Raw genomic sequence first — 51,918 nt, forward strand, 5'->3', positions numbered from 1 at the left:
TTTGTTTTATTTTATATATGCTATTGTTTTTTATTATTGCAGATTAATATATATATATGCATATATTGTGTTGTTTTATTTGATATATACTATTGTATATATATTTGCAGAATATATATATGCATATATTGTGTTGTTCTATATTGTATATATATATTTTATTTTATATAGTTTTTAGGTAATATATATATATATTGCAGAATATATAAAATATATACATTATGTTGTATATTGCAAAATTTTATGTTTCATTTTGTCATATATTCGCATGATGTTTCAATAATGTATAGGATTGAGTATTTGTGAGCTAAATTTTTTTTTTTTTTTTAGGAATATTTATTAATTAATTACTAATTGTACGTTGAAAATATAGATGCATGCAAAATGATAAAGATTCATCATTATATGTTCTTTTTAATTAATTATATGATACACTTTTAAGGCCATATTAATATTCTTTTTAATATGGCCTTAAAAAACTAGTTGAATGCAAGATTCATCTTAATTCATCTTAATGCAAGATTCATATTAATATTCTTTTTAATTTGTTTGCCCGGCTATATAATATGGCCTTAATTAACTGTAAGATTCATCTTAATTTGTTTACCCATATCATTATGTCATTGGCCATATAATTAAGGCCAATGACTTTTTTAAGTAGCTCCATAAATATGACTTTTTAATTTTGTTCGAGATATTTATTTTTCCGAGTTTTGAGAATATAATGGATTTGAGTGGGTGGCTGAAGATGCAAAATTGTAAATAGCAAGTTACATGATTGCTTTTAATTCCAGAAACTAGAAACTAGAAACTAGAAACTAGAGAGCTTTCTTGTGGAACACGTGGCATTGTCTTGCTTGCTTGGTTTGAACTTTCAACTTGAAACTAGCTTCCAACTTTGACTGCGAAGGCTGAGATGGAGACAACTCATATAGGAATGCATCGAGTTGACTTCCTCTTTGGATTTTTATTCAAAATTTTCACACATGAGAATAGCTATTTTTCTATTCTTCATTTAATTTATATATTTTTAAAAATTTTCTACAGATTTTTTTATTCTAAAAAAAATAAATGAATAACAAGTCTCTTTGTACAAAGTCATGACTTTGTTTGTTACACTATTTTTTTATCACACTTTTGTTTTGAGTGTTTTTAACAAGTCTAATCATAATTAAACACATAACGTAAACACTTGCAAAATATATTCAATTCGATTCTTACTTCATTCTATCCCACATATATTATTTTTCAAACAAAAAAAACCATACAAAACGGTCCAAAGTTTTGGTTAATTTGAGGAACTTATAAGCTTTTTCAAGTTGAAATATAACGCATCAAAATTAATATTACCTAACAACTAGTTGGAATTTTGTTACAATTGTGATTAATATGAAAGAAATTAATCTAGTAATTCATGCCAAAGGTTAACGACATTTAAGCTATATTTATTGTATTTAGGGTCCTCGTAACGAACGTAGCTCGGTAGATGTACTAGAACAACCTTATAAGTTATAAGCTAGCTATAATTAATTTGTTTAGGGTCCCCACCAAAGAAAATGCTTAAATTTTGGATCAAGTATGTTTTTTTTTATTTGGTTTTTCTAGATTAATTATAATAGATAAGGGTTATAAATACACCCTTCAGTACGGTTGAATGTAGATACGCATGAATATGTATATATTTTTGGACATAAACAATTTAACCCTATACGAGAATGTATAGGTTTATATTTCTAATGTGGTTCAAATATTTAGGTATCGGTTTATGTTTATATACATGCATGTGCTTGAAAGTATGTATACAATTTGTAAGTCTTATGTATTTATTCCTAACTCATGTACGTAGATAAAAATGGACAAGAGTTGGATGACAAAGTCTAGGGGTACGAGGGAATACAGAGACGGGTGTAGAATGTTTGTGGAGTTTGCAGTTAGTAACTGTAGAACCCTTGATGGATTCATCTATTGCCCTTGTAAGGTTTGTCGAAATAACCGGCGCCACCCGCCGGGTTTCGTATTCGACCACTTGACAGGGGGAAAAGGAATGATGCCGGAATACACACTTTGGTTCTATCACGGTGAGAAGCATGTACAGGATCCTGATACCGGGTCTAATTCCAATCGCCCGGCCTCAGATGCGGGTGCATGTGCAAATCAGGGTGGAGACATGCACAGAATGTTGCGTGATTTATTCGGCATGCACGAAGTAGTTAGGGAAGACAATTGTGAGCCTCAGGCCGTAGTGCAAGGGGGTGAGGAAATTGTGACCGAAGAAGCCGCTGAAGGCGATGCACTAAAGTACTATGCCCTTCTAAAAAAGGCGGAGAAGCCACTTCATACTGGGACAAAACATAGCAAATTAAGTGCCACTGTTCACCTGTACAACTTGAAGTGTGTTGGTGGAGTTAGTAACTCGATTTTCTCGGCTTTCCTAGAGTTCATCAATCAGTTGCTACCCGAGACTAGTGAAACTCTGCCAGTTAATACATATGAGGCGAAAAAGTTTTTGCGAGACATGGGACTAGGCTATGAGAAGATTCCAGCGTGCCGTAATGACTGTATGCTATTCTGGAAGGGCAATAAAGAGTTGGATTCATGTACCGTATGTGGAGAATCTAAATGGACGGAAGCAATCAATTTAGATGAGGACGGTCAACCCATATCATCGGGCAAGAAACGTCCGGTGAAGGTGTTGCGGTGGTTTCCACTCATACCACGACTACAGAGGTTGTTTATGTCAGAACATACAGCACGCTTTATGAGGTGGCATGCAGAAGGCCGCACTAAGGATGGCGTATTGAGGCATCCAGCCGACGGCTTAGCATGGAAGTCATTTGACAATTTACATCAGGAGTTTTCAGCGGACAGCAGGAATGTAAGGCTCGGACTAACCTCTGATGGATTTAATCCATTTGGGAATATGACTACATCGCACAGCACTTGGCCTGTAATGGTTGTACCCTACAACTTGCCTCCTTGGATGTGCATGAAACACACATCTTTTATACTATCATTGATTATCCCGGGCCCAAGTTCACCTGGAATGGATATAGATGTCTACCTTCAACCCTTAATTGAAGAGTTACAAGAACTATGGAATGTAGGGGTTCGCACATATGACGCCTCAAAGAAAAATAATTTTGTTATGCGAGCGCAGTTGATGTGGACAATTAATGACTTCCCAGCATATGCAGATTTGTCTGGATGGTCTACCAAGGGTGAGAAGGCATGTCCGTGTTGTATGAACTCGACATGGTCAAAATGGTTAAAACATGGCCATAAATGGTGTTATATGGGGCACAGGCGATACTTGCCCATGGATCATCCATGGAGACGAAACAAGAGCACATTTGATGGCAACGTAGAACTAGAATGTGCCCCTGATGTGCCAAGTGGAGATGAAGTCATAAGCCAATTAGAAGGGATGGTGTTTGGGGATGAGAACGCCGGTCAGGCAAGGGAGGCTGAGAAAAAAGAAAGAAAAAAGCAGAAGACGAATAATGGCCATGTAGTGTGGAAGAAGAAAAGTATTTTCTTTAGGTTGCCGTATTGGAAAGATAATTTATTGCGGCATAATCTTGATGTTATGCACATAGAGAAAAACGTCATGGACAACATACTTGGTACAATACTGGACATTCCAGGGAAAACGAAGGACAACCACGCCGCCCGCTTAGATTTGCAAGAAATGGGCTTGAGACGTACACTTCATACATTTGTGGACCCGCAGGATGGTAAGACCTATTATCAACAAGCTACCCACACGATGTCCAAGGATGATAAAACACATTTTTTGAAAGTGCTACGAAATGTAAGGGTGCCCGACGGATATGCCTCGAACATTTCTCGTTGTATACGACTTAAGGACCGTACGATATCGGGGTTAAAGAGTCATGACAGTCATGTACTGATGTAGCAGCTTCTACCTATTGCATTGCGTGGTTCACTTCCAAGCAATGTGGTTAGACCTCTTGTTGAGATGTCCACATTCTTCAGGTGCCTATGTTCAACAACATTGACCGAACAGGATATTGACCGACTACAGTGTGACATCTGTATCACGTTGTGCAACATGGAACAGGTTTTCCCCCCCAGCTTCTTTACGAGCATGGTTCATGTGGTCGTGCATCTTATCCGTGAATGCCGACTCGGTGGACCTGTACAGTATAGATGGATGTATCCGGCAGAGAGGTAAAATTTGTTTACGGATATTCTTCTATTTTTTGGTTTCAGGTGCCAATACATGACAAGTACTAACTAAACTGAAAATATGTATTGGTTCATATTTAGGAGCCTTGGAGTATTCAAATCTAATGTGCGCAACAAAGCGGCTCCTGAGGGCTGCATTGCGGAGGGCTACATAGCAACTGAGTTGGTGACGTTTTGTTCGAGATATTTAGAGAATACACCAACCTTTCACAATAGGATACAAAGAAATCTGGATGGTTCAAAGGGAAATGGAACACGAGTCCGACTCGACCGAATCACAATGACACAGATACACCGGTATATTATGTTCAACTTGGACGAGTTTCATCAATTGCGGATGTAAGTAGAGATCTTTTGTTGGTACATTGCATGCTCAATGAACTTGTGACAATATTGCTCGTATTGAATTATAATTAACATAATTTCGAATTGTAGGATGCACATAGATACGCTTAGGCGATCATGCAATAGGGGACGAACAACAGAGGCTCAGTTGGAGACCCAACATTATGACTTGTTCTGCGAGTGGTACCGTGACTACGTAAGAATGATGTGATGTTTACCTTATCACAATTGTCGGAGTTATTTGCGTGCTATTTTTAAAATCAACTAAAGCTAATAACCGTGCGTTTCCATTGTACGTAATATATTCACAGGTCGATCGATTGGACGAGCGATCCAGGAATGAACTTGGTGACAAATTGGTAATGCATTGTAGAGGGCCGAGGGAGGCAGCAGTCAGATACAATAGATATGTGGTTAACGGCAAGTTGTTTCGCACTATTGCATCTGATGCCGGAAAGAGGACTCAGAACAGCGGGGTGTGTGTGCCGACTCTTGATGGCGACACGTACTACGGGAAGTTAACGGAAATAGTTGAGGTTGAGTATTACGACAGGACTAAGTACGTTATGTTTAGGTGTGATTGGGCAGACAACACGAGGGACAAGGGGTACAAGGTGGATGAGTATGGTATAGTACTTGTCAACTTCAAAAACCTTGTCCACACGGGAGAACTGGTTTCTGATGAGCCGTATGTGCTAACTTCACAAGTTGACCAGGTATTTTACGTACAAGATGATAGGTGCCCAGATTGGGCTTGCGCAGTAAGGACCAAGCCTAGAAACATATACGACGTTGGTCAGGTTGAAGGACATCAAGATTCATGTGCCAATTACCACGAGTGTGAGCCTCTTATTTTGCCCAGAAATGTTGATCACGATCTACAAGATCATATCGAATACGTCAGACACGACTTAGATCCAACCGAAGCGTATGTATATTAGTATAATTAATTTTATATTTATGTTTTGATTGGTAGTTGTTCACTACATGCACATTACATCAACACACTTAATTAAGCTGTGCACTATTATTCATGCATACTTAATGTAGTAAATATTTCATACATTGTTTAAGAAATTAATTGGGTTTGTGGTGTTTTTTACAGAGTACCATGAGTACAAAGGGGAAGAGGAAAGCACGCAGGGGCTCGTCCGCAGTGCGGCAGTCTACGTCGCCTGGGTCTCCGGCAGTCCAACTTGATGACAGCGAGCAACAAGACGTTGCTCAGCTTCTTGGGATACAGGAAGGATATCGACCAGTTCTTCCAGGTACGATGGAAGGGGAGACCCCTGTCCATGCTCCATACACTCGGGCAGGCATGGCCCAAACCGGGTTTCGGGTTGATTCGTACCCGTACAGCGAGTTACGACAGAGTTATGAGGGCGATGTCGAGCGGCTTTACACCCAGCATAGCGCAGGTACGCCCGACTGTTTTTTTAAAGATTCAAAAGATTGAAAGTTTCTAACTATATTGGTGCAATATCAATTATATTTAACTACAACTACAATTTCATAGAATTCTAAACATTATTAAAAACTACAAAGCAGGTCTGGAGGACACTGAGACAGAGGCCCAGGAACACATGGCAGGTGGGGCACAGGCCACAGATGCCCCGCAGCCCACCAACCCTGCTCCCGACGCTCGGTTACGCCCTCGGCAGGTCCGGATCATAAGTAAGTGTATATACTTTAATGTCGTTGTTGATTTGGTTTTAATTTACTTGTTACCTAGTATTGAATTCGAAATAACTTACCTAACTAATTTTTAATTTGTTAGGTACTGATTCTGAAGGAAACACCGTTATTGAGGTGTTTACCATTCTTGATTCGCACAGGCGGCCGGGAGTCCCCCCCGGCAAACGGATCATTTTGGAGTACAATGCATCATTCCAGCCCGTTGGATTTAGTGCCGTGCGGTTTAGACGGATGACCGGAGACATAGTTAGGAGCGGAAATTTTGTTCGAATACCGGACGATTGGACGAAGGTACCGGACCGTACCAAGGAGGATATTTGGAACGCCTTGATGGTATGTTTTTTAATAATAAGTTAAACACTAGTAATGTATATATGTATATATACGCTCTAAGTTGCAAATATATATGTGTGTTTAGTAAGTAAATGCATATACACATATATATATATTTTTTTTAATTTATCAATGTTGAACTTGTGCAGGCATACTTTTTCGTTCCACCCGAGTACAACTTGGAAGCAGTAAAAAATGAAGCATTTAAAGATATGGGCTCCAAGCTGCGGACTTGGAGGCACGATCTTAAAAAAATATGTGCCATTACGGAGGAAGATACGCCGGACACTATACGGGCAAGACTGGGGGGACAGACGCTAGGCGAGTACAATGCTGTCGATCTGGATATCTTATTGGAGAGATGGTGTACCCAGGAGAATAGGGTAGGTCATGAGTTAAATTCTTAGTGTTGTGTACTGTCATTTATTGTAATTGTATTGGTATTAACATATTAAAAGTGTTAACTGTGTAGGAGTATGCGGCGAAAATGAAGAGCTTGCGAGCATTAAATGATTCACCACATTGCACCGGATCAATGAGCTATGCCAGGTTGACACATGAGGAGGTACGTGTGTAATTTATCCTATATATATCTAACATTATATCGTATTGATATATTTAAAAATAAATGAATTACCTATTTTAAATGCAGGCCGAACGTTTGGGCCATCAACCCACTCGTGCACACAATTATGTCAAGTCACACACGAAGAAGGGCGGTGGATATCCGAATGAGATTGTGAAGGAGAGATGTGTATGATATTCACTTTTCATATGTTGTTTTGCTTGTATATTTGATAAATTATTTGCGATTAACAGTTGTGCGACCCACTGACTCAATAATTAATGTGACATTCAGGAAAAGATGAATGAGCTTATACCCACCGACCCTGCAGCATCGTCTAGCATCACAGAGGGAACGGTCAGGTGGGCGCCAAACGACGCATTCGCCCAGGCAATGGGAAATAAGCCTGAGTATGCCGGTCGGGTTCGGATGGCCGGACCAAATATTCTGCCTGTGCGAGGGACCATACACTCATACTATACACCGTCACAGGCACGGTCAGGAAACGTCAGGTACTCCACGATATCACAAGACACACTTGATAGAGCGCTTGACGCGGAGAGGGCGAAGCACAAGGAAGAGATGGATGCGTTGTTGGCCGAGAACAATGCGCGGGTAGCCCAGCAAGTGGCGGAGCAGATGGCTGAGAACAATGCGCGGGTAGCGCGACAGGCAGCTGAACAGGAGGCTGAACGTCAGGCAAGGTTTGACGCCCGTTTTCGCCAACTTGAGGAAATGATCCGGTTTCACACCCCACCAGACAATGCTTCCCCACCCTTTGCGATGGTGCGATCGTCGGTCGACAGTGGATCAGGTACTGACTTTTTTTAATAGTCAATTTAGTTTTATAACTGTCCCTATATATATATTTAGAATTTGGATATGTTGTAGTCATTCTAAATAATTAATGATGTTGTAAATCTTGCTTAAATTTGGTTTATATATCATGGTTGGTTTGGTGATGGATGTGGGTTAGAGTTTTGTTGGTTGAGATAATTATTTAGAGTTATTCATGCACGTATAAATGGATATAACTGCATGGCACGAAGCAATACATGCATATCAATATCATCAAGACCAGTTCTTCATAAACTTAATTTTGTAACTCTAAATATAAATAGATATAAATGCACTCAATGCTAGGGAGGGCGCTTTCCCTTTGTGTTTATCATATCTTCCATTGAACCCCCAACATTAATAACCTATATGGAAGTTCTATAATTGCAATGGAAAAAAGAAGAAGATCATATGTCTCACATAATTGCCATGGGAAAAACGAAGTTCATTGTCTCATGTCTATATATTATTGATTGCTCTGTGACCATGCATATATATATTGACTTAATTTTTTTCAGCAGGAATTTTTTTTTTATATCAAAGTTCTGCTAACTTCAACGTTTTACCTATTTTAGTTATATCATTTACTATGTAATAATTAACAACTGAGTTAGGTGAATATTCGGGCATTTTTCTTTCACTTTACCGACGTGATTGTTTGTATTCGGGCTCAATGATTGTTTGTATTATCATCTGCCGTTAGTGGATTTTATTTGTTTGGTGGTTGTTTTATTGGTGAATATTGTTTGTTTTATCATTTGCAGGTAATGGACATCGTCGAGAGGATGCTATGGATGTCAATGATCGCTAGTCTGGTCGAGAATTTGAGGCTATTCGCAGTTGTGTATAAGTTGATGTAATTGTATTTGTGTATATTATGTTAGTATGTGACATTTTTGGTGTGTTGAAGTTAGTTTATATATATATTTGTGATTGGTGTATATATATTATGTTATTTGTGTTATAATGGTGTGTTGAAGTTAGTTTTGATGGGTAGTTTGTGATTGATGTTAATGGATATGATGTATGTTATTTGATGGAAAAATTGTATATTATTTACATGGTTTTGATGGATAGATTGAATATCAGGTGAACCGTAACACAAAATTCGGGTATAGTCCTGAAATAAATCACAAAAAATATAGGGGGGAGGGAAAAAATCTGGTTCAAAACGAACCAAATTTGCCGACGTGTCAAAAATTGACACGTCAGTAATTTCTTGACGTGTCAGTTTTTGACACGTCAGGAATTTCCTGACGTGTCAATTTTCACACGTCAGAAGATTTACTCACGTGTGAAAATTCAGCACGTCAGTAATTCCTGACGTGTCAATTTCGACACGTCAGGAATTCCGATTTCCTGACACCCACATTCTTCACGACCGAAACACGTCAGGAAAGCCCCGTCAGCAAGATTTACTGACGTGTCAGACGACCTGACACGTCAGTAATCATGGGTCAGCAAAAAATGTGTTTTTTGTAGTGGTGATTAGTTTTTCTAACTTCCTCTTTCATTTCTCTCCCTCTTAAGCCATCTCTTTTTATACTTTCCGTGTATATAGGTTGCGCCCCTCTGCGCTTTTGCTTTATATCATTATTACTTATAATTTTTATTTTTTATTTTTTATTTTATTATTATTATTTTTTTTAATGTTGATTGTGGATTGACTGGATTGAAAAATGTTAAAGGGTTAACAACCTTGGTGCTTAGAACTAATGAACATTGTTTGACTTTTGTTTCTTTGATAGAGAGGTTCTTTTAGCACAAAAGTTATAGAGTTAATTTCTCTCCATCAAGTTAGGATCTCCTTTAATTTGACATTGATACCGAGTTCAATAATGAATGTGAGCAACAATGAAGCTCTTGACCCTTCTCTTGGCCCTCAAATTGGTTAGTTAAAAAAACAATTTGCTTGTATTGTATGATTTGTTAAACTTATGTTAATTGTTTCCTTTTAACTTTGTTTAGATATAACCATTCTTGAAAATCAAATAGTTGAAGAACCAACCATTGGTATGATGTTTGATTCTGAAGAAGATGTTTTTTCATATTATAAGTAATATGCCAAGCAAGTATAGGTTTTGGTGTGACAAAAAGATCTCGTAGACTTGGAGATGATGGGAATGTAAGATACTTCACCATTGCATGTCTTCATGAAGGCAAGTCAAAAAGTAAAGCATCTAATATCGTTAGGCCAAAACCAATGGAGAGAATGGGGTGCAAGGCAAAGATCAATGCAAAAGTAAGTATAGATGGAAGATTTACATTGTCTAGTGTCGTGCTTGAACACACTAATGTAGTAAGCCCAAGCAAGACAAAATATTTTAAATGCCATAAGAGGTTAAATTCTCGTGTGAAAAGAAAGCTTGAGCAACTAGATGATGTTGGAGTCCGTCCGAGTAAAAATTACAAAGCTCTTGCTATTAAAGCGGGTGGGTATGAGAATCTTCCATTTGGAGAGAAAGATTGTCGAAATTACATTAACAAAGTAAGGAATGAGTTACTTTGAGAAGGAGATGCCGAAGCATTGTGTAACTATTTAATGAGAATGCAACAAAAAAATGACCGCTTCTTCTATGTCATAGACCTTGATGAAGAAAGTCGTTTGACAAATGTGTTTTGAGCAGATGCACGAAGTAGGGCCGCATATGAATCTTTTGGAGATGCCATAACATTTGACACTACATACTTGACTAATAAATACAAGATGCTATTTGCACCTTTTGTTGGAGTGAATCACCATGGTTAATCCATACTTTTTGGGTGTGGGTTACTATCAAATGAGAATACCGATAATTTTGTGTGGTTGTTTGAAACATTGTTGAAATGCATGTCAGACCGAGCTCCAAATGCAATTATAACTGATCAAGATAGAGCTATGCAAGTTGCAATTAGGAGAGCATTTCCAAGAGCTAAACATAGATTTTGTTTATGGCATATAATGAGCAAAGTTCCGCATAAGCTTGGATATATGGTGAGCAGCATCAATGGGTACCGGGATATGTGAAAGGTACATTTTGGGCCGGAATGTCCACTACACAACGAAGTGAGAGTATAAAGGCCTTTTTTGATGGTTATGTGGGGCCAAAGACTCCGTTGAAGAAATTTGTTGGAGATTATGACAATGCTTTGATGAGAATGGTGGAGAACGAGCGTCTAGCTGATTTTGGTTCGTACAATAAAATGTTTCCACTGATAACTCTTCATTCTATTGAGCATCAACTTCAAGCTATTTACACAAATGAAAAGTTCAAAGAAGTTCAAGAGGAGTTTAGGGTATTCATGATGTGTTTGCCATCCTTACTAAAATGCGAAGGTGCGATTTCTAAATATGAAGTTATTGATCGTGTAAGAGTTAATAGTGACTTCACAAAAGAAGTAAAATATTGTGTTTACTTTAATGACACTGAATGTGAGGCAAAATGCACTTGTAGATTGTTTGAATTCAGAGGAATCATGTGCAGACATGCCCTTATTGTTCTTACCTTGGTGAAAGATGTGAAAGACTTGCCATCCAAATATATTCTTGACTGACGAAGGAAGGACTTGAAACAAAAATATACTTCCGTTAAAAGTAGTTCTGACGATTTGAGTGGCAATCCTAAAGCACAAAAATATGATGATTATGCAATGATTTTTCTGAAGTAGCATTTCTCGCGTCATATTACAATGAAACCTATATGACAATGAAGGCTTGTGTACGTAAGTTAAATGAGGAATTGCTTTGTAATGGGTTAAGGAGTGTAAGCAGTTTGAGTAGTGCACCTTCTCTTCACATTCCGGGTGCATATTCGATTTGTAATGAAGCAACTGATGAGAGGCATAAAAAACGTAATAAGTTGCGGAGTCCTTTAATTACAAAAAGTAAAGGAAAGCCTTCGTCAACACGAAAGCAATCCATTGTATGATGTATTCAATAGCCAAAAATTTGATTTCTAGCAATTTTTTTTTGGATGACACTACAAACAAATAGACAAATATTAATAGTTTCATTGCATATGACAGACTTTTTAACCAACTTTACAAAAACAATGATCAATATATGAATGCATAGTGTCAAAACTTCAAGGTCTTCATGTGACGTCCCACATCGCCTGGGTATGGAGATGAGGATGTGCTTAAATGTATATTACGCCCTTAATGACAACAACGCGTTTTAAAGCCGTGATGGTCATGATCCTATTAGAACTTCGCAGTTAAGCGTGCTTTTGCTGGAGTAGTACCAGGATGGGTGACCTCCTAGGAAGTCTGGTTCGAGAGGAGCCAAAAGCGGACAATATTGTGTGTCATTGGGGTGAGATGTTACATATGGTATCAGAGCCATTGCCCAGCCTGAGATGGAGGGAGTGTGCACAAGCCCATGAAGGTCGCTAGCGGGCGCTCGCTGAGGCGGATGCCAAGAATGGGCTAATCCCATGAGGGTCGCCAGCGAGGATGCTGGGTCCTAAGAGGGGGTGATTGTGACGTCCCACATCGCCTGGGTATGGAGATGGGGATGTGCTTAAATGTATACTACACCCTTAAAGACAACAACGCGTTTTAAAGCCGTGATGGTCATGATCCCATCAGAACTCCGCAGTTAAGCGTGCTTTTGCTGGAGTAGTACCAGGATGGGTGACCTCTTGGAAAGTCTGGTTCGAGGGGAGTCAAAAGCAGACAATGTTGTGTGTCATTGGGGTGGGATGTTACACTTCAATCCCTCCACGACTGCAACCTCCCAAGTACCAATAGACTACTGCAAAATCAGCTTTTTAATCGGACATACTCCAACTTTATCCATTACTTCAAGCTTTCTTTCCACACAAGCTTTTATCCAACCAATTGGAGAGCCAAAATGAAGGTCAAGAGCTTCATCATTGTTCACATTCACCATTGGTCCTACTTCACAAATTACAATAGATCCTGACAGATATACCAAGAAAAAATATCAAGATTGGTAATTTTTAAAAAAATGTATGCCCAATAACATTGCAGATACAATTAATTAGCATACACAAACATAAAACTAATTAACATCAAGCATCCCATTTGTTTTTTCAATTATTCTTAGTCGTCCAAACAACAACCCACTCTACACAGATAAATCTCACAAAACAATCAACATTCAAAAGAGAACTGCCACAACCTGTAACACCCACAACCCCATTTGGTTTGGATTCCAAAAACAGGAAAAACTGCCCAAAATTTCTCAAAACAGGAAAAGCTGTAGAAAAAAAAAACTAACAAACCCAAACCACCATCTGTAGAAAAAAAAACTAGAAACCCAAAAGCAAAAAATATACAAGCAAATCATCAAACAAAGCAGCTACACATGTAAAACTACCACAAATCTAAAAGCCCAACGGAGCAAACAATAGCCAAACAGAAAGTCGAAAAACATAAATTTTCTCCCAGTTGGAATCAAAATTAAAAAACGAAAAGAACAGAGAAAATTCTCATACCCATTCTGTTGGTGGGAGTTTTGGTGGTACGCCAAAACGAAAAGAATAGAGAAAATTACTTCTTTTGGTGGCCTGGCTCGTCGGTGGTGGTACGCCTCGGGTCGTCGGTCAGTGGTGGAGGTGTGTTGAAAGGAGGGATTTGACCAAAACCCATTCTTCGTCGGTGGCCAGAACGCTTTCTCGGGTGTGAGAGAAAGACAGGAGCGACGGAGGGAGAGCAAGGCCCGTTCTTCTTCGCCGTGGCCGGAACCCTTGCGCCGGAGTGAGAGATATGGTAAGCAGCAGAGGTGGCCGTTGGCTGTAGTGAGATAGATGGTGAACGAGGGATGGAGAGCGGGAGAGGGTTTCTTGTGATTTTTGATTTAGAGAGATAGAGAGGGAGAGAGAGCGAGTTTCTGATAGAGGTCCAGAGGGAGAAAGAGCAAGAGAGAGAAAGGGAGAGGGAGAGAGGGTGGGGAACATCTGCCAACAGAGGAGAGAGAGATGGCTTTGCTTTTTTTGTTCATTTTGAAATGAGTGTGCTGCAAGTAGGGCTGGCAAAACGGGTTCGCGGGTTGACCCGTTTACGACCTACGGGTACCCGTGACCCGTTTAAGCTATACCCAATGTCTGCTTCTTCATCAAGCACCCTGGCAATATGGAAGGGACGCATAGGGCAGCTTCTTTACCAGAACCTTCTCTTGCGAAGCAGCAGTCTGTGGGCTCATCGCCAAGTTTCTTTCAGTCGAAGCTTCCTTAGCAGAAGATGGTAGAGGAGTCGTCACCCTTGTTTTGCCGTTGTCTTCTTGGAGATTTAGAGCATCTAATTCCTTCGACAGCGACGTTGGGGACTCGACAGCGAGCAGAGAGCAGAGAGAGAGAGAGTGGCGAGAGAGAGAAAGAAAGAGGGGCGGCGAGAGAGAGAACGGTAGTGGAGAACTAAGGAAGAATGAGGGGCAGCGGTGGACTAGGAGAAGCCGAGAGGGTCTGGATTTGGACTCTGGCTAGAGAGTGGAGACTGCAACAAATGGGTTTGGAGAGTGGAAACGCAGGCCGAAGGGTCTGCGTTTTTCACGTTTTCCCTTAGGTTAAAAAAAAAAGAAAAAAGAAAAGAGTAAACGAGTCTGGCAGGTCACCCATGGGTGACCCGTGACACGACCCGCCAGACACTCATAAACGGGTCATAAATGGGTCGACCCGTTTATGACCCAAACCCGTTTAATGTAAACCCAATCCCGCTAATTTCGTGTCGTGTTCGTGTCGGGTTGTCGGGTCATGTCAAAATTGCCGGCCCTAGCTGCAAGAGTACTGCTATGCGGCTGCCAAACTAGCGTAGGACAAATATTAAAAAAATAATAATAAATTTTTTGTTTTGTTAAATTTTTATGAGTTAATATTTAGTTTTCAATGCCTCAAAATTTATTTTTGGATTTAAAATTAAAACTTAGGAGTGGAAGGTTAATCCTTTAGGAATGGTATCACCTAAAAGGAATTCGATCATCCTAAATTTGGTGCTAATACCTCAAATTTAGTACTAATACCTCAAATTTAATTTCTCTTTAATATCTCTCTTCTTCAATTTAAAAAACAAATTAAAGGACAAAAAGTCAAATGTTTGTCGCTTGGAAACCTCTATAGGCTCTATTCGTGTTGCAAAGAAAAAAAGACAAGAAAAATAATATGATGCACATAGGACTCGAGATAACGTGGCTGATGCCACGTTCGTTCCACATCAGTCCAGAAATAACATTTTGGAAATGTTCGGGACGAGTAGCAGCTTTCGTGGGGTAAATCTAAGCCGTTAAACAATTAAAGCTGATTGGATGACAGCTTAGAAGCAACCCAAGTGGAACTGCACCTAACAAGTGGTTGGTGTGCATATATGCTGACAACTTTACTTGGCCTCAACAAGTGATTGGTGTGCATATATGCAGACAACTTTATTGGGCGCCACTCACACTCATCACTGTCAATTACGTGGTCCAGTTCGTGATGGACTACCATCACCGATCCCACCTCCGGGACCGGCGAGTCACCATCTGCCATGTAGTCAACCTCAGGCGGTGACCCAACAACTCCATCGCCTTCACGCTCCCCATGCAGATGCAGTAACAATTTGTGTTGTATATTGGATTGGGTAAATTTTAATTTGTTAATTTTGCATTGAATTTATATTGAGTTTATGGGTTATATCAAAAATTATAAACTTTTATGTTATTTGTCAAGTTCGAATGATGTCGAAACATGAGTATAAGATTATATATAAAAACTATAATTTAATGCATTTAATTAAATAAGTTAGATTTCACAACTTTAATCCGTTAATTTCATATTAAATTCATAAATCATGTAAAAAACTACCGGCCATAACCGACTATAATGCGCTCTCTTCGTCTCTCAAGATTATAAGAGCATCTTATAATCATAATTTTAGCAAAAATATATGGTTGTGTGAGACAAAATTCGTCAAGGAAGATTAAAAGCTAGTTTTAAACCTTTCTTTTCCAACGTTTTTTTAGCTGAATTTGATCATTAATCCTAATCATCTTAACTAGAAAATGTGATTGAATTTAATCAAGTTGTGTTAGTTATTTATTATTTAAATTATATGTGTATATTGCATAAATATAATATTTATTAATGTGGATCGAGTGAATTTATCAATTATATCTGTACCTTATTTTCTAATTATTTGTTTAGTCCCTATTCAATAAATTAGTTCATAAAGTTCCACAAATATTCATCTTAGCATGTCAGCAAACCTAATTAAAATTTGGACTGATTGCCCTTTTTCCCCTTCTCGCTTCAATTGTTAAAAAAGTTATCAAATCCTATCCGTTTTCGTTGGACCGATAAAATTAAATAATAATGTTATACATACTGTCACTCTCTCATTTATATTCTTATACATCATTTAGTGGCATCCATTCACACCATTGGAATTTTGATAGATTATTATTGAATTTTGATCCAACGATGAAAATGAGAGCATCCTAAAAGTGTGTGAGAGTGAGAGTAAAACAATTGACGTGTGTGTATAGCATTGCTCAAACTCGAATACTTGCATTGCTTTCAGCTAAGTACTTATATATACTTATATAAAATATTTAATTGAATAAGGTAAAATAAGAGGTAATTGACAAAAATAAGGTTTCAATGTCTTTACTCTAATACCATGTTAGATTACCGGTTGTCTTAAAAACTTAAGTTAATAGAAAATTATTGTTTTAATCATTTAACCAGTATTCTAACATTTTCACTAATAATTTTAAGAGTATACCCATTAACGTCTAAAGCTATCCAAAAAAAATACATGTGGCATACCTCTCAATTTCATTTGAAACTGGTAGTATATATTTCATGGTCAAGATTTAAAGTTGAAACATTTAATGACTTACATGATGTCAATGTTAGCATGTCTTTTAAAAAGTTTAAATAATATGACACTATGTACAGTACCATTCAATCCACAAACTTTAAAATCATAACCATCAAATAAATACAATGCGTTTTTTTTATTTATTTTTATTCAATACAAGAAAATGGATTCTATCCATTCCATTTAAAATTGAGAAGATTTTATTTCATATTATATATGCTAAAAACTAGGGATGTACATGTAAATAGTTATTAGCTGCAACTCGCCGCCAACAGCTACCAACCAATCATTGTAATTTGTATGTTCGTAATTTTTGGATGAACCCAATAATTGTTGTTTGTATTTTCTTTATTATTTTTAAGTTAGAATGTAGAATTAAGGTATAGATTTCATCTAAAAAGTAAAGTAGGCTAAAAACACTAAAAACAGGCTTAAAATGTCAATTACCTGATATATATAGGTAGCGGTTAATAACTACAATAACCATACGAGTAACTATTAAGGGTTTGTTTGGGTGTGCATTTCAGAGGCTTAAAAGTGTGTGTTAACGCTCAAAAAGTCCATTAAAGAAAAAAAATAAACATGCTTGGTTAAAAAAATTGATAGTGTTTTTAAAGGTAAAAAAAAAAAAAAAAAACCGAAACGTACTTTTGACAAAAACTTCATTTTTAAGCTTTTGTCAAAAAAATAATTTTTTTAACTTAAAAGCTCTATTTTTCAAACACAATCTCAAACATGCTCAAGCCCCGACAAACACTAATGAATTTAAACGAATGGTTTATGATAAGGTAGCTAGTGTAAGGGACCTGAGCGTTTAGGAAGACAAATTTATCCAAAAAAATTTTCCATAAAAAAATAAATACAATATAACCCTCCTAAATGTACTAAATAGATCCTCTTCCTAACCTAAGCTCAAAATACCTTTCACTCATTTATCTAAGAACGCGTAAAACGATAAGATTCCTGTTGTTGTCTCTCACGTTACGGATTGCATGCTATTTGGGTCGGGTCTAAGGTCTTGTCTTCGAAAAAGTCGTTAAAAAAACAAAAGAATTAATATGAAAGAAGACGTTGCATGTTGCTGACCTTACATATCAAAATTGTTGCGCGGCAATTTCTTAAAAATTGCCGTGGATCCTGATCCCTAACCACAAACCCGCTACATACCCACGTAAATAAACTAATCTTTTTGGGGTGATTTGTGCGAAGCGCATGTGTTTGACTCTCTGTAAATAGTTTGAGCGCTTTCGTGTGCGTGTCAGTGCTTATATAAAGCACCTTCTCCTTGAAGAAGCCACCACCCATTCTTTCCCTTCATTGTTTGAATTGGTTTTTGCATTCTTTTGGGAGCTCTAGAGAGCAGAGCATTGCTCTGAACTGGGTTCCTCTCACATTCTTTCAAAACAAGCTGGTTAAGATTTCCTCCCGTTTTCTAGTTCAGGTACTGGGGGTGCGGTTCTCATAATAAATTACTATTTTTTTGATCATTGGGTTCTTAAATTTGGATTCTTTTTCTGTTTCTAAGTTGATATCAGAAGTATGGTCTTTCAATATGGTATTTTGGATTTCTTTTTTTTTTTTTTTTGGGTTTTGGATGGTAAATGAAGTTGGTAATCTGCATTTTGTGGTTATGTATGTGTATAATGGGGAAATGCTAGATGTTGCATTAATTTATCTTCAGATGTATGGGATAATGGGAATGTTTATTTTGGATATTTCCACTGAAGGAAGCAACAGTGGTGTTGTTTGTAAGCATTATTGAAGTTGCTGTTCAAGATGCATCTAGAAGTAAAGTTTGAATATAAAATACAAAAGGCTAGATTTTGTTAGTTGGCTCATGAAGCTTAGCTACTTATTTATCAGTTTTCTTCAATATCTTTTGTCTTTTGATATGTTTTTCTTCTGTTTTATCTCAATTTTGTTCAATATTTTTTGTCTTTTGTATCACAAAAATTTTATACTTGCAGAATGATCAGTGCAATATTAATCCAATCGTTAAATCTTCTATTATGTACACTGCTATTGCTCAAAACAGAAGGCTTTAGCGTAGGAATTACTTATGTCCAGAATGCAGTAGCAAAAGGAGCTGGTGAGAAACTTCTTCCAGAAAAAAAAAAAAAAAATGATTAAAATAGAGCCTTTCATATTTTCCTTTCAGATTTCAGTTCTTCCCATAAATAATAAACTCTTTTAAAAATATTTGTTTCATTGTGTTCTGAAATTTGACCTATTCTGCAGTTTGTTTGGATGGAAGTCCGCCAGCTTACCACTGGGATAAGGGAGTTGGTGCAGGAATTGACAATTGGTTGGTTCATATAGAGGTTTGTCCTTTTGTCAAACCCTATTTAACTATTTCTTGTTGGGTGGTTTTAGGCCTATCTCAACCTCCAAAGTTAGTTCAAAAGGTGATGCTTTCCCTCACACTTATAAAGTGACTACTAGCCCATTCCACAACCGATTTGGGATAACCCCAACAATCTCTCCCTCACACATCAGGCCCTGGATTGGAACAGCGACAACCTGTTTCTCATGTGGACTATTGGGCCGAGACTTGTTGGTAAACCTAGGCTTTGATACCAGTGTTAAGTGGTCTTAGGCCTTTCTCAACCCCAAAAGCTAGCTCAACCCCTACAATCTTCCCTCACACATCGGGCCATGTGTTGGAGCAGCAATAATTCGTTTCTCCTGTGAACTGTTGGGCCGAGACTTGTTGGTAAACCTGGGCTCTGATACCAGTGTTGGGTGGTTTTGGGCATCTCTCAACCCCTAAAGCTAGTTTAAGAGGTGAGGCTTTCCCTCACACTTATAAAGTGACTAACAGCCCATTCCACAACCGATGTGGGATAACCCCAACATTTCCTTACTAACTAAAGAACAAATGGCATAATGCTTGGACAGATTGCCAAAAGAAAGAAGAAAACAAAAAAAATTCTGATACCAAAGCAACTTTTCTAATGCCAAATTGTAAATTTCATTCCATTTCTCCTGTTCTTATTATGAATAAAAAGAGTAGAGAAAGCTCGATCACTATTGAATTTTGATAAAATATTTTGTGATTTGAATGTTACAAATTTCTTTCAAATCTAGCTCTCAAAGGCTTTAATAGTTTTGGTTAGTTAAACCCTTGCATTCTTAAAAAATGAATAAAATTTTAATGCACTAATATCTATCTATTATCTATATATTTCTTCTGTCATCGTCTGATCTTTAGCTCTGGTACATAGGGAGGTGCATGGTGCAACAATGTCACCACTTGCCTTTCTCGCAAGAACACTCGCTTGGGTTCATCTAAGCTAATGGAGACGGAAATTGCTTTCTCTGGCATTTTGAGTAAATACCAAAAGTTTAATCCTGGTATGACTTGATAGTTATTAATTTAGTTATCTTTTTCCAGCTTGTATCACCCCCCATGCTCCTGAGCTTCACCTTTTAACGATTTTAATAGAATCTCTTTTAATATCCAGACTTCTACAACTGGAACAGAATCAGGGTTAGGTACTGTGATGGGGCATCATTTACAGGCGATGTGGAAGCAGTAAATCCAGTAAGTTATTTGAATTTCTCTCAGAATTTCAAGTTTTAGTTTTTCGGCAGAACCTGGCTCCATTGTATTCTTTGTTTATTGTTTTGGTTGGTTTTTAATTAGATTATAATTTGATCAGGCTACTAATCTTCACTTCAGAGGAGCAAGGGTTTGGCATGCTGTCATGGAGGATCTATTATTAAAAGGAATGAGAAGTGCTGAAAATGTATATCCTATAATCATTTGTCGGCTTTAATGCTCTGCTACTCGTTCCGCTAACTCGTTAAGACTTTTGCCTACAGGCTATTCTCTCTGGTTGTTCGGCTGGTGGATTGACTTCTATTTTGCATTGTGATAGCTTCCAAGCTCTCGTACCTAGTGGTGCTAAGGTTAAATGCCTGTCAGATGCTGGTTACTTTATTAACTTGTAAGCTCATATACCCTAACTTCTATCTCTACTTTATATTCTAAACTCTGTGAAAAGTTACACATTCATGTAATTTGACTCTGAAACATTGCATAACAGGAGGGATGTTTCTGGAGCACATCACTTTGAAGGATTCTATAGTGAAGTGGTTGCAACACATGTATTGATGCTCTCTCTCTCTCTCTCTCTCTCTCTCTCTCTTTATAACTTCTATGTTTCAATTTTTTGATTTGAGTTTTGAATAGGAAATTTACCTTTAAGTTCTTTCTAAAATTGCTGCTTATATTAAAAGGAAAAAGTCCACATAACCCTTTCAAACTATCACCCAATTGACAATGTCCCTCCCAAACTTTCAATTGTGACAATGTCCCCCTTAAACTACCAAAAATTGTCAATGTTCCCCCCAATGACGAAACTACCCTTAATAAAATAAAAACAAAAAATAATAAAACTTCTAGAAAAAACCTAAAACTAATTTAAAAAAAAAATCCAAAGGGTAGAAAATTAAAAATTAAAAATTAAAAAAAAAATACTTTTTATAAGAAAAAAATTAATAAATTTCGATTTTTTTTGTTATAAAAATTTCGTTTTTTATTTTGTTTTATAAATTTTTTTAAATAAAAATTTCGGTTTTAAAAAAACTATATTCTTTTTAAAAAAAAAAAATTCTTATAAAAAAATTAAAAAATTTCGTTTAAAAACTATTTTTTTTATAAAAAAAATTGTTCTTTTGAAATTAAAATTTTTTGTTTTTTTTTTTAATTTTAATTTTTTTAATTTATAAAGGTATTTTTGTCTTATTAAAAAATATATAAGGGCATTTTGATGTTTTTGTTAATCTCGAGGGGAACATTGACAATGTTTTGGTAGTTTAAGAAGGACATTGTCACAATTGAAAGTTTGGGGGTGGGACATTGCCAATTGAGTAGTAGTTTGAGGGAGTTATGTGGACTTTACCCTATTAAAAAAAAAAGTTTCTTTTAACAGTTGCTCAATTATTCAAGTGTTTCTCTTTTTTATATGTCTAGCAAGAAAATGTTACCTCCCTTTTTTTTTTTTTTTTTGGGTTCAAGCTTTTGTCCAATCCAAAAAGCAATACCTGATTCTTAATGGAAATCTCTCTCTCTCCCTCTGTAGAATTCAGCAAAGAATTTGCCTCTATCTTGCACTTCAAAACTAAGACCGGGGTTGGTAAGTGCGTCTATTCTAGTATTAGAGTTTCACATCTCACCATTTCTTCTTCAATGTCACCAATACTTTTCAACTATATTGCAGTGTTTCTTTCCCCAACACGTTGCACCGCAAATCCGAACACCGATTTTTTTGGTAAATGCAGCCTATGATTCATGGCAGGTAATCTCATTCTAATCATGATAAAGATAACTATTTATAGAAAAAAAAAAAGAATTGATTTCATGTGTTGCATATGCCCTTCTTACCCTGGTTCTAGTTTCTTGCTTGAAATTTTTTGAAATGAAATTGATACACGTGATAGATCCATTGCCTTGGTGATGAAATTAAGGAGTAGACTGAAAATTAGAAAACCTGCCACGTTAGCTCGTTATAGGATGTATGAACATCTTCTACACTCAGCGTCTCACTTATTATTGGATTATGTACATTAAGGCCTGTCCATTTCTCATCCTCCAATATTTAAAAGTGGGGATAATATTGGTGTGACTGTCCATTTTAGAAACGTTTGTCTTTGTTGTGCATTGTGATTTTGATCTGGTTAGACCTTTAGTGGTGGAGAATTTTTGCATCATGATGTCAACTTTGCGTTCTGTTATGGAATGGGGCCAGATCTAATTGTTTAAAATTTGGAAGAGTATATTTCCTCTTTAACATCTTCAAAACAGGATCAACTGAGCTATGAAGATGGGTTGCCTACCTTCAATTGCCTGATTTGAATGTGTTTTAGCATTTAAATACTGATGATAAATATTAATACATATTATAAATGAATTTTTTTATGGTTTTTAGTATTCATTTAGAGTAATTCACTTTCATTCTTCTAATACCTGAACTCATTATTTTCTTCCAGATAAATAACATTTTGGCACCAGGTGTTGCTGATCCCCATGGCCACTGGCATAGCTGCAAACTTGATATAAACAACTGCTCGCCCGGTCAAATCAAAACCATACAAGGTGAATACCAGTAGCCTCTTTTCTATCCTTAAGCAACTCTTCTTGGAGACAAGCATAGTATCCCTCAGGAATATATTATATATAGTACTGTTTCTTATTAACATTTTTATAGTTTTTAAGGTCTTGTGAAACAATCTCTAAACCCTCAATCTAAGGAATTCAATTCTTCTTTTTTGGTTAGTGTAAGGAATCTAGTCATCATCCGAGAATTTGGTCAAATTATAAGCTAGAAAAATAGCCGAATTGGATTTAAGCTTATAGGCACCGACTCAGAATAGCATTTCTACATGGTAAGGTACAGCATTGACAAAACAAACCAGCTTCCGGAAATTTTTACTTATTCTCTTGATGTTCATTTCCAGATTTCAGGGCTGCAATTCTTGAGTGCATTGAATACCCGATTTTTTTTTTTTAAGTATCCTTTGAGAACAGTATCTCGTCTTAATCACATTTTATCAGCAAGAAGAATATCCGAACTGGGTTTCTTTCTGGCTGGTCCTGTCTGCCATTTATACAAAAGCTTTCAGGGAGCAACCTAGAATAGCATTTCTACATCATAAGGTAGAGCACTGATGATAAGAATTGGGTTCCAAAAATTTTACTTGTTATCTTCATGTTTGTTTTCAGATTTCAGGCTGCAATTCTTAAGTGCAGTGAATGGACTAGGCGCCTCTTCATCTAGAGGATTATTCATAAACTCTTGCTATGCCCACTGCCAAACCGAAACGCAGGAGACATGGTTAAGGACTGATTCTCCATTGCTGGGTAGAACAGTAAGATGCACCTTTCTCTTCTCCATCTGTTCTTCATTTCTTTTTTGTCATTTACATTTTTCATAATCTTCTTAATTTGTTTCGCTGTTCTTCCCTTGTCGACGAATCTGCAGAAACTAATTCCATTTTTATGTGAAAAAACTATTCTGCAGACAATTGCAAAGGCAGTTGGAGACTGGTTTTATGATCGGAGTTCCTTCCAAAAGAAAGATTGCCCTTACCCTTGCAACCCGACTTGCCATAACCGTGTTTTCGATCCACAAGAACACCCAGAAATATAGATTTGTTATGTCAAGATATATATTTTTATGAATGGTAGTTATATGTAAAATGAGCTTAAATAAGTAAAAAGAAAAAAGAAAAAAAAATGATGATCGATCAAGTCTTTGAAATAAGCAAAGGCTCCACTTCACCAAACTTGTGTGCTGGGAGTCTTCCATCATTGTTTATGTATTAACTTATTACTCTCAATCTAATAAAGCCATTCGCTATTAATCTTACTCTGAGCATCTATCTGGTCAACACAATGTTTTAGGATGATCTTTATATTATCTGAATGTTGTAGGATGATCTTTATATTATCCAAATGTTAATTTCTTACCTTGCAGGTGTTTGGGTAAGGTTGAACCCCCTGTCTGTTTATTCCATCTCAGTGTTTAAATCGCCTAATGCGGCCCTTATTGAGAGGACCAGATCATTTTATGACACATTTCCTATTGTTTCCTTGTATTGTTTGCTGCACTATATTTTTCATTTTGGGTCTAATGTAGGAGTGTCCATCCTTTTTTCGGTGTTTTAATCATGTAATCCTTTCCTTATTTGATTAATAAAAAAAACTCGCAAATCTTTACTCCTAAAAAATGGGTTTATTTGATAAAGAGTTTTGTTAAAACTCGCAAATCTTTACTCCTAAAAAATGGGTTTATTTGATAAAGAGTTTTGTTACTGATTTTTTTGTTTGGATATTAATAAGAAGTGATTGATGTAAATCATGTGATAAAAATTGAAGGGAAAAATATAATTTATCCCCTCAAACTACCAGCCATTTTCATTTTAGCTCCCTAATGTTCAAAAAGTGATAAAGTAGCCCCAAACTCCCAAAATGACATTTTAGTAACATAACCTTAATTACTTAAATGACGTAGTTTTGAATTTTCCATCCTATTTGACGGTAATGACTAACGAAGTGGCCAAATTGCAACTGTTTGGTAGTTTGAGGACTACTTTATCACTTTTTAAACATTAAGGGGCTAAAATGAAAATGACTGGTAGTTTGTGGGGCTGAATTATATTTTTTCTTTTAATTAAAGTTGATGCATTTAATAGTGTGCATAATGTTAATGTTGGCATGTCTTTTAAAAATTTAAACAATATGACAACATCTATATCGTTACATGCACTAACTTTAAATCATATCCATCAAATAAATACTATATATTTTATTCTATTTCATTCAATACAAGAAAATGGATTCTTTCCATTCCATTTAAAATTGAGAAGATCTTATTTCATATTATATATGCTAAAAACTGGGGATGTACATGCAAACAGTTATTAGCCGACCTTTGTAATTTGTATGTTTGTATTTTCTGGATGAACCCAATAATTGATGTTTGTATTTTTTTCTTTACTATTTTTAAGTTAGAATGTAGAATTTAGATATAGATTTCATCTAAAGCGTAAAATAAGCTCAAAACACTAAAAATAGGCTTAAAATAGACCTAATAGAGACAAAGAAAATGTTGTTTTTTTTTTTTTTTTTTTTTTTTTTATTATGACATGTCCACGCAAAAAAACCCAACAAACTTAAATAAGCTTAAAATGTCAATTACCTGATATATATAGGCAGCGGTTGATTAAAATTTGAGGAGCAAAATTGTAATTTCACTTTTGGTGAAAATTTTTCACCTACAATAATCAAGTCAACCGGTTGCTAATGAAATGGAGATATCCGTTTGCCGTAACCTAAACTCAAAATACTTGTCACTCATTTATGTAAGAACGAGTAAAACGATAAGATTCCTGTTGATGTCCCTCACGTTACGGATTGCATGCTATTTGGGTCGGGTCTAACCACAAACCCGCTACATAGCCACGTAAATAAACTAATCTTTTTTTGGCGATTTGGGCGAAGCGAATGTGTGTCGGTCCTTTGGCTCTCTCTAAATAGTTTGAGCGCTTTCGTGTGCGTGTCAGTGCTTATATAAAGCACCTTCTCCTTGAAGAGGCCACCACCCATTCTTTCCCTTCATTGTTTGAATTGGTTTTTGCATTCTTTTGGGAGCTCTAGAGAGCAGAGCAATGCTCTGAACTGGGTTCCTCTCACATTCTTTCAAAACAAGCTGGTTAAGATTTCCTTCCGTTTTCTAGTTCAGGTACTGGGGGTGCGGTTCTCATAATAAATTACTATTTTTTTGATCGTTGGGTTCTTAAATTTGGATTCTTTTTTCTGTTTCTATGTTGATATCAGAAGTATGGTCTTTCAATATGGTATTTTGGATTTTTTTTTTCTTTTTGTTTTGGATGGTAAATGAAGTTGGTAATCTGCATTTTGTGGTTATGTATGTGTATAATGGGGAAATGCTGGATGTTGTATTAATTTATCTTCAGATGTATGGGATAATGGGAATGTTTATTTTGGATATTTCCATTGAAGGAAGCAACAGTGTTGTTTGTAAGCATTATTGAAGTTGCTGTTCAAGATGCATCTAGAAGTAAAGTTTGAATATAAAATACAAAAGGCTAGATTTTGTTAGTTGGCTCATGAAGCTTAGCTACTTGTTTATCAGTTTTTTTCAATATCTTTTGTCTTTTGATATGTTTTTCCTCTGTTTTATCTCAATTTTGTTCAATATTTTTTTGTCTTCTGTATCACTAAAATTTTATACTTGCAGAATGGCCAGTGCAAGATTAATCCAATCGTTAAATCTTCTATTATGTACACTGCTATTGCTCAAAACAGAAGGCTTTAAAGTAGGAATTATTTATGTCCATAATGCAGTAGCAAAAGGAGCTGGTGAGAAACTTCTTCAAGAAAAAAAAAAAAAATTGATTAAAATAGAGCCTTTCATATTTTCCTTTCAGATTTCAGTTCTTCCCAAAAATAATAAACTCTTTCAAAAATATTTGTTTCATTGTGTTCTGCAATTTGACCTATTCTGCAGTTTGTTTGGATGGAAGTCCGCCAGCTTACCACTGGGATAAGGGAGTTGGTGCAGGAATTAACAATTGGTTGGTTCATATGGAGGTTTGTCCTTTTGTCAAACCCTATTTAACTATTTCTTTACTAACTAAAGAACAAGTGGCATAATGCTTGGACAGATTGCCAAAAGAAAGAAGAAAACAAGAAAAATGCTGATACTGAAGCAACTTTTCTAATGCCAAATTGTAAATTTAATTCCATTTCTTCTGTTCTTATTATGAATAAAAGGAGTAGAGAAAGCTCAGTATTGAATTTTGATAAAATATTTTGAGATTTGAATCTTACAAATTTCTTTCAAATCTAGCTCTCAAAGGCTTTAATAGTTTTGGTTAGTTAAACTCTTGCATTATTAAAAATGGATAAAATTTTAATGCTCTAATATCTGTCTATTATCTATATATTTCTTCTGTCATCGGCTGATCTTTAGCTCTGGTACTTAGGGAGGTGGATGGTGCAACAATGTCACCACTTGCCTTTCTCGCAAGAAAACTCGCTTGGGTTCATCTAAGCTAATGGACACGGAGCTTGCTTTCACTGGCATTTTGAGTAAAAATCAAAAGTATAATCCTGGTATGACTTGATAGTTATTAATTTAGTTATCTTTTTCCAGCTTGTATCACCCCCATGCTCCTGAGCTTCACCTTTTAACGATATTAATAGAATCTCTTTTAAAATCCAGACTTCTACAACTGGAACAAAGTCAAGGTTGGGTACTGTGATGGGGCATCGTTTACAGGCGATGTGGAAGCAGTAAATCCAGTAAGTTATTTTGGCAGATTGTATTCTTTGTTTATTGTTTTGGTTGGTTTTTAATTAGATTATAATTTGATCAGGCTACTAATCTTCACTTCAGAGGAGCAAGGGTTTGGCATGCTGTCATGGAGGATCTATTATCAAAAGGAATGAGAAGTGCTGAAAATGTATATCCTATAATCATTTGTCGGCTTTAATCCTCTGCTACTCGTTCCTCTAACTCGTTAAGACTTTTGCCTACAGGCTATTCTCTCTGGTTGTTCGTCTGGTGGATTGACTTCTATTTTGCATTGTGATAGCTTCCAAGCTCTCCTACCTAGTGGTGCTAAGGTTAAATGCCTGTCAGATGCTGGTTACTTTATTAACTTGTAAGCTCATATACCCTAACTTCTATCTCTACTTTATATTCTAAACTCTCTGAAAAGTTACACATTCATGTAATTTGACTCTGAAACATTGCATAACAGGAAGGATGTTTCTGGAGCACAACACATTGAAGGATACTATAGTGAAGTGGTTGCAACACATGTATTGATGCTCTCTCTCTCTCTCTCTCTCTCTCTAACTTCTATGTTGCAATTTTTTGATTTGAGCTTTGAATAGGAAATTAACCTTTCAGTTCTTTCTAAAATTGCTACTTATATTAAAAAAAAAAGGTTCTTTTAACAGTTGCTCAATTATTCAAGTGTTTCTCTTTTTTATATATCTAGCAAGAAAATGTTACCTATTCTTTCTTTATGTCTCTCTTTCAACAAAAGGAGAGCTCCTTTTTTTTTTTTTTTTTTTTTTTGTTCAAGCTTTTGTCCAATCCAAAAAGCAAGACCTGATTCTTAATGTAAATCTCTCTCTCTCCCTCTGTAGAATTCAGCAAAGAATTTGCCTCAATCTTGCACTTCAAAACTAAGTCCGGGGTTGGTAAGTGCGTCTATTCTGGTATTAGAGTTTCACATCTCACCATTTCTTCTTCATTGTCACCAATACTTTTCAACTATATTGCAGTGTTTCTTTCCCCAATACGTTGCACCGCAAATCCGAACACCGATTTTTTTGGTAAATGCAGCCTATGATTCATGGCAGGTAACCTCATTCTAATCGTGATAAAGATAACTATTTATAGAAAAAAAAAATTGATTTCATGTGTTGCATATGCCCTGCTTCCCCTGGTTTCAGTTTCTTGCTTGAAATTTTTTGAAATGAAATTGATACACATGATAGATCCATTGCCTTGGTGATGAAATTAAGGAGTAAACTGAAAATTATAAAACCTGCCACATTAGCTCGTTATAGGATGTATGAACATCTTCTACACTTAGTCTCACTTATTATTGAATTATGTACATTAAAGCCAGTCCATTTCTCATCCCCCAATATTTAAAAGTGGGGATAATATTGGTGTGAGTGTTCATTTTAGAGGATGTAAACATCTCGAGCAACATTGCTGATATAATTTAAACTTTAAGGAAGCCAACTTCTATGCCACGTGAGCCAAGGCTTGGGGCCTATAGTAATTTATCCTCTTTCGCTAGAAACGTTTGTCTTTGTTGTGCATTGTGATTTTGATCTGGTTAGACCTTTAGTGGTGGAAAATTTTTGCATCATGATGTCAACTTTGCGTTCTGTTATGGAACGGGGCCAAGGCGGGTCGTTTAATGTTGCCAGATCTAATTGTTTAAAATTTGGAAGAGTATATTTCTTTTTTAACATCTTCAAAACAGGATCAACTGAGCTATGAAGATGGGTTGCCTACCTTCAGTTGCTTGATTTGAATGTGTTTTAGCATTATCTGTCACCTTAAATACTGATGATAAATAGTAACACATATTATAAATGAAGTTTTCACATTTTTTAGTATTCATTTAGAGTAATTCACTTTCATTCTTCTAATACCTGAACTCATTATTTTCTTCCAGATAAAAAACATTTTGGCACCAGGTGTTGCTGATCCCGATGGCGAATGGTATAGCTGCAAACTTGATATAAACAACTGCTTGCCTGGTCAAATCCAAACCATGCAAGGTGAATACCAGTTGCCTCTTTTCTATCCTTAAACAATTCTTCAAGGAGGCAAGCATAGAATCCTTCAGGAATATGTAGTATATTTTCTTATTCACTTTTTATAGTTTTTAGGGTCTTGTGAAACAATCTCTAAACCCTCAATCTAAGGAATTCAATTCTTTTTTTTTGGTTAGTGTAAGGAATCTAGTCATCATCTGAGAATTTGGTCAAATTATAAGCAAGAAAAATAGCCAAATTGGATTTAAGCATAGGGACCGATACAGAATAGCATTTCTACATGGTAAGGTACAGCATTGACAAAACAAACCCGCTTCCGGAAATTTTTACTTATTCTCTTGATGTTCATTTACAGATTTCAGGCTGCAATTCTTGAGTGCATTGAATACCAGAAGTTTTTAGTTCTTTTATATCCTTAAACAATTCTTCAAAGAGGCAAGACAATCCTTTAATAACAGTATCTCATCTTAATCACATTTTATAGTTTATAGGGTCTGGTGAAACACTCTCTAAATCCTTAAGGAGTTTAGTTTTTCATCATCTGAGAATTGGGTCCAATTATCATTCTTTCTGGCTGGCCCTGTCTGCCATTTATACAAAAGCTTTCAGGGAGCAACCTAGAATAGCTTTTCTACATCATAAGTACAGCATTGATGATAAGAACTGGGTTCCAAAAAATTTACTTGTTATCTTTATGTTTGTTTTCAGATTTCAGGCAGCAATTCTTAAGTGTAGTGAATAAACTAGGCAACTCTTCATCTAGAGGATTATTCATAGACTCTTGCTATGCCCACTGCCAAACCGAAACGCAGGAGACATGGTTATGGGCTGATTCTCCATTGCTGGGTAAAACAGTAAGATGCAGCACCTTTCTCTTCTCCATCTGTTCTTCATTTCTTTTTTGTCATTTACATTTTTCATAATTTTCTTAATTTGTTTGGCTGTTCTTCCCTTGTCGACGATCTGCAGAAACTAATTCCATTTTTATATGAAAAAAAAAAAAATTCCGCAGACAATTGCAAAGGCAGTTGGAGACTGGTTTTATGATCGGAGTTCCTTCCAAAGGATAGATTGCCCTTACCCTTGCAACCCCACTTGCCATAACCGTGTTTTCAATACACAAGAACACCCAGAAATATAGATTTATTATGTCAAGATATAGATTTTTATGAATGATAGTTATATGTAAAATGAGCTTAAATAAGTAAAAAGAAAGAAAAAGAAAAAATGATGATTGATCAAGTCTTTGAAATAAGCGAAGGCTCCACTTCACCAAATTTGTGTGTTGGGAGTCTTCCATCATTGTTTATGTATTAACTTATTACTCTCAATCTAATAAAGGCATTCGCTGTTAATCTTACTCTCAGACGATGTTTTAGGATGATCTTTATATTATCTGAATGTTAATTTAATGCTATATACGACATTTTTATTCCTAATTCGGATGAGAATCCAAATTGAATTAGGAGTTCGATTCAGAGTTGGACTTCGGAATCCTAATCAGTAATGCCATTAGGAGTCCTTATCTAACAATGATTAGGAGTCAAATCATATTTTAGGATTTCTAACCCTAAGTTGTTTACCAATCCTAATTGGAATCTAAGTTCGATCATTAAATTAGAGTCATAATCTAAATAGGAAAATTAATTCAACTAAGTTTAGAAATCCTAATCATATTAGGTTTTCAATTCTAATCACATTAGAATTCTTAATTGTTTTAAGTTTAGGAGTTTAAAGGAATCAAACTCCCAATCCCACCAAGAGGAAAAAGGGTAGTTTCCTAATTCTTAAAGGAGCAGTATTCATACAATCAAAAACACCTTTTTGATTTGAAAAGCACAACCACAAAGATCAATGGAAAATAATTCCAACAATAACATCGTATACAATCAAACATTGTATGTGATTTAATAAAACATTCAAGAACAAAACTCTGTTCATGCAACCACTTTTGAATCAACAAAACCATGTCATAAACATGTTATAAACTGAATCTATCATGCTGCAAATAAACTAAACATAACCCAAAAACATGTTAATCAATCAAAAAACCAAAATTTCAATGATTTAACATCAACTAAAGTGATTAAAGATGAAATAAACTTAATTGCTGGAAAAAGTATAACAAGCTGTTCATGCAAAGATCGCATGGTATGATGTATGAATCGGTTTTCCAACAAACTTCGAATTATCAAACCAACATCTTAACATGTTTCTAAGCAAAAATCAAAGCCAAACAACGTGCTCACACACGATTGCTGGAAAAAATTTCAGCAAGAACAACACGAGCAAACCGATTTTTCATGTTAATGCTCAATGAAAAAAAACCATGTAATCCATGCAAACTATGAAGTCCAGCCCTGATACCAATTGTTAGAAACCGATATGTAACTCGTGCACATCCCATGAAATGGAAGAAACGATTTTTCTAGTTAAACATGAATTGCAGTTTTCAAAAATAATAAATCACGTACCTTTTTTGTTGGCAAATTCAAAATTTGATTTTGTTGCTCTTGAAAGACCACAAGTCTTCTCTGTATTGCTTATCGTTTTGGTAATAGTGTGGGATCTCATCTGTAAATAGAAGTGCAAAACAGCCCTTATAGTGTAAAACTTAGATACAAATTCTCCGTACCTAATAAAATATGAGATAAATACCTCAAAACCCAAAACCTAATAAAATGACGAAATAATGACTCCTAAAACCCTAGCTCAAGTAAAATAATAACATAAAGTCGGTTAGAGAATAAAACAAACTGACGGCGCCTGTCCAAACGGGATATATGTTTGGACGGCCATGACACTTAAACAACAAAAACATGAAATAATATATGGGATCGAAATACACTCCGATCTACATCAATGTGTTGGCCTCACGAGCACCGTACAAGAGACAATCCTAGTGCAATTATGTTATGTCTATCCCAAAAGGAAAATAATAACTTGGAAAAATTAAAACTATCTCCAATAAATAATATTTGAATGGTATGTTTGGAAAATGATTTAAATAATCGGATGTAACATTTAAAAATTATTAGCTTAAAAAAAGGGAAAAAAGAAGAAGAAGAAGCTTTTAATTAGCTCTTTTATATAGAAAGGTGGAGAATATATTCTGATTTTCTCATTGTGTTTTTTCATATTTAGCTTTTTTTTCTTTTTTTTTTTTTTTCTTTTTTTTAAAGTCTAACAAAATTTATAAAAATATCTATTTAATAAGCTTCAATTTTTATTTTATTTTTAATTGTTAGATATACTCCCTACGTACCGTACACCAAAAACCAAAAAGCTAAAAAAAAACATTTTTTTAGGACAGTTTTTCTTTAAGCTGAGTTGAAGAAATTTTCTTTAACCTAATATATAAAAGTGACATGTGTCCATTGAATATGTGAAATACACATGTTTTTTTTTTAATAATATGGATAAAATTGGAATAATTTTTATTAAAAATTCATGTATATCTCACATTTTATTAAAAAAAATAACATGTGTCACTTTTATAGACTAGGTTGAAGGAAATTCTTCCAACCCAGTTTGGAGAAAAACTTTATCCATTTTTTTAAGTTTATTTTTTTGGACAAAAACTTCAAAACTGGGATGGAGAAAGTTCTTTCAACCTAATCTATAAAAATGACATATGTTCATATTTTTAATAACATGTGAGATGCACATGAGTTTTTAATAAAATTTATTTCAACTTTGTTCATGCTGTTAAAAAGACATGTATATCTCTCATATTTAAGGGACACATGTCATTAGAAAAAAAAAAAAAGAACACATGTCGTTTTTATAAATTAGGTTGAAGGAACTTTCTCCTACTCGGTTCGGAGGAAATTTTTCTCCTCTATTTCTTTTTTAATTTTTTTTAATTTTTAATTTTTTTATTTTAAGAGACTTTCCCTATTTCGTTTCCAGCAAAACCCACACCCCCTTGCTTTGTTCGTCTTCCACACCGAAAGAGAGAGAGAGAGAGAGGGAGAGAGAGAGAGAGACCGAAAGAGAGAAGATCGAACTCCTTTACATTCTCTCTCTTGGATCGATTGGCGATTTCAGTTTGGTTAGTATTGAATCGTTTTCTCTGTTTATCTGTCTCAGTGTTTGCTTCTTCCTCGAATGCGTCTGTCTCAGCAATCTCATAATTTCTTTAGCTGTTTAATTTATTCATCATTTCCAACATGTTTGATCGCTCCTTTTGTCCCTCGTGCATTTTCTTTGTATGTTAGCTTTTGTTATTTTCTCTGGGTTCGCTAGTGGATCGCCAAATAATTAATCTATGGAAGCTTACATGTAATCATAAGCATCATTGATGTAATAGTTGTTGTTAGCTCTTTTTAATGTTGGGGTTTTTTTTCGTTCTTATGAAAATTTTTTATTTTTCATTTTTACTGTGACAAATATGATAAAGACTTTCAAATATTGAAATCAATATTTTGTTGATTTTCTTTCCCTTCGTTTTATATTGCATCCAAATAGAGCTATGTGTGTGTGTGTGTGTGTATTACATATCTTTCATGAAAAAATAGCATTAGGGTTTTAACCAAGGAGTTGAAATGAAATGTTTCATGTCTTTGCAGTTGCTGATTAGGTGTAATGGATTGGGCTTTTGTACATAAAGTTTGGGATAAGTGGGCTTCTAACAGTGTTGGGTCTTCGGGTGAGTACTGTCAAACTATTTTAAAGTCACATGCACACACAAATGCAAATATACATTTGCTCGTTCTATGTAAGGAAGTTAGTGCTAAAGATTTGATAAATTATTTTTGCAGGTGTGCCATTGAAAGCTGCTTTGCTAATTAACTATGACCCAACAGGACCATCTCGCTTGTTGTCTACCATGTAAGAGAGACAAAAACTTCTTATCCAGTTGGAATAAGATTTGATTATCTGAAAATTTAATTGTATTCATTTATAGACAACACTTTGTGCCTGTTTATTATTAAATAACCTTTTTTGAAGAAAGCAATTGTAGTCTATCCGAGGATTTTGTGTGAATGTAAGCCATATAGTAGAGGTTTTGATGAAGAAATGAGTTGGTTTTGTGGGATCAAATCCATTTCATCCCATTAAATCCACTAACCAAATAATACATTGGTGCTTATCTAGAATGTTTAAGTTGTGTAATAATTTATTCTCTAGCCTTGTGCATTTAGCTTGGTTATTGTTATGTTAAAACACTTATCTCTTTGTGCTTGCTTTTATTGGCTGCTATAAGAATTTCAGTCTGATGTTTGAGAGTTCTCTCCTGTGTGATCTAGCTTTATATAGGGATAGAAAGATATGAGATTCATTCATGCAAATAAGCAAGAGGGAAGGTGATGTGCAAATTGAAATGCGTACTTTGCAATTGGGCACTGCTAATTCACTTTTCCTAGTGATTAGGCCTAGGAAGGATGGACACTTCGAAAGGCCCTTTGTATTGGTGTATATGATATGCATTGGACATGGCTAGGTACTTTTCACTGAATTGGAAAAATATTTTTAAAATCAGATACATTTGGGACATGGGTGGAACAAATTTCGAGAGAGAGAGTTGTTCCTTCTCATCTTATCTGGACTGCATAATTTGGTATCAGAGCCCTAGGTTTGGGCTGATTGTGAGTCCTGCGATCAAGATTAGAATGTTGCTCCTTCTAATCTTAACCAGACTGCTTTAGTTGATATCAGAGCCTTATGGTTGAGCTGATCATGAGTTCTGCGATCAAGATGGTACGAGGACGGTGACGGGGAGCAAGGAAGCCCTAGAACTGAAGTTCAACAAGATCCGCACAATGAGAAAATAGAAGCTTTACGCAAACAAGTAGAAGTATTGCCTCAACGACTAGAATGTCAAGAAACCCTAGAGAATCCTGAGGGTAGTGATTCTCAGGATGAGGATTATAATCTGTTTTTAGGTCTCTTGCCCATGAAAACCAACAGAAAACGAAGGAAAAAAAAAAAAAAAAAAGAAGCTGACACGGGGCAGAAGATCAGTGAGGTAGATGCATGCACAGTTGAAGGGCTGGATTTTGTAGTATGATAGATGTTGTGTGGTGCTATAAAGATCAGCATATGGAAATTTTGTAGTGTTATAGATGTGTGCATAGTTTTTGAATTGTGTTCCTCTTTTTCTCCCTAATAGGTGGTCTCTCTTGCATACTTTCTATATACTAGGGTTGAACCCCTCAGTGCTTTTAATGAAAGTATTACTTATCAAAAAATGATTAGCAAATGGAGAAGGAAATATTGCTTTGTGTGGTGTGACAGGTGCTGTAGCGTGGGGCTGGATTTATGGGCATTATTTTTTTTTAAGTGGGAAGCTACTATGAGGAGGCCCATTACCTCATGGTATAAACATTTGACAGTTACAGTTTTGGATAAGGATCTATACTAATTGAAGCACTGTTGCCATAGGGAATTAAACTATATATACAATTCATATCACAGCCATTGAAAAGAAAAATGGATTTTTAAACTCAATTGAATAATCCTCTTAAGCTCACAAGTCACAAGTAATTCTTAACATTTAATCTTGCAGCCAATGGTCCTTTGACCTGAAGTCATTGCCCCTCATAAGGATTTTTGGAGGTCAAGCAAGGTCACTAATTCAATTCTGTGTGGGTGTGTGAGTTGCGTCTGTATTTATATAAAAAAAAAGATTTAACTATTGGGATGAGCCTTTTGATGTTTTGCATGTATTTATGCTTACATGACTTGTAGACAAAGAATTTCATCAAATTGATTGTCAGAACTTGGAATTATATTTTGCACTTCTAAATCTATTATGAAGTGTGCTTGTCTGTGTTTTGCATTTAATCTTTGTTTTCATTTGATTAACACAAGGCGTTTATTTTTTATGTATTGACCTACATGATAACTAGATGGAAATATCAAATTTTCTTTTCATATTGCCTTGTGAATGTTTTATATAAGTCGCAGAAATATGTTGACTAGGTTCTTGCAGTGCAGAACAAGAAGGGATAAAAACCAACCCCATTGAATTGAGCCAGTTTGTGGATTTCATCAAGCGTAACAAATTCCAAACAGAGACCTTCATTATTGGGGCAAATCAGTGTAAGTTATCCTTTGGTTGCAACCTTGAATCATTTTGCTTAAGAAAAAGAAGTTATTTTCAATACTTTTTGCGTACAAGTAATGGTTTATCAAAATTTTTCATTACTAAATTTTAGCGTTATAGTTAGAAAGTGCACTATGTTCTGGAGTAGTTAGGCAGCTGCGAATTGCTAGTGTACTGCACTAGCATTTTATGGTAAACCTTGTGGACTTACCTGGCGAATGGATCATGTAAATTTATGCCTAAAAAGTTTTACATGTCACCTGTGAGTAATGTTATACATCACCCCCCTTATCCCCTCCCATCCAAATGCTATCCCTCCAAAGCCTGTGGCGTGGTCCCACAAATGTTATCCCTCCAAAGCCTGTGGCATGGTCCCACATAGCATTTTGGGGGAACGTGCCACATATGCTTTGAGGGGATGGGAGGGGGATAGAGGGTGATGAATAGAATTACTCCATCACCTGCATGGTTGGGAAAGTTCTTAAATTCTAATTATTGATATGTTGAAGTTTTAATTTAAAACTTGTTAACATTATAGAGTAGACATGCGCTATGTTATGGAACGATAAGCAACTATTGATTGCTAGGGTACTAGCATTTTATGGTATATGGTGAAATTGCTTGGCAAATGCATCATGTCAATCCACATCTAATATTTCTAGACATTTAACCTTTTGTGTATCATAAAGTTCTTTACAGTTTACATCTTAATTGCAATGATTGGTTTATTGTTTTAAAGTTTGTTGGCTGGGATTTTGATGACAGACGTGGTCACGTCAATCCATGAGACTTGGTTTTGTGCAAGGTGCATGAACACGTCAAAACCTGCTGGTGAAGGAGCTATTGTGATGCAAACAACAGCATTCCTCTTGGTTGCATTGTAAGTATGTGCAGATTTATGTTAGCATGTTCATTTATGCTTCCAGCATATCTAGGCATTAGGATGGAAATGAAACTCAAGGATATAACTTTTTCAGAAGTATTAACTTTTTTTCCTAACTTTTTCACCCCTGTTTGGAAGGTATGATGGTTCGATCGGCTCGGCATCTCGTGCTATGGTGGCTGTTGATCAGTTTGCTTGGCAATTAGGTCGAAAAAATCTTTAACCTTGGTTCCAACAATAGTTGTTAGATTTGAAGAGGTCCATGTAGGGTTTGGGAGAGAGACAAGAGAAATAGAGAAGAGAAGAGAAGAGAAGAGAGCAGAACAAATTAAACTCTTACCTGTCTCATGATTCTGGATATGTATTTATAAGGGTTTACAATAAAAAGACATAAATGCCCTTATTGGGTAATAATAAGTCCTAACCACTCCAACTTAGTAAAAGCTTTGTTTTTTGGTTTTGGTTTTTTTTTTTTATTTGGGCGTAAAAGTTAGTAAAAACCTTGTCTTTCATTAGAGACTTTTTGTAAAAAATATCAGCGAGTTGTTCTGTTGGGCATGTAATGATATAGTCACAATAAAAAAATAAAATAAAATAAAATAAAAAATAATGTAATGATATCGATAGAATTATTATTATTATTATTATTTTTTAATTTTTTAATTTTTCTACTCAAAGACTGATGTGGCATAACATGATTATGTTTTTTAAAATTTAAATTTATCTTATATTCAATTATATTATGTCACATCAGTTTGTAAAAGTTTTTCTATAAAATTTGTTTGTTAGCTTAGAATTCCTCAAGAGAATATCGTTAGAATTAATTTGTCGTTACCCTAAGTTTTTGTCCATTTTTAAAAGGGCCACAGGTTTCCAATTTTTTCAATAATAATATTGAATTTTAGCCTTGGTTAGGGTATATTGCTAATTTTTTTTAACATTAGAGGTAAGACTGAAAAATAGGTGAAACTTCATAGGAGTAAAATGTAATTTTTTCTAGTTATTATCAAAGAATAACAATAAAAATGTATAATTATTGCCAAAGGTGGCACACAAAGTGTATTTTCCGTGCATTGTTATTGTCATTGACATATTGTAATTGGATTTTATTTTATTATTCATTCTTTCCTAAATACTTCCAATCAAAAGGTGAAGATGTAACAAACAATCAAAAAAAACATTGACAAGACAAGAGCTCAAGTAGTCCTTTCTACGTCCATTCATTATCTCTTCACTAAGACATGATACCAATGTTTTATAAAATGATGCTATGTTTCATTTATTGAGGAGTGAAAAGTGAAAACAATGGTATCTCTATCTGTTACACATATAGACATAAAGGCAGAAACACATATTCTCAAGGATGTTGATGCAAGTTGTCCATTACTAACACAACTGTCACATGGGATCATACCCAATAGATATGATCCCATGCTCCGAATAGCTCTTTGTGGCTGAAAATCCATTTTGATATTGGGTTCCTGAAGCGACATATGCTCTGAAAGTTCTATATATATTCTCTATTTCGATAAATTAGGGTTTATAGGGCTTATTAATTGTTAGTGTCATTTCTGAAATTTATATTACTTTAAAAAGAAGAAGAGAGAGATTCGTATAAAATTATGGTAGGTAGGTCTAATTTCAAATCTATGATCTATGTAGTTATTGTCAGAAAGGTTGTTTGGCATCTTGTATCTGTTAGCCTCTTCTTCTATTTAGTTTTGAATCTTAGCTTCTTCCCTTTCTATTATGTAGGAAAACAGTTTACAAAGCAAGAGTGGTATTTATGCATGCACATGGATTGTCTAGTGTGACCAGTTTTATGGCTAGGTATGTTGACAATTCAATGACAAGAAAAAGGCAATATTATTTATTTTGAAATGGACTAATATTACCCTCCTAAATGCAATATTAGGAGGATCTGTTTCCCTCCTAAATGCACTAAATGAATACTCTTCATTTCATTTGAAATGAAGAGGATCCGTTTTCCTCCCGGCCTATGATTATTTATTTTATTATTATTAGTCTTGTTTAGCTGGGTCAGTATTAGTTTCAACATTCCTAATACTTGGAGGCCCATTATATTGTTTATTTATGTGATTGAAAATATGTCCATAATAGTGTGGCAATTCAAAAGTGTTAAGTGAAGTTTCTTCTAATTATTATTCAAAATATAAATTTTACTTGAGTGCCTACCATTCCCTTTGCTTTGACCTTAGTCTTATTGAAAATTTTTTACTTACAATAGCATGTACTTGGGTTTTGCAATATTTTTGATTTAGCAAAGCCCACAACTTAATGAGTATAAATACACATAACATAAATGTTATCATATGGTGAACTAAGATGTTTATAAATCACATGTAAGAATGTAAAGTTACTGTTTATAAATTTAACAAGATTATCATGAATGCAATATATATGTTGTAAGAAGATAATCATGTCATAGTTCAACTCTATATGATTTATTCAAACCTTCAACCTCTTTTTGGTATGATTGACGCTATCTTGATGGACCTGTAATACAATACCAGTGTCTTTGATATTCCTATATACCATCATATACTAGCAACCTGATCAAGTCTGATCTGTCAACGCTACTATCAAAACTGTACTAGTGACCCACCCATACATGGTGCGCCCGTTACAAACAACTATTGGATTTAAGACCAAACACTAAAAGTAAATCTTTTTTATCATATGGATAACCCTTATAATAATAAACATATGGTCGTTATCCCACATGTACCGATGTACCATGTCATACGATGAAATTTAATATTTACTATTTTTTACATGCATTGCATGCATTTACAAATTTGTCATTTTCATCATTTGTTATTCATCAATAATTTTCACAAAATATAGTTCACATTGATATAAATGTATTTCATGTGAGTTGTAAACTTAAGGCAAATTAGGGGTGAAAAGGTAGTTACGATTAATAGTTTTAGCTGGCGGTTAGTAAAATCTGCTAATCGCCTCCGCTAACAGCCCATGCGGTTAATCGGCAGTTATAGGTTAATAACTCTAATAACCGCTAACCGTTTTTTAAAATTAAAAATTAAAAAAAGATAAATAAAAACAAAATGATGTTCATGTATTTTTTTATATATATATTACGATTAGCAGTTTTATGTTCATGTATTTTTTTATATATATATTACGATTAGCAGTTTTATGTAAAACTGCTAATCTTAACCGTTTAGGCAGTAAGCAATTTTTCCTAACCGGCTTCAAAAGCGGTTAGCGATTAATACAGTTAATAGTTAGTGGTTAGCGGTTAATGTAGTTAGCGGACGATTAATAACCACTCGCCTTTTCACCCCTAAGACAAATGAGTCTATTGAAATGTATAAAGCAAGATTAGTTACTAAAGGATATACTCAATGTGAGGGTCTATACTACTATGATACCTTCTCCCCTTTTGCCAAAGTTACAACTGTGAGATGTCTTCTTGCTCTTCACCAACTTGACTTTAACAATGCATATTAACATGGTGAGCTCAATGAAGAAGTATACATGAAGATAGTGGGTTACTTGCTATCAACTCTCAAAGTTTCCTACGGAATCTAACACTATGCTAAGCCATTCCTTCATTCCCTACTCTCCAATCATGTCATTCTCAAATTCCCCACTACAATTCCTTCATCTATCTCTTTTGATCTGCGTCAGCTTGTGTTTTGTGCTTCTTAACTTTGCAAAGTCTTTAGCCACACTCCCTCTTTAATATACTCCATCCTTTTCGGTCGCTATATATACAAGTCTTAACATATATATACATTGGCTGCATTCCAGTTATGCCTTTTGTCGGATTGATTTGTTGAAACTTGTTCCCAACATGTGGTGGAAGAAGAACTTGGTCAACAACTTCCTTTTTGTCATCCTTCAAATTTGAAAAGCTTAAACAACTTGCAACATTTTTAATTTCTTCCAATATTTTAATTAAAAAATTACATAACTTGAAAACAATCATAATAATGGTTGCTAAAATAGGTAGAGGTTGAGCTCTTAATTTCCTCGTTGAGATTGTTGTTTTTAAAGCTTTTATCACATTAAAAGAGTGACTAAAAGTAGGCCTTTTGTGTGTGTTAAATATATTTAGATGAAATTCATAGTAAATGTATGTGCGCAAAATAGGTTGATTTTGTGTGTGCAAAGGGAATTTTCATTTTTCATTTATGAAAATAACATTGTGATAGAATTTATGACAAACCAAGAATTTACCAACCCCAAGTTTACTTGAGAGTCATTATATCTAAGAATTACATAAAATTAGGTAATCATTCAATTCTTAAACTCCAATTCTTTTGGGTGGACGAAATTGATCTTGCATAATTCATTGAAGGTCCTAGTTGTTTTCATGATGCTTCGACGCAAAATGTTTTCTATTTGAAAATGGTTTCAGATAAATTATTTTTCAAGAAAATGTTTTATTCGGTAAAAATATTTTTTTTGCATTTGGCGCGTACGAAAAATTACAATTGTTTTAATATATATTTTCATTCTATCGTAGTAACTTATTTTTTATTAACACATACACACACACATATATATAAAATTAACCTAGAATTTAACCTTCGTCGGGACCCCATTGGGACTTGCTAGGATTGCCTGATGTCCGCTGGGACCCCTTTTGGGACACCATAGGGACCCCTGGGACTTGGCGTAGTCCTTGCAGAGGCCTAGTGGGGTCATGACAAGACTTGATGGGGTCTCGACGAAGGCCTGACAGTGTCCTAGTGGTAGTTCAATGGGGTTTTGAGCGGTTGTCCAACAACTTGAGAATGAGAAGCTAGAACTGGAAAATGATATACGGTTTAAAAAAAAAAAAAACGTTTTACGAAAATTAAAGAGGGTTTTTTGGTCAAACCAAAAATGTTTTCCGTTGACTGTTATTTTTTGTCGTACTACACACTGAAAAATAGAAAGAAAAAAAATTTTCCAAAAATTATTTTAAGCCGAAACAAATGGAGCCATAATACAATCAAAAAAGGGGGAAAAATCAATTAGCATACAAACCTTTAGTCCATACTAAACTGATAAATTGTTTGATTCATGTAGTAGATATCAAATTCTTTTTTATATTCTTTACATTGGATCTTGGTTCACAAAAAGGAATAACAATCCATATCAATGATAATTCTATTATTAAGATTTTTAAGTAGTAACTATTGCCATTCCATGTTTAACAACTTTATTTTTTGTGATATGAAGCATTGTTTCTTCCACTATAGCTTCAAATTCATTAAGAATTATAAAGTCTAAGAGTGTAAATTATTATTATTTAAACATTCATGGATTTGAAGCTATTCGGATTTCCAACAATTTTAGCCACCCAAAACCTCCGGAGTAATCCGGCAACATCCCAATGGGGTTTTGAGGTGGGTGCAACTTTTTGCCCCCCTTAGCTAGGATTCGGATCCTCTGAAATTTCATATCTAACCCATTCATTTTTATCTAAGAGCCATTATCCTGCCACGTGTCCCACTACTAATAAAATAATGATGATTATTAATATCATTAAAAATGTATTATTATTTTATTAGTAGTGGGACACGTGGCATGATAATGACTCTTGGATGAAAATTGATGACTTGTATATGAAATTTCAGAAACTAGAATTCTCTTAGGAATTCCAGGGGATTCGAATCCCCTTAGCTAAGGAGGTGGGTGAGCTGAGCGGATTGAGATCCCCTTAAATTTTTTTAAATACGAGATTCTTAGATTTTCAAATCTGAGCTCTCCATTATATCTAACAGTCCAAATAAATACAGACGTTTGTGTGTTACTAAGTCAAGTAATTATAGTTTTCAACATGCGAACCCACTTACCTCTGTATTTGTTTGAACTATTAGATGTAATGGAGGGTTTTGATTTTAAAATCTAAGAATCTCATATTTTAAAAACTTTGAAGGAATCCAAATCCGAGATGAGCACTCTTCATACCCCTACCGAAAAGGTGGCGAGCTACTCCTTGTCACCTCCCAATAAATTTTCTAATAATTTTCTAAGGTGACTAGGGCTTTAGGGTGGTTAGGCCCATCCCCTACTTTGGATGGTGGTTGGGCTGGCTTTATTTTATTTATGTTTTATATTTGCAATTTGTTATTCTTCTATGAATATAATAAAAAGTTAATTTTTATTTTATTTTCACATTTGAGACTTAGACAGCACCTATGATGTGGCAAAATTGACTACATGACATTACCCCTTTTAAAAAAGCATGGATTACATGAGATTAGACATAATTTTTTCAATTTTTTTTTTTTTAAAAAAAAGGTTAAAAAGGTATATGACTATGTCCCTTGGTTTTTGTAGTTGTATTGGGATAATATTTGAAAATAAAAAGCAGACAATATTTAAAAAACAATGTCTTAGTGTTATTCTGAAAATAGAAATTAAAAAAGAAAATGATATTTGATATTTATGGCATCTAGGGAGTAGAGGAATGAGACACCCCCTCATGCAAAGCCTTTACGCAAAATAAAGTTAACTTTATTAAAAAAAAAAAAAAGAAATTTAGAAGCACATCCCTTTCAGCACGCGAATTCTGAATCACCCCAACCCCACACTTTTCGCTCTTTCCATTTGAATCCTCCCAAAACCGAGGCAGAGAAAGCGCCCATGTCTTCCTTCTTTTCCTTCGGTTAAAAGCTCTCTCTCTCTCTCGCTGTCTGTGCAAGTTACTTTGTCTCATTCCCCAGCTAATGCCATCATCATCACCTAAATCTCCCCCTTTTACTCAAATCAACTCTCTCTCTCTCTCTCTCTCTCTCTCATCATACATCATCACTCATTTCTCACAATGCAGTTAGATCTGGGATGTTTTCTTGTGGTCTGTGGTGATGTAGTTGGAGAAACAACAGAGGGTTGAAGATTTGGAGAGGGAGGGGGGAAATGGGGTCGAGCGGAAGCAAGGCGTCGTCCGGTGGTGCAGCGACGTCGTCGTCGTCGTCCTCCGGTAGCGGTCGGACGGGTCGGTTCAGAGGGCACCGAGTCTTCCAGTCGTCTTGTCTCGGAACCACATCACGATCCCGCGACTGTGACAATGACGACCACCACAAGGTCCGTCGTTTTTATTATCCCCTTCCCTTCTCTCGTACTTAGATATGAAGCATTGTGTTGTTTTCAAAGCATTTTTTTTTTTCAAATGTAATGGAATTTAGGTCTGAGGGAAGGAAGACTTATAGAGGCTGGTTAGGCTCCATTGAATAACTAGTGAATATTAAGAAGTTCTGTTAAGAGGACCAAATGTGCAAAGTGATGATTCAGATTTTAGATCAGATGTTAAAACTCGCTTAATTAGGTTGATTTAAGATATGGGTGTTGGCCTTCTACTTGTCATGAATGTGGTGGTTACTTTAAATGTGATTTGATGAACTTGGTCTTTGGAATCCAGTGCATTAGTACTTATGATACAAGTTTGATTATTATCGGCTTTTTTTTTTTATTTTTATTTTTTTTAATTTTATTTATTTATTTATTTTTTAGTTAATGCATATACGTTACACGTAAATCATGCTTTAGGTTTGTCATTTTGAGAAGAAAGAAAATGGTGATGGTATAGCTCCATGTACAAATCGGACTGAAACGGAGCCGGATGAGTTGAAAACTGAGTCTTTCAGAAAGGTTAAAGTTGAAGAATCTGATGAACTGCCTTGTTTATCCTCTAATGATGATCTTGATGAATGGGGTCAAGTAAGGGCGACTAATACAACTTCCAGAACTGGTAGCAGCTCTGTCCGTGATTCGTCAACTCATTCCTTGAACCCTTCTGGTCGTTTCCTTTCCCGCTTTAGTTTAATTCCTGGTAATGTAAGCTTCAGACTCAGCAGAGCAACCAGTTTAGGGTCATCAAGGCCGTATCCTGTTACTTCTACAAGTCTCGCAATATTGAATGATGAAGATGAGATACATCTACAAGCAGGACCTGCCAGCAGCTTTGTTCATAGAAATGAAACTCAACAAGGCAGTGACTTGCTTCCTGCATCATTGATTAACGGAACATCCACACAATGTTATCAAGATACTAGTGCTACTTTGAGGTTAAATGCTCCAGCACCGGATTTTTCTGACAATTTGCAAGACAATGAGACAATCCAAAGTGTGGCCAGAGATAGTGAAAGTACAAGAAATGGGGTTGAGGTTAATTTGTATTCGCCGAGAATTCATACTGAAAATGATAGTGTTGAGACTAGACAACCTGATAGGTGGATTGGAGCTCGCGAACCTGTTGAACGGAATGTTCGTTTTAGTAGAACCCTAAGTGTTGGAAGACTTCGTGACAGAGTTCTTCGTCGGTCGTCGTTGTCTGATTTAACATTTTGTCCTTTGCAACAAGAGAGAGAAGCAAGAGATGCTAGTCAGCATAATGGTAGACAAGCCTGGGAGAGTGAGACAAGGGAACCCGTATCTGAATATAATGCTGTAACAACTCCAGCTACCTCTGGTTATCCTCCATCAAGTACATCTAGCTCCTTATTCAGTATCCAAGATTACGAGGTGGAAACTTCACGGTCAAGAGAAGGCAGGTATCACGATCTGCTGGAACATAGATCAAATTTCCTTGAACGGAGAAGAAGAATACGATCTCAGGTTTGTAAAGTTTCTGCACTAACTATTTGTGGTCTGATGACACTATTAAGTGAGCAAGATGTTGCTAGATCTTGACTCTCAAGCCTGTAATTTATGAAGTTTTGTGATTCTATATTATTGCAAATAGGAAATATGCCATACATGTTGGTTTAGAGGTGTCTACCATTTGGCAGCCTCATTTGGGACATAACCAAGCCCAATGTTGATCTCAATGGTCAATCTAAGTATGCACTTGTGCTGGACTCCGCTTAGTTGCCACCTATACTGTTTTCTGTTGTAGTGAAATTTTAATAAATGGTTATCCATGATTATGTGTGTTTGATTCCAAGCAGTGACTCTCATCTTACAATGTAGGTTCGTGCTCTTCAGCGGATGGGAAGTCGTTTTGAGAACCTGTCTGGACATGAGAGGTCTTGTATCTTATCTGGTCAACATAGAACAGGTCGTTGTACATGTCGTATTAATAGCCGGGATGCCAATTTAAATGACGACACTAGTGCTAGGGCTAGCATATCAAGAATTGTTATGTTAGCTGAAGCTTTATTTGAGGTAATGCTGATATGTAGTTACCTTTTATGATGGCCATTTTGTGTATTATTTATACAAGTTGAATCTTCTTTACATATTTTAATTAGGTTCTGGATGAAATTCACCAGCAATCTGTGGTTTTATCCTCCCGACCTTCTGTATCTTCAATTGGGTCTGTCCCTGCACCTAATGAAGTTGTAGAGTCATTGCCTGTCAAATTATACACCAAGTTGCAAAAACATCAGAATGAGGAGGCTGCACAGTAAGTTTCAAGTTTCTCTACTGTTTGGCTTTCAGATTAGTTCAGTAAATGTCTTCGATAGAGGTGGTTGAATGTTGAACTGCTTGTATCATCTACACCTATTGCAATCATAAACAAATCTATGGCTTCTCTTCCTGAATACTATGTATAGTAAGTTTTTGCATATTCCTGGCCAAAAGAGAAAAAAAGGGGGAAGAAACATTAGTACTATGTTTGCGAACCATTGATTGCAATACCTGCAATACCAGGTATTGCAGGTATTGCAATACCATTGACTACAATACCTGCAATACCTGCAACCATTGGCTTCTCTTCCTGAATGCTATGGATAGTAAGTTTTTGCATATTCCTGGCCAAAAGAGAAAAAAGGGGGAAGAAACATTAGTACTATGTTTGCCAACCATTGACTGCAATACCTGCCCACTGGAGAATGAATCATGAACTCAAAAGAAGGGACCTTAGGTTATAGAAGATTTTGCTATTAAAAGAACCCATTCCTTGAACAATAGTCGTAGAAATTTTGCAAATTGAACTAAATGTCAGTCTTGATGTCTAACATGGGATTATTTTTAAGATTTTGGAAATAGGTTCACAAATTTTAGTCTAAATTTTTTTTGATAAGTAAAGCAAATTTATTAAAGGGCGCAAGGGGCGCAATCCAACTGCACAGAACATAGACAAGAGAAAAACACCTAGCAAGATCATAAACAAGGAAAGATAGTACAAAAATATACAGAGCTAGAGACACCAAGAAAGACATTAACAAAGATCTACTCATAGAGGGATTTAAGGAAATCAGTTTTTAGATTTGAGCTCGTCTTCTCACAGTCATCGAAACTTCGTGCATTTCTTTCTTGTCAAATGCACTACATTAGACAAGAAGGGATTACATTCCAAATAATCTCTCTGACTAAACCTTCTTTTCAAACATGCTAGGAGCTCCACCACCCGATTGGGTATAATCCACTCGACTCCAAACATCTTGAAAACCAAAACCCACAAGCCTCTCGCAATGTCACAATGAAGGAGGAGGTGATGAGAAGTTTTCTTTCTTTTTTTCACATACAACTATGATGTGACACTTGCGAAGATTATCCTTAGTGAGAATTTTTCTTAACAATGCTGTTCATGTGAAGAATGCCACCCTCAAAGGGGCCTTAGACCTCCATATGCTCTTCCAAGGAAAATAGTTGTCAACATTGGGAAGGAAAGCTTTGTAAAATGTTTTGACCTCAAAATATTGTCTTTTGGAGGGAACCCAACAACACTTATCTTCCACTCCCAGACTCCTAACATAGTATAGACCATTGAAAAAAGAAGTAACAAACACCAACTCCCAATCATGAACCAATCGGATAAAATTCTTACCTTTTGTGGTGTCTATGGAGGGAAATGAACGATAGAAGTTTTGAGAACTGTGAGAGGACTTTGGAGGAGATGAAGACTTTATTCTTCAATTCTTTATCTTTGAAAAACTGCTTTTGTTTCTCCTTTAGTGATTAGTTATCATGATTCGCCTGTTCTTTTTGCTCCTACAATAGTGATTTATTTATGCTCTCTTTGTTGCTTGAGGGTGAAGGATTGAGGTGGAGGCTCAAGCTCTTTTCATTGGTCTTTTATATGCTATCAGCCATGTTCTTGGTGAATTACTTGTAGAAGGGAGCTCTTACCTCTCGAACAAAAGAGAAGGTCAAGAGAAGGCAACTTATGAGAGAAAATTTTGATAGAGTGAGAATATTGGGTGTATTTGTTTGCCTTTGAGGAGTGGGAGTGGGTCTACAAATTAATGTAACGTCTCTGTGGCATTTTACCTCACCTAATTTTCAAGTGAAAACCACTATTACTGTTAGTGTGATGGTGAGTTTTGGTAATGGAATAAGGGTTTAAGTGAATTTTGCTTTAGGGTTTGATATGGTTCTACAAAAGTAGAGTTGTTTTGATGAGAAAGGACCAAAAGAGAAAAATAGGGAGGGAGGGGGGGGGTATTTCCTTAGGAACCTTATTACTTTCATTACTTTCTGGTATTTTTACCTTTCCCATTCTTTTACTTGTACACTTCTGTGAATTTGATATATTCTTGACAACCAATTTATTCTTTTTTCTTTGTTTGTATCAATTTATTTAGTTTGATTGGAAAATCTATATCATTTGGCATCTCATTTATACTAGACTATCTTACGTCATCTTTCGGTAATCTTTTAGATGTTATATATGCCTTGTGGAATATGAGGAAGGAGACAGCTTGCGGATATTGCCTTGTCATCATGAATTTCATAGAACATGTGTTGACAAATGGCTGAAGGAGATCCACAGGTATGAGATCGTTCCAGTCTTTTAGCATTTTAAGATATATGACTATCAATATATGAACACATATGCGTACATGTATGAGTTTTTTTTACAACTGCATTGTAGAGTGACTGCCAATGTATCATATTTGTTTCTTGGGACTTTGAAACTCAAAAAGTTGGTTTTACTTGAGTGAAAATTTACATAAGAGGTTCTAGGAGTTGCTCGTGTAGTTTGAGACTGACATGGTGGAGAATAATTTATAGATAATGATGTTGGAAAAACAAATTTGGGGTTGAACCGCGCGGACTGAATGACCAGCAAGCAGACTTGTTTACATGTAAAGTGGAAGGCGTCCCATGGCATAGGAGAGAATTTAATTTTCAATTACAATAGGTTTCTGGTAAGGTTCATCTTTGAACTTATGAACTTATCAGGTATATGCAATAAGTTGTCTCATGGTGTATGTTTGGTGTGCAAACTAGAGTTGGAATTATTCCCAAGAAAAATGATAAGGAGGTACTTCTGAATTTAAGGTCAAGTATAATGGGAGACATAAATAAAACATAGTAGATATATCATGGGAGATAGGACAAAGTTCCCTTTTGTTTGCAGCAAAATGAGACTTAAATGAGGAAACACTTTCTGGTAGCTCCATTTTTTGTCCAGTCAAGTAATTATTTTGATCCAGAAATGATTCATAGTTTGGGATGCTTTGACTCTTTGATTTCTTTGTCTTTTCTTTAGCCACCTTGAGTCGTTTTGTTGTGATACTAGACTCCACCATCCCTGTTTTGTTTTAAGAATGAAATTCATTTGCTTGCAAGATTAGAAGACTACCCAAACTTATAAAGTGGGCTGACAAGAAAATCTAAGAAGAGATTATTGATAAGTTTGAGCTTATATATACGTCTTTCAATTCCTCCGGCAATGCCCCTATAAAATCATTGAAATTCTATGAAGAAAGATATCCTGATTATTGACCTTTTTCGATTGAATGCATGTCCACTTTCCCAAACCTTACCTGCAGTGTAAACAAGTGTTCTCTTGGTGCTACTAACGCTGAGACAATATGCTTACTTTGTATATGGTGTGCAGGGTATGCCCACTTTGTCGGGGGGATATCTGTAGATCGGACTCATCGCCTGAAGAGAACTAAAATGTCCAGTTTTGCAATATTCTTCTTAAAGATACCCTGAACTCTTGAGAAGTTCTCCCCCACATAGACAAGATTCAAAGATAATAGTCAAGTATGATGCTTGAGGAAGTTGTGGTCATTTTCTGCTGAAATTATCTTTCTTGGCTGTGGTTAATTGTTCTAATTGCACATTGAAGCATGGTACCCTGGCGGAAATGAAATGAACTGCTTGTAATTGGCCAAAGAATTGGAGAGAGAGAGAGAGAGAGAGAATTGGTTCTTTTTTCCAATGATTACTGTGAATATGTTAAAGCAGTTGTTATTGTTATATCCTAAATTCCTTGCATCTTGCTTTATTTGTGCCAGTTTGTTAGTTTTTCTTAGCATGCATGCTCTGGATTAGATTTGTGTAGTGATGTTGTCATGTTGTAGTAGAGATGGTAAGGTCTAACTTGGACCCAACTGATTATGGTTAGCAAATTGTATGTAGTTATTTAAAAGTGCTTAAAATGCACCGTACTATTATATATTAGAAGGGGATTCCTCAAATTTGCACTCACCACCTATATTAGTATTTTGTTCAGGACTTGGATTTAAATACGATTCATAAAAGAGTAATGTTATATTAATAGACCGTAATACGATTAGAATGATGTGGTGCAGTTGTACAAAAGTTTCTTAAATAGCATTACTCATAAATGGTTGCATTATGATAGCCCTTGATTTAAAGGGTAGCTTTTACACAATATTCAGACAAGTTTGTGGCCATTCATAAATTCAAAATTTTTTCTCTTCACCTTTTTTTGTGTTTTTTTTTTTTTTACCCCTTCACAAGGTGTTCGTGTTGATGTGTCAAGATGAGGTAATGTTTTGTATGCCATTACTGAGAAATGATTGGTGTAAATATATATTTTTTAATATTTCTTTCTATTTTAACTTTCAAATTAACTATTAGATTTATGAACTTATGTGGACTTCACGTAAGTCAATGGTGAACTCCACAAATCTAATGGGTAAATCTATTGAATTTGTAAGAGAATATGAGCAAATTATTAACACTAATAATTTTTCTATTTTACTGGGCCTGATGTGATCAATAGTACTCCCTGAGATGGAGGTAGGGGGGGATCCGGGTAGGCCATGGTCCTCCCCCCAAAATAAGGAAAATATATAAATATATATATATATATATATATATATATATATATATATATATAAGTTAAAAAAAAAAAAAAAGTATAGTAAAGTTTTAAGTTTAGTCATTTAATTAATTTGGGCGCTCTCCAAAAAAGAATTTAGCCCTATTTTTAATTTTTTTTGGCCATATTTAATAAAAACTTTTGGCCCTATTCTTAATTTTTTTGGGCCATACCCATTAAGTTTTTTTATTTTTGGTCCTTACTTTCAAATGTCTATTTTTTGGCAATTCGTCCATTAAATTAATGAATTTGTATCACAAAATAATACAAATTCTGTATCACAAAATAATTTAATGGAATGTAGTTCCCAAGAGGTAGCTCAGTTGGCTGGGACCACGCCTAATGA

At 35.5% G+C, this 51,918-nt stretch overlaps 3 protein-coding genes and 1 long non-coding RNA gene across 5 annotated transcripts; all 4 read left to right on the top strand.

The window, feature by feature from the left end:
• The first annotated feature begins 6,917 nt into the window (after window positions 1–6,917).
• Window positions 6,918–7,312, top strand: LOC132173515 (uncharacterized). The gene is made up of 3 exons (XR_009439324.1): window positions 6,918–6,965; window positions 7,055–7,147; window positions 7,235–7,312. It is a non-coding gene; the product is annotated as an uncharacterized LOC132173515 (long non-coding RNA).
• A 10,792-nt stretch (window positions 7,313–18,104) lies between these two features.
• On the top strand, window positions 18,105–24,131 carry LOC132175210 (pectin acetylesterase 8-like). Its single transcript, XM_059587081.1, has 13 exons — window positions 18,105–18,224; window positions 18,751–18,872; window positions 19,022–19,104; window positions 20,008–20,137; window positions 20,248–20,327; window positions 20,446–20,532; window positions 20,609–20,733; window positions 20,833–20,893; window positions 21,871–21,924; window positions 22,009–22,086; window positions 22,778–22,883; window positions 23,511–23,656; window positions 23,809–24,131. The coding sequence occupies exons 2-13, from the start codon at window positions 18,752–18,754 to the stop codon at window positions 23,935–23,937; spliced, it is 1,200 nt and encodes a 399-aa protein (XP_059443064.1). The 5' UTR covers window positions 18,105–18,224; window position 18,751; the 3' UTR covers window positions 23,938–24,131.
• Window positions 24,132–25,908: 1,777 nt separating this feature from the next.
• On the top strand, window positions 25,909–38,050 carry LOC132175494 (pectin acetylesterase 8-like). The gene is made up of 18 exons (XM_059587459.1): window positions 25,909–26,031; window positions 26,551–26,672; window positions 26,821–26,903; window positions 27,299–27,428; window positions 27,538–27,617; window positions 27,692–27,778; window positions 27,855–27,979; window positions 28,079–28,139; window positions 28,473–28,526; window positions 28,611–28,688; window positions 29,522–29,627; window positions 30,333–30,478; window positions 30,637–30,676; window positions 34,207–34,275; window positions 34,388–34,457; window positions 36,562–36,671; window positions 37,441–37,555; window positions 37,697–38,050. The coding sequence occupies exons 2-18, from the start codon at window positions 26,552–26,554 to the stop codon at window positions 37,779–37,781; spliced, it is 1,560 nt and encodes a 519-aa protein (XP_059443442.1). The 5' UTR covers window positions 25,909–26,031; window position 26,551; the 3' UTR covers window positions 37,782–38,050.
• A 6,053-nt stretch (window positions 38,051–44,103) lies between these two features.
• LOC132174919 (uncharacterized) lies at window positions 44,104–50,729 on the top strand. Of its 2 annotated transcripts, none has more exons than XM_059586672.1 (6): window positions 44,104–44,626; window positions 45,089–46,156; window positions 46,511–46,705; window positions 46,813–46,946; window positions 49,149–49,259; window positions 50,334–50,729. In XM_059586672.1, the coding sequence occupies exons 1-6, from the start codon at window positions 44,459–44,461 to the stop codon at window positions 50,392–50,394; spliced, it is 1,737 nt and encodes a 578-aa protein (XP_059442655.1). In that variant the 5' UTR covers window positions 44,104–44,458; the 3' UTR covers window positions 50,395–50,729. The 2 variants fall into 2 exon arrangements, with proteins under 2 accessions (XP_059442655.1, XP_059442654.1); XM_059586671.1 differs by having other exon boundaries at window positions 44,106–44,626; window positions 46,792–46,946.
• Window positions 50,730–51,918: the final 1,189 nt, after the last annotated feature.

This window comes from Corylus avellana, chromosome ca3 (genome assembly GCF_901000735.1).
Source record: "Corylus avellana chromosome ca3, CavTom2PMs-1.0".
Lineage (NCBI taxonomy): Eukaryota > Viridiplantae > Streptophyta > Magnoliopsida > Fagales > Betulaceae > Corylus > Corylus avellana.

Excerpts from the sequence above, each read along its gene's own strand:
- LOC132174919 (XM_059586671.1), top strand. The coding sequence starts at position 44,459 with ATGGGGTCGAGCGGAAGCAAGGCGTCGTCCGGTGGTGCAGCGACGTCG. Across the intron at positions 46,706-46,791 it reads TAGCTGAAGCTTTATTTGAG|GTTCTGGATGAAATTCACCA; the intron begins GTAATGCTGATA and ends TATTTTAATTAG. Across the intron at positions 46,947-49,148 it reads CAGAATGAGGAGGCTGCACA|ATGTTATATATGCCTTGTGG; the intron begins GTAAGTTTCAAG and ends GTAATCTTTTAG.
- LOC132175210 (XM_059587081.1), top strand. The coding sequence starts at position 18,752 with ATGATCAGTGCAATATTAATCCAATCGTTAAATCTTCTATTATGTACA. Across the intron at positions 20,734-20,832 it reads GCTGGTTACTTTATTAACTT|GAGGGATGTTTCTGGAGCAC; the intron begins GTAAGCTCATAT and ends ATTGCATAACAG. Across the intron at positions 20,894-21,870 it reads GTGAAGTGGTTGCAACACAT|AATTCAGCAAAGAATTTGCC; the intron begins GTATTGATGCTC and ends CTCCCTCTGTAG.
- LOC132175494 (XM_059587459.1), top strand. The coding sequence starts at position 26,552 with ATGGCCAGTGCAAGATTAATCCAATCGTTAAATCTTCTATTATGTACA. Across the intron at positions 26,673-26,820 it reads TGCAGTAGCAAAAGGAGCTG|TTTGTTTGGATGGAAGTCCG; the intron begins GTGAGAAACTTC and ends CCTATTCTGCAG. Across the intron at positions 28,527-28,610 it reads CAAAACTAAGTCCGGGGTTG|TGTTTCTTTCCCCAATACGT; the intron begins GTAAGTGCGTCT and ends ACTATATTGCAG.